Genomic DNA, 72,089 nt, shown 5'->3' with positions numbered 1-72,089 from the left:
CTACTTCATGTTTCTATGAGTCTCTTGTGATTTTTTTTTATTTACAGTTCACCATTTTTTAGAATGTTATATATCTCTCTTCTGCAAGGTTAAATATATCCTTCAAAGCATATACTTCAAGTCCCAATTTAAAAAGAATATTCTGCTCTTTCACTTGTATATCATCTCTGAAGTTCTTATTTGTACTACTTTATCCTACTCTAGTCCCCCAAGTATCTAACACTTTTATTACCAATAACATTGTAGTTATGTAACAAATAATTGATGTCAAAAAGAATTACATTTCTCTATTCAGATGATTTCAAAATAGAATAATGGTGCAGAATTTTTATAAAAATGAATTACATTATACTATAAATCTAGCCCAAACATAGAAAAAAAGAAAGCTAAATGATAAATCTATCACTTGCATGATGTCAAAACTAGAAAATTTTTAGCCTCAACTTTTCAGTCATCTTCAAACATAAATACTACCATTTAGTATTTTTCTACAGACTACATGTTAATTAGCCTAAAAACATTCTTGGTAGAGTAAAATATAGACCCTATAACATAAGAAGATTTTGGATGAACTGCATTAGCATTTATTCTTTCTTAAGAGATTATGATTTTTCCAATATATGGGGCAGTGACTTACTTGTTCTTTTTAAAAAGTATTTAGCATCACGTGGTCAAATTTGTCACAAACTATGCTTAGTTAGTATTTTTGGTCAAATAAGAACAGTTAAAATTTGATTTTAATGGACAGAGTAATTACTATCACAATGAGAAGTGAGATGATCAGACTGGCTCTCTATATCTATGATTATAACCTTACAATTCTATGAAATACTAAATCACCAAATACTAACATATTCTTTTTTATTGAGGGAACTGAATTATAAAATCATGTAAGTTTCAGGTGTGCATCATGAAATAGCAACATGTGCATATGCTACACTAACTTTACTACTAAAAGTCCAATTCTATCCTTCACATATGTGTAAACTCTCTTACCTGATTGTTAAGATAACTCATTCAGTATCATGTAGACCACATGCAAAGAAATGGACATGGATAATGCTTTTTGATGTCTTTTAACTTCATTCCTAGACTACAGTCTGCATGATTAAAAGACTAATCTTCTAATCTGAGTCTAGCTATGTGACCTACGACAAGACACTTGTCTGTCGTAAACTTCTCTGACCTCGGTCTCTCCCTTACAACACAGGGATAATAATAATTGCCCTATCTTCCTATGTTTTCTAAAGATATTTAGAAAACATATGAAATTGCACATGTGAATGAGCCTTGCAAATAATACATGCTTATACAATATCAATTATTTTGTGAATAAACAAACATCTAAAACTGAATTATTCAAGGTAATAACTATTCAACTTGAAATAGCTAAATGTGGACATTAAGATCAAAAGATTCCTTCCTGCCTTGGTTACCAGAGTGGTCACATTTGTTGGTGTAAATAAATGGCACTTGGATATTGCTAAAAAATACATGTGGTTTAAGATTAGACTCCTTCCACTTTGTGGTCTCACATGTCTGACCGAAGCAACTATTTTTAATCATGACCCATGCTTGTAGTGACATCCAACTGCACACACAAGAGTCATCGCCCCCATTGAGATGCAGGCATGTATGACACGTCTGATTACAATGTCTTCATTTTAATTCTTTTTTCTTTATCATTTTAACATGTGTTTCTACTTTGATAATTTTGAAAACATTCACATAATCTCACAATATTGAGATAGGCATAGACCGCTCAAGTCTAGAAAGCTGATATGAACATATGCAGGGCAGCTGCTCTTTCCCTTTTCTTAGCTCTATTTCAATTGAATTTACTTTATTTTTTTATCCTTCAATCATGACAGAATTATATAATTTGGGGGCCTCCCTGGTTGTGCAGGGGTTAAAGACAGAGCTATCAAGCTATCGCCAACCACGGTAGTGTGAGTTTGATCCCCAGTCAGGGAGCTGACCCACATGGCACAGCAGACCTCTCCTGTCTCACCCACTGCTCCCCCCAGCAGTGAATTTCAGTAGATCTGCCTGTTCTTCTCCCCACTCTCTCTGGTGAATGATCTCAACCCCTGCTCCTCTGGCCTGTAACCCAGTTCTTGTATGCATAAATAAATAAATCTTTGGGGAAAAAAAAGAACTATACAATTTAATTTGGGGAGTACAACTTCACACTTCCACATGTGTACATGTTTTGCTCATATTCCACCAAAACTATTGTGCCTTTCTTCTCCATAGTCCCTCCTCCCTTCCCTCAATCCCTCAGGGAGTATATTTTTTCAGAGCCTTAAGAATAATTTTTGCTGAGCTTTGTTAGTTTGTTACCTTTGGTTATTTGAATTCCACAAATAAAGGAAATCATCCAGTAACTATCTTTCACTTATTTAACTTATTTCACTTAGCATAACTTATTAACTTATTTCACTTAGCATAATCACCGGAAGATCTATCTGTTTTGTCCTAAAAGCATCTCAGCATTTTTAATAGCTGAGTAGTATTCCACTGAGTAATGTTCTACAATTTCTTTATCTAGTCATCTATTGTTGGCATTTAGCTAACTTTTTTTGACCTAACTCATTTAACTAATAAAAAATTTTCTATTATCTTTTATTTATTTTTTAATTGAGTTAATATTGGCATCCCCCATCAGGCATCACCACCTGATTTTATATAAATATATATATATTTCTGCTATATATATATCTTATAAAATGACAATGAATTGTCATTATTTCCAACTCTCCCTGAATTTTTAGAAAGTATTAAAGGCTGAACAATAATATTTTAGTAACCACTTGGAATCCCAGTTTAGGCTTAGGCTGTGTGGTAAATTTTAATGCATAATGGATACCTGCTCTTTGCCCTGTTGGCTTCTTAGTTTTGATCAAGAACACATCACAGACTCGTGAATATGTGGCTAGATTGGCTGAAACATCTTTATTATTATGGTATTATGAGTCTGTATAATGTTTCAGAGTGTACAAAGAACAAAATACCTACAGGGACTTGTCCTGGTTGACCACCAATTTGGAGGTTCAAATCCCAATCAACCTACCTCGTAGTCCTGAGAATTCAGGCAACTCAATTATTTGTATTATCTGTAAAATCACTATCTCAAAGATAAAATGATATGTGTATTTTATTAACCATGAAAGATTATTTTGAGGAGTCAATGAAAATCTGAATGAAGAGACTTAAAGCAGTATCTGATTTACCTTCCCTTTCTTCTGATTTAATTGTAGTGGCTTATAGTGACACCTAGTGGCTAGTAGGCATATTTTGAAAACCCTGATTAGATCAATTTCTTTCTTTTTTTTTTAATAAACACAATCATAAAATTTCTTTTATGGCTTCTGGCATATTTGAAGAAGATAAATATAAAAATGTAAATGCTCATAAGAACAATATGTAATTAAGAGAGGCTACCTTTTAAAAATTTTATTTAAGTAAATCTTTAGGTATCACTTAATCGCATACAGCTAAAATGAAAGAAAATAAAATAATCCAAGTTCAGAATGAATGCATGAATTGTAGTCAGTAAACCCTCAAGAAGTATAGGGATATAAGGTAAGATGCTTAACATAATACAAAAGTCACAGATTTATAGTTCTGACTGTGCCACTAATTAGCTACTGTGAATTTGACCAAATTTTGTATGTCTTTGTGCCTCAATTCTGTAATTAATAAATCACTATAATAACATTTCCTTAAGATAAAGCCTAATACAAAGATGGTCCTAACTTTCCTCAGTTCTTTGAAGCCTGAGAGAGGCGAGGGAGATCCAGAAGAAAAGCTTGAAGCTAGCAGAGGTTGGTTCATGAGATTGAAGGAAAGAAGATGTCTCCATAACATTAAAGTGAAATGTGGGGCCTCTTTGGTGGCCTATGGGATAAGTCTCACAGCTATCACCACTACCACTGAGACAGTCTGCGTTTGATTCCCGGCCAGGGAGCTAACTAACCTACATGTCACAGCAGACCTCTCCTGTTTCTCCTGCTGCTCCCCTCAGCAGTGTATTTCAGTAGATCTGCCTGTTCTACTCCCTATTCTGTCTCTGGTGAATCCTCTCATGCAACCCCCTACGTCTGGCCTACACCCCAGTTCTTCTATGCAAAAATAAATAAATCTTTTAAAAAATAAAGTGCAAAATGAAGCACTCTAAAAAAATAATCTTTAAAAAAATAAAGTGCAAGTGCTAATGTAGAAGCTGCAGCAAGTTTTCCAGATGATCTAGCTAAAGTAATTGATGAAGGCAGCTAAACTGAACAAAAGATTTGTAATGTAGACAAAACAGCTTTAGGAATAATCTCCATCTAGAACTTTCATAGCTATAGAGGAGAATTCAATGCCTGACTTCAAAGTTTCAAAGAACAGGCTGATTCTTTTTTTTTCCCCTGGGCTACTGCAGCTGGTGACATGAAATTGAAGCCAATGCTAATTTAGCATTCCAAAAATTTTTGGGTCCATAAGAATTATGCAAAATATATTCTGCCTGTGCTCTATAAATGGAACAACAAAGCCTGGATGATAGCACATCTGTTTATAAACATGGTTTAGTGAATATTTTAAGCCCACTGTTGAGACTTACTGCCCAGAAAAAAAATGATTCTTTTCAAACTTTTACTTCTTATTGACTATGCACCGGGTCACCTAAGAGTTCTGATGGCTATGTACAAGAAGATTAAGGTTCCCTTCATGTCCAATAACATAATATCCATTCAGCAACCCATGGATCAAGGAATAACTTAAATTTTCAGTCTTACCTTATTATTCAAGAAACATATTTTGGAAGGCTATAGTTTCCATAGATATTGATTCCTCTGATGAATCTGGGAAAAATCAATTGAAAACCATCTGGAAAGTAGTCTCCACCCAAGATGCTATTAAAAATATTTGTGACTCATGGGAGGAGGTCAAAATTTTAATAGGAAGAGGATCTAGAAGAAGTTGCTCCACCCTCATGGATGATCTTGAGGGCTTCGAGATTTCAGTAGACTAACTGCAGATGTGGTAAAAATAACAAGAGAACTAGAACTAGAATCTGATGAATAACTGAATTGCTGCAAAAGCACATGATAAAACCTCAATAAATGAGGAATGCTTACTATGGAATGGCAATGAAAGTAGTATCTTTCATTGATAGTAGTATCTTTCATTTCATAGATGGAATCAAATACCCCCAGTTAAAATGCTGTTAACATGTAGAAATGACAACGGATTTAGAATATACTATAAACTTATTTGACAAAGCAGTGGTAGGCTTTGAGAGGACCAATTTTTATTTTGAAAGAAGCTCTTTCAAAAGAAGTTAGTTTTACTGTGGGTAAAATGCTATCAAACAGCATTACATACTACAGAGAAATCTTTCATGGAAAGACAAATCAACTGATGTGGCAAAACTCATTGTTGTCTAATTTTAAGAAATCGCCAGTCACCTTAGCCTTCAGCAACCACCAGCCTGTTCAGCCATTGACACTGGGAAAGACCCTTCATTAGCATAATGATTATGACTCACTGAAAGTTCAGATAACAGCTAATATCTTTAGCACATAGTGTTCTTATATCTTTTTTAAAGGATTTATTTTATTTATTTATGCTATAAGAGCTGGAGTGTGGGCCAGAAGTGCGGGGGAGAAGGAGAGAGAAGATTCACCAGAGACAGATTGGGGAGCAGGACAGGCAGGACTGACTGAAATACATTGCTGAGGGGAGCAGCGGGTGAGACAGGAGAGGTCTGCTGCGCCATGTGGGTCGCTCCCTGGCTGGGGATCCAACTCTTGCTACTGTGGCTGCCAACAGCTTCATAGTGCTGAGACTTAACTTCTTGTGCCACCAGAGAGTCCCAGCATATAGTATTTTTAAATCCAGGTGTCTATATTGTTTCTTTAGACATAATGTTACTGCACACTTAATAGACTACAGTATAATGTAAACCTAACTTTTATATGCAATGGGAAGTACTCTCCTTATTGCAATATTCACTTTATTGAGTGTACAGAATTATTGAAGGTACAGATTTTTCTACTCTTTGGAATAGCTTATGTCATGTAGGGATTATCTGTTCAATACATCTTGGTAAAACTTACAAGTAAAATTAACTGGGGTTGGATGTGTGTGTTTGTGAATGCGAGTGAAGGTGGAATGGGAAGGTTGATTGTGTGCTGATGCTGGATGTATGGGGAGATGACTTCAATTCCTAAAACAGCTATAGATTCTTTCAAATTTTCTATTTACTTTTCAGTCATTTTCATAGAAATCTGACCATTTATTTCCTGCATGCATATTCTGCTATGATTATGTTTCATATCTATTGGGTCTGTAAATCTATAACTGCCACCTAATATTGTTACAGGTCAGTTCTAATATTGTTGCAGGTTATCACTCTTCTCCTCCGTCACTTTTGGCAGGCAGACTCTTTTATTAACTTGCCATAAAAAGAGACATATTTATTTGCTAATCCTTTCCATGCTCTTTTTCTTTTAGATTTGCAATTTTTTTATTTTACCCATTTTTGTTTTTGGTTATACCATTGTTTTCCTTTGATTGCTATGGGTTTGCCCTACTACTTTTTCCTTAACTTCTTTTGTGATTACTTAGCCATTATTTTAGAGTTTTTCATCTTTGAAAAAAGAGGTATTTAATGTCATAACATTTCTTTGTGGTAATTATTTTAACTCTATACCAGTTTTTTTCTGTTTTAATTAAAATAACATTGCTTTATAACATTATATAAATTTTAGATGTAAATCATTTAAAATCTAAGTGTGTCTATACTATATTAAGTTCACTACTAAAAGTTCAATTTTATTCTTTACCATAAATTGTCCCCCCTTTTTTTTTTTACAAATTTACACACTCCCCTTCCCCCTCCCTTTTTGGTAACCACTAATTAACCTGTTTATTTTTGTTTTGTTGGTTCATTTGTTTTGTTTCTTTACTACATATGAATGAAATCATACAGTGATTTCACCGTATCATTTTCTCTAACTCATTTCACTAAGTATAATATCTTCTAGATCCTTCCATGTCATTGAAATGACAGGATTTCATCTTTTTATAGCTGAGTAGTATTCCATTGTGTATATATACCACATCTTCTCAATGCACTCATCTGTTGATGGGCATTAGGTTGTTTCCAGCCCTGAACATTGTAAATAATACTTCAATAAACATGGAGGTGATATGTCTCTTCAAAATAGTGTTTATGCATTTTTTAGGTAAATACCCAGAAGTGGAATATTGGATCATGTGGCATTTCTATTTTCAATATTTTGAGGAATCTCCATCCTACAATACTTCCCTACTTCCCATAATAGCTGGTTTTCTTTTATGAATTTTGTGTTTTCAGGTCTTATAGCCAAATTGTTTTTCCAATTTTGATTTGATTATTGTGTAGTATGTGATATAGTGGTCTTGTCTCATTCTTTCTATGTGGCAGTCCAGTTTTCTCAACATCATTTAGTGAAGAATTTCCTTGCTCTATGGTATGCTTTTGGCTTTTTTTGTCATAAATTATTCATACATGTATATCCAAGATTTGATTAATAACATTTTATCTTTTATTTACATTTTCCAGTTACCATTTTGTTTCTCTGCTTAATTTAACTTAAATTTAATTTAAGTAATTAAATTTATCGAATGAGAAATTTTTGGTATCTTTTAAAAATGAAATTCCTTTTTTTAAATTTTATTGTGCTAAAAATACTTGATAAATGAGCTACCCTCTCTCCAGATTTTTAAGTATACAATACTGTATTTTTAACCGTAAGCATAGTGTCATAAAATGAATCTTTACAGCTTATTCACCTAGCATAACTGACATTGTACCCATTAATATGCAACTTCCATGTCCCTCTCTGCTGGCACACTGCCAACTACTGTTCTCCTCTGTGGTTCTACGAGTTTAACTATTTTGGATACCTTAAGTGTATCCAACTATTTTGGATACCTTAAGTGTCTTCTGTGACTGGTTTATTTCCTCAGTTCATATTGTGGCATATTGTAGAACTTCCTCCTTTTTTAAGGTTGAATGATATTCCATTGTATGTGTGTAACATATTTTATTCATTCATCCATCAATGGAGGCATTGGTATTTTCCACATTTTTCTATTATGAATAGTGTTGCATTGAACATAGGGTGCAGATATCTTTTTGAGATAAAATTCTTTCAGAATCATCCCATTTCAAAAATGGGATTGCTGGATCATGTGGAAATTCTAATTTTATTATTTTTAGGAATTTCCATATTGTTTCAATTTATATTCCCACCAACAGTATATGTGTTCCAACCTCATCTTAACTTCACTTATACGTGTCTTTTGTTTGGTTTTTGTTTTATGGATTATATTTTGACAATAGCTATTCTACTAAGTGTGAGGTGGTATCACATTGTGGTTTTGATTTGCATTTCCCTGATGATTAATGACATTGAAATCTTTCCAGTTCCCTTCCTTTCTTACCAGTGAGAGCAGCCATAAATTTAAAAGAATTTTTTAACCACATTAGCCATCAAATCTATTTGTTCTATAATGGAAGGATTTCAGGCTATTTGGTTCAAACAATTACTGGAAATAACACTCATCATTTTCTTCTCCAATTTAATTATAATTGAATATACAATTGACAATAGTATTGAACATAATAAACCAAACATAAATATGTAAAGGAGGTTATTTTCCATTATAAGTGAAAACATGAAGAGGATGTTATTTTCCATTATAAGTGAAAATACTATTGTCTAGTAATAACCATATCCACTAATCTATTAAAAGTGTATATATATACTGATGTGACAATGTGGAAAAATAATATTAATAAAATTAAAATATATATAAAGTTTACCAGCCATTAAATACTTGGGATGTGTCAATTATTACCAATCTTTACAATAAAGCTCAGATCCCTTCAGAAAATTAGCTTATTACATAACTTGCTTGAAAATATGCAGCTAGGGGGCCTCCCTGGTGGCTCAAGGGGTTAAGCACCTCACTATGAAGCTGTCTGCAGCCTCTGCAGCACGAGTTTGATCCCCGGCCGGCCAGGGAGCAACCCACATGGCGAAGCAGATCTCTTCTGTTTCACCTGCTGCTCCCTTCAGCAGTGTATTTCAGTCAGTCTGCCTGTTCTTTTCCCCACTCTGTCTCTAGTGAATCCTTTCACACACACCCCCTGCCATGCCTCTGGCCTGTACCCCAGCTCTTGTATGCATGGAAAAGTGAACCTTTAAAGAAAAAAAATATGCAGATAGCCAAAGAGTTGAACTGGGACAATGGAGTTCTCTCTTTCAGATACCAAAGCTGATCATCTTATCACATTAGAGACTTCCGTAAGTCATTCATGGAACATAACTGATAGATGCTATTGTTAATTCTGAAAATTTGTTTATTTGTGAACTCTTTAACCCAAGCTGACCTAAGTAAAACCTGTTATTTTCTCTTTGTTCCCTATATTCACCCCATCAGCTATATACACAGAGCATATTTTCTAACTGTAACTTGTTTAAGTTGTGACAAATAAAAATTAAAGTCATCACAAACAGAAAATATGCCATCAAGAATAGAGACCATGCCTTATTTATCGATGCAATCCTACTTCCTCACCAAGTACCAGATTTTGCTAAATATAGAGCAATCTGAAAACATTTTCTCTCTCTAAGCATTTTTTAAAGTATGTTATAGTTTAAAAATAAAATGTAAAGTAAATATATTTCTTCTTAGGAATTATTGAAACCTTAGTCCTTAGCAACTATATCTATTTAAAAAAAACTTTTTATGTAATGTAAAAATAGAGAAAAAGTGGATATAAGATCTAAAACTTAAAAATGTAATTTTCTCTTGCAATTATAACTGTCAATCAACAAATTCAAGTGTGCAAAAAACTATTTTTCTAAGGTTAACATTTTGTCTCTATCAGTAAATTTGGACTCTGTGAAATAAACCAGTGAGAGATAACCCCACAATATAAGCGAGACCATGTGGTCCCAGGAGAAGGGTGGCATCTTGCCCTTTCTCATGGCATGAACCAAAAAGTGGGGCCCATCTCAATCATTGTTCACTCCTCCTCCTTCTAGGTTTGGCCTGTGGCAGAAAAGCACAGCTCCTGTTCAGGACAGACTTGTTTTCTCAAGAACAGAAAGTCCTTGCTGCTGCTTGGATGCTTCTTCCTTTGGTACTGAGCATCTCCATTTAATCAGGATGCAGAGGCAGCAGAATCTTTCCACAGAACCTGTATTTTATATTTTGATTTAAGCACTTGAACTTCAAAAGTCACTCATTCTGTTTTGTTGTTGCTGTGTTTTGCTCGCTATGTGCGGTGCATCATCCTGTCCTGTTACAAAGAATCATGCAGCCCTAACTGCCCTAATGTTTGGGCAGGTGCAAGTGGCAGAGCATGGAAAGGTAAATAAATCTCTTTCATTTCAAAGAAATGAGGTGATTTTCTTGTTTTATCTATGAAGACGAAAAAAGTATTGGTAACCACTGAAAGTTGACTTTAACCAAGAATAGAGATATTAGCTTGAATCATTTAAGATTACTAATATACTACCATTTTACCCTAGAATGTGACAATTCCATATGTTCTATGTAATATATGTGCACACATGTTTGATGAGTCAATTCATTTAGCTTAGCATATTTTACTAGGGAAATCCAGCACCATCCTGATTCAGTGTAATCTGTATTATTCTGTACAAAAGGAAAATAATTCCTTTCATAATGCCCTCCTAAGAGATAAGGGTTTTAAATTCTCCATCATCAATGAATTTTATCATGTAAAAGCCAGTTGGTCAAGTTGTGGGTTCCTTGAGGTGATCTGCATACTTTGGTTCATAAGTGTATATACTGGAGCCAGATTGCCAAAATCCATATTTGGTAATGTAAGACATTTCTGGGCTTCAGTTATTTTTCATCTTTAAAAAGCAATAGTAATAGTACATGGGCCTCCCTGGTGACGCAAGGGGTTGAGCACCGCACTATGAAGCAATCCACAGCTTCTGCAGCACGAATTCGATCCCCGGCTGGCCAGGGAGAAACCCACATGGCAAGGCAGACCTCTCCTGTCTCACCTGCTGCTCCCCTCAGCAGTGTATTTCGGTCTGTCTGCCTGTTCTTTTCTCCACTCTGTCTCTGGTGAATCTTCTCACTCCCCTTACCTCTGGCCTGTACCCCAGCTCTTGTATGCATAAATAAATAAATCTTTTAAAAAAAATAGAACACATCTCAGGAATGTTACAAAGACTAAATGAGTTAATGTTTGTGCTTGGCACATCCTGTGCTAGGTGAGAGGTTTTTTAATTGTGATTATTAGATGTTAGGGGTAGAATCAAAATGGGTGAATATTATGTTTTGTAAATCATTCCTCAATAAAGGTGTTACAAACAACTTGATCATTTAAGTAAAAATAAATATCTATACTATTTATATTTTCATCCCAGCAACATGGAATTGAAGAGATGGGAGGCAAATAGAGAAGTTCAGGATTGTAAAAACAGAACTATTGCTTTAATACAGATAATTAACACCTTTAATATATATCCCATTTTCTTTCCATTATCAAAAGTGACTCTGGTCATCCTTCCATGAAAACCTTCCTAGTGTTTGATTACATGTGTTCCTGTTATGAAGGTTTTACAATCTTCGTCTAAGAAAAAGCTAGTTGATCTCACAAAGGAACTGATTGCCTAATGTTTAGACAGCACCCACTGTATTTTACGTTAAGAGACTGCCATTTGAGAAAGGATTATTGACCATGACAAATCATAAATGGGAAATGAAACAAAACTTAACTAGAAAAATGTTTCTGTGCCAGAGTCAGATGTGCATTGCAAGAGGGAAAAACAAACTTCCCTTTAATGTGGTTTTAATTATTCAGTCTCTGACGTGATTTCAATATAATCCAACCCAAATGCTGCCTGATTCTTCTTTGCCAATTCTGATGAGTAGTATGACAATACGCTCCATTGTTTAGGAAAGAATCCTTTCCCTTTCCAGACTTTGTGGATTCCATACTCAAAGCATTCTTGGCTTCCCATGAAAACTGAGTCAACCAACTGGAGTTTATGTTAATTGGGCTTCCTGCACAGCCTCTAAAAACCCCTTCAGATCCTTTTTTGAACAGACTCTTTAGGGCAGGATCAGCACAGTCTAAAACCCCAGGCTCCTGGGCTGCTGGTCACCTGTATTTGAAGTCTTTACTACTCTCCTAGAACACAGTAAGTCCCACAATATCAACTCAATATTATCATACATAATTCATTTTGAATTGTTTTCTCTAATTCACTGTTCTCTGATCTATCCATGCACACCCATACTCCTTTCTGCCAAGGGATTTTCACTTTTGTCAAAGGCAGAATCCATGTCTTTAATTATCTTCAAATGTCTAACACATGAAATTTAAATTCTGCCCATTTTAAAGAGCCTACCAATGTCGTCCCTTCCATAATATATTTTTATCATGAAGCAGAAATTATTTTTGCTCCTTTTATGCCCTCTCTATATTGTACCACATTTATTAAGTTCCCTTTTGTTACACAGAAATTTGATTATCCTCTTTAACCTCCATTATACTGTAAACTTGTGAAAGTAAAGAAGTATATTGCATTCTCCATTCTGCTCCAAACCCCAATTTCAACCAGTGTCAGTCTCAGAAGTAGAAAGTATTCAATAATGTACATTAAATCAAATAGTAATGGTCATGCCATCTTTCCCCAAAGTTGCTATATCCACATAATCAATTCAGATGGCAGGAAGAACAAATATACCTTATCTTATTTATTTAGGGGACAAGAAAAATTTGTGTTCAAGAAAAAAGAATCCTCTATCAATTTCCCTTTGCCAGTGTATCTATGAACCACCCAATCTCTCCCATTCTGAAAGTTTCTAGCAGCATCTGGAGTGATTTTTTTTTAATCACTCCATGCCTGATACACAAAGCAATGTGGTAGAGTAAATAGGTGTGTACTTTACAGTCACACAGACCCAGTTCCAAATTGTGCAGCTTAGCTGGGTGACTTCAACATGCTGCTTACCCAATCTGAATGATAGATTCCTTCTCTATAATAAAAGGCCAAAATAACAACCTCATACAGTGTGCTTGCAACACTCCTTACAATACCTGACATATTAAAATAATAAAATAAAGATACTGATTCAATTAAATAAATATTTCTTGAGTGCCTACTGAAGCCCGTGCACTAATTTGTTCTGAGGACACAATATAAGCAAAACCAGCACAGGCCCAGTTCTCAAAGACCTGAGAATCTAGTGGAGGAGACAAACAATTGAAACTGTAGAATCTTGTGACAGGTGCAGCAATGCAGAAGGAAGTTCAGAATGTCCTTAGTACAAAAATGAAGGGCAGCTATGGAATCAGAAGAGATTTTTCACTCTCCTGATATCTTCAAATTATAGTAAAACTCATAACTGCAAAATGTGGTCATAACTAACCAAAAAAATCGATTTGATTTATTGTGCCAGATACCACATAACCACATTGCAGATTCAGTATAGCTTCTAGAGCATGCCACATTCTAGAATCCACAAACACAATCTCAAGAAGCAAGAATCAACCCCACACACAAATATCCACTATTAGATATACGGAAAAGCCTCAGATAAAAACATAATCAATACACATGTCTTATATTTGCATATTTTCCTATTTTTGCTCATAACTTCAAACTCAATGTTAACAGTCAGGAACTGATTAGTAATTTCTGCAAAGCATATGCCCTTGTGATGCCGCTATAGACCACTTTATTTTCTAAAATAGCATGCTAATTTTAAAGACAAAATAATAAAAGACATACAGGGTTGTCAGTGGAAAAGTTTCAAAGCTCACAAGGCCAATTCCTCATTCTAAGTGGTCCCTGGGGAGCGATGAGAAACTTGAAGCCCACATGCCAAACAGGAACTTGTGTGGCTGTTTCACACTTCACTAACCTTGCAGCAGCCTTACAGCAGGCCATGAATGTTATGGGGAAAACAACACAAGTTTAGGTAAATCAAGTCTAGTGGGCTTGCTGTTTGACACGATAGCCAATGCTGGCCTAACGGCCTTGAGTCTATTTCTAGCGGCCATAACCTCTCGCTCTGACCAGGGCTGGCAAAGAGCTACAGCAGGGCGGACAGATAGGTCCACAATCCCTGGCCCAAACTAGCATCTCCACTCCTCTTAATTCTGCTCTGCTCTGCTCACAAAATACGAGTGAACACACACACTCTGACTTGTAGCCTAAATTCTGACAGTCTTGGGCAAGAACAACTTAGAAAACCTTTTATTTCCTTTAGGTATCCAGCAATTTCTATTCAGTGTGCTTAACTTACTTTCAGATATTGTCTTTTCCTTTAAACAAAATACTTTGCTTGAATAGGTCTTCCGGATAGTTGACAAACATGCATATGTCAACATCATCTTTCCAAAAAGCAGTGCCCTGGATCTGTTAACTCACTTCCCAGTTGTCTCAACTGGATCCTTCATAAGGCTAAATATGCTTGCCAACGGAGAGCTGTGACCACGAAGGGTAACTTAAGTCTTCATTGTCATCAGTTGAAAACAAAGGATGAGATGCAATATGGTGAGTTAATGCCTATAACAGAAGGCTGGGTACTGTGAGATAAATATCCTGGGAATTGGTGCTCTAGATACTGCCAAGTGAAGCATCAGCGAAAAGCTCCACTAAATGCACTGGGGTCTGCTCAGAGATGAGTGCCTGCTAACATCTGCTGGAAGGCAGATTCGGGAAATATGTCAATTAAAAGTCATGTTTCACTGATCCCCAATTTCCTCTTCTGAAAAATGAAGGTAATAAGATCTACCTCTGAATATTGTTGAAAGGATTGGGGGATGGGTGACATTCTGAATTCATTCCCCGTTATAAATGGTACTCCATATAAATGGTACTTATCAATATAAGTAGGACCTCTATAAATAGTATCTATTATTACTACTTCAATTAATGAGGACTCCATAGTAACTGGAGGACATTTATAAACAGAATGTAGGAGAACACCTCAAACATACTGATAAAGGACCTGCCTGCCTAGAAGTGTGATCTAAGGGAAAGTTCTGAAGCTAAAGGATCTGGTCAGTGGACATAGCTCTAAACACTGAACAATGAGATCTGGCCCATTCAGTGCCGTCCTCTCTTCCAATTTTGTCATTTGAAAAATTAAAAAGTGTCAACCTAAATTGTTTGTAATGGCCCTGAGAGCTTCTAGACCATCTACGACATCTGTGAGATTGAATGTCTTGGGTCTGACCCCATTCTAGATAACTAGATAGCATGCTGAGACTTTGTTGGAAAGAAGGAGGAGGGTAACTAGCATACAAGATCTATCCCAGGAGAATGGCAAACCAGAATACTTGCACTCCTAGACTTCTTGAAACCATAACCTTCTAGACAACTCTACGAGACCCCAAATTCATTTACTTCTGTTGAAAGAAACAGACCACAGGATCAAGTGATAATGAGGCCATTTCTTAGGGGCATGGAGCACTTGACAGATCCTATCACATAAGACTATTCGTCGTTGAGGGCAGCTAATAAAAATTCATTTTACTGATAAGGAATCTGAAAAACTGAAAATCAAGTGACTCTCACTTGAGCAGCAAGTGAATCAAAGGCCATGTAAGTCTCCAATTTCTATGTACTGCTCAGGTTTCCCAATTAGTTGAATTGAAACTGCGTAACAACTCTGATGGTCTCTATTAGGTATCACTCATGTGGGGGTTACTGCTCTTCTCCCTCTGCCATCCCAACCCTGGCTCTGCTTCCCCCCACCACCAAGTCCCCTCTCCAAATGCATGAAATTCAGAGCTGTGCTTTTCTCCACCAGGACCGTCGATGTCAGCTCTGCTGCCATTGCCTCTCCACTCGCAGCTGCTCCCTGGTCAAATGATCTCCTGGCATTTCATCCAATCCTACTGTTAGGTGGGTTAGCAGACCCCCCAATGTGCTGGGGTCTGCTCAGAGATGTGCATGGGACCTCTAACCCCATTATTAAAAATAGAATTTTGCACAGTCAACTAGGAAATTTACACAAAATTTGCCTCCTGGTTTCTATCCATTAACTTTTTATATCCCCTTTCAGCTAAATAATTTGTGGGGTCCAGTGTAAGATGAAAATGAATGGCCCTTTGTTAGAAATTAGTAAAAATATTAAGATAGTGTCACTGGCTTCAGCCAGTGCCAGTGCCAGGCCTTAGGTTGTGTGAGATGTCACATGCACAGGCCTCGCAGAGTCTCCTCTTGACTTCTTTTTATTTTTTTTAAATTTATTTTATTTATATAAGAACCGGGGTACAGGCCAGATGCGTGGGAGGGTGAGAGGACTCACCAGAGACAGAACAGGGAACAGAACAGGCAGACTGACGAAATACACTGCTGAGGGGAGTAGCAGGCGAGACAGGAGAGGTCTGCTCCCCATGTGGGTTGCTCCGAGGCTGGCGGGGATCGAACCGGCGCTGCAGAGGCTGTGGATAGCTTCACAGCACGGCACTCAACTGCCTGCGCCACCAGGGGAGGCCCTCCTCTTGACTTCTAAACACCACTCTATGTGGGGTCTCCAGCCCTCCTTATTCTCAGGGATATTGTCATAGAGTCCAGAGTTCCTGCTTGTCAGCTAGATGTAGGGTCATGCAGGGGTCCCTCACCAAGGGCAAAAGTCCTGGTATGAGGAACATACTGGAAACCAGTATCTGCTGAAAACAGCAAGCAGATCTTAGAATAGAGATGGATAATTTGCTTAGACTGGCAGAAATAATGGAGCCCCCCAGGCAATACCCCAGGTCACGCCACCCCAGCTTACATCCCTGATACCATTCCCCCCATCCCATGTACATGTCCTAACTTTGTACCTGACTCCAATAAACATGAGACTGGGGCTGCACATGACTTCCAGTGTAGCCCCTCAAGGCTTCTCCTTGCTCCAACACACTGGCACTTGGAATGCCACTCCCAATGCTGCCTCCCCAAAAGGCAACAATTCTAGATGTCCACACCAGTGCCTTCCTCAACCCTGAACATGTCCTCCCTCCACAGCAACCTCCAGTGAGTTTTAGCCACTCGCTTGGCTCAACTGGTTTCTCTTGGACCCCCCTTAACTTTGCCCTTCTGTCTCAAGCTGTCTAGCTGTCATTTTTACTGAAATAACTGTGCCATGCATTCCCTGCAAAGTCTTCTGACCCTCGCCTTGCCGCTTCCAGTATGACCTCTGAAATCCTGGCTGTATTTATTGACCAATCAGGGCCACCTGCAGGAGGGGTCCAATGGGTACCCAGTGTTTGTCAGGCAGCCACACCTGTGGTCCAGTTAGAACCAGGGCTTGACCTGGAGAAAGTCCCTCGCAGTCAGTTTTTTTTCTCCAGGATGACAGACAAAACCTCTAATTCCTCAGTATCTAGAACCGATAAAACATCTGTAGACTAAGAGCAAGCAGCCCTGCCATGAGCAGAGGCCACAGCCTGAATCGATAAACTGCAGCCTAAAAATAAAGCCACACAGTCCCTCTGGAGCACAGCTTGACTTAATACAGACTTAAGTGGAATATTCCTTAATTACTGCTGTTTCCTAAGACTTTTTTTTGACTCTTCACAGACATGTTTCATTCTCTAGGGTATTTCTAGGCCTGGCACTTTAGCAATTTCAATGTTTCCAATCTGCTGACAGTAGATTCATCCTACCAAACAACCCTAGTTGTTGGCAGAGAGTAAAAATAAAATATAAAATATATAGGAATAAGTACATTGCTTATATTATCAGATATAACTCACATTTTGAACTGCCAGCATTATTAAGAAAAGTTTGGCTCTTTTTCATTTCTTTTTCATCAAATTCAAATACACGTTTTGCTTTATGTTGTTCTTGAAATATTGGGAATTGATTGAATTTCACAACTAGAGGCTAGCAGAATTCACTAAAAGAATCCTCATGGAATTCTTTGGTAAAATAAATCGTTATGTTCAATGTGAATAATTATTCCTTCATGTCTATTTTCTGTCAGATATTTTATTAGATACTGCTCATAGGCAGCATATATTATATTTCTTTAAAGAATAATACCCAAACTACATCTTATGAGACAGACAAATTAGATTTAGGAGCATTCCATTCCATTTCTTCAGCTCAATAGAAACCCTGTTAGTAACAGTCAAGGGGAGAGGCCAAGTTCTCAAAATGAAATTAATTGAGTCCAGTGAATAGAATGCAGCAAGAATCAGGCAGAATTTGTGGAAGTAGCATCTGTGTCACACACCTTTCTGGTGAAAAGAGAAAGGAGGCTATATATACAAATACATGTGCCAGAAGCTCTTGTTGGCTACATCAGTAAATCAGAAAGAGAATGAGAGGCCTTTTAGTAAAGAGAACATAAAGCTCTTCAACTTCCTATATAGACAGCCAAGATTTAAATATAGAAATAAGGCCATTATTGTAAGTCTTTTTCACAATCCTGTTCCGTAAATGGACTAAGAAACCATCAGATTGATAGAAATTTCAGATTTCTATGTACCCCATGCTTACTCACTTAAAAATCAATAAGGGATAAATGTCCACTAACCTGGGGGGTATGGACTAAATGTCACTTTTCCTATACCATTGCATTTGAATTTTTTCAACCTAGTTAAACAAATTTCATTTTTATTAAATACCATTCTCTAAAGTATATGAATAATGTGTTTGTGAAATATGGATGTTTGTGTAACTTCCTAGAATATTTCTTTCTCAATTTAAGGTCATACATCTTGTGTCTCAGTTCCCTTGCCCAATTCCATTCTACCTCTTTCCCTGCCTTCATCTATGAAAATCATTCAGATTATCCTATTTTGTCTGCTGACTTATATTCAGACTGCCTGACATGCGTCTTGGGTCCCAGGATTATACATTTCATATTGGAAATCAATCTTCATCTTCCTTTGAATATAATTTTTCTATGGGCCAAATTATTTTTCCTTCTGTAAAAATGTTTTAAGGATACATTTTCTATATCTGAGAATGCCTTTTGTTTGATGAGCTAGTTGTCAAACTGGTAAAGCAATCCCCAAATAGTCAAACCTGATTAAAAAGAAATATTTGTCTATGGAGGAAAGCATACCAAAATAGGTTTCTGAAGTTTCTAGGATTCCTTTTTTTTTTTTTAATTCTTTGCCTTCCTAAAAATTAAATTTATTTTAACTAATCTTATTTATATTTCATGTCCTTCCAGAGGTTTTAAGATATAGTTTCACTATGTTATTTTCACATTCTAAAGGCAAACATTTGCTTTGTTGGTTTTTTTTTTCCTACTTCCTTATTTAATAGAACAAGGGCTCCATTGTTCAAATTTGCATGGTTCATAAAAATTCATATTTAAGTAAATTACACTTACAAACTTAGCATTTGAAGATATATCCCATTAACTACCTCACTAATTGTGGGCTATAAAAAGGTTACAACACAGACACAGATAATCTCTAAGGAAGGTCTGCAAGGAGGGAAAGCATATACAATGTAATCTTTCTTCCCAAACTCCATTCCACAATTTAAATACCAGTGAAAATTCATTAAAAGACCATCAAGGGTACTTTTGTTTTGATTTTGGAAGAATATTATTAGAAGGGGAATATGTTCATTAAACATCTACTACATCAGTCTCCAGGCTGTGTCTGCACACTCCTCCGAGGCGTGCATTGGAAAAGCAGATTCCGTTGGCATGGGAGGAAGAGAGCTTGCAAGGTAGATCCTGAGTTTTCTACCTTTCTACCTTTATGTCACCTACTGCCCTTTTGTCTGACTTACTACCTAGCTGCTAGCCTTCTGCTTCCGAGTCCCTAAACACCACACAGACCTCCATGAATGGGTGGATGAAACTGCTCATCACCATTCACCATTGCTCTGAGGACAGGTTTGTTTTAAGATTATCAACAAATTTTTTAACAGTGATCCACAAAAGAATCATTTTAATCTCTGTCATTAAAGAAAAAAAATCAGGAAATGTGGCATAGGTGTGTTTTGCTCTTATAGAACAGAATATGCATAAACCTGGCACAAAGTGGCAAGCGCCTGTAAAAAATGAGGGCAGTGACTATAAGGCTCCTATTAAAAAAAAATGGGCAGTGATGAGAATCCAGACACCTCAGTTTTGCATTCACCTACCAACAGATCCTGTATGTTAAAGGCATTTCTCACTTAAAGAAGCAAAGAATGGAGCATTTCATCTGTGAAAACAACAAAATATTCAAGTTCTGATTTCCTTGATATTTCATTGCACTTGGTTTTATTTCAAAATGAATATAGCACATCACATCATTTCATATAAAAGAAAACATTGATTACAGTAGTCAGGACCTATCTTAAAAAGACCTTGTCATACCAGACAACTAGAAATACCAGGAAAAACTACCCCAATTCAAAATCCCAAGGGAAAACAGAGGGAGGGCCTCTAAACCAGAGAGGTAAACTAGAACTTAACATAAATCTGAGCAAAGCATCTTGAGAATCCCAGTTAGCTAGAGGACTGACTTTTAAGAGTCATATGCAAGCCAGAAAAAAGGAATCTCAGGCTCTGTGGAGTAGGAAAATGAGTCAAGGAACCGCCAAGAGCTACTTCTTCAGTGAAAGCAGAGTCAGGAAAAGCAGTTACCTGCTAAGTCTGATAAGAAGAAAACATGTTGGAATCAGCTAAATACCCAAGAGTAGATCTTCTGGGTTTATAATTTATTTTTTTTTTTTTTTTTTTTTTTTTAAATATTTATTATTTATTTATTTATGCAAGCACTGGGCACAGTCAGAGGCACAGGAGGGTGAGAGAATTCACCAGAGCCAGAGAGGGGAGCAGAGCAGGTAGAAGGACCGAAGTACACTGCTGAGGGGAGCAGCGGGCGGCAGGAGAGGTCTGCGCGCCATGTGGGACCCTCCTCCGGTGGCTGGGGAGCAGCCGGGGATCGAACCGGCGCTGCAGAGGCTGCGGGCAGCTTCGCAACCCAGCGCTCAACCGCTGCGCCACCGAGGAGGCCCTGGGTTTATAATTTAAATGTACCTTACCTGTGTGGTCCAGGACAAGTCAAAAAAATGACAAAGCATCCTAGATTAAAAGTGTCTGGACTGCCTTATGGAGACAATGCAACATTTCTTCAAATGGATGTACCCCTAAGCCAGTTCCCAGAGGTCTCCACAGATAAACAACCTGAATGCACAACAAGGCTATTAGACGCCACGCAATCATAAAGTAAACAACTGTGGGCTCTCCTCCCACCTCCAGGAAAGGAACACAGCATGCTTTCCTTGCTATATTAATTTTGCCTGGAACACTGAGAGAAATCCTAAGAGGCTAATTGATTCCCTGGGATCTGCAGGTATGGAAAGAATGAGAGCACAATACTCAGGAGAAATGAAGGAAAACCACTCGTCTTGTCAGTTACAAGCTACAAATCAGAAAACTGAGACAATGACGGATTACCTGGGAAGAAAATGGAGTCAAGCAGCCCCGCTGAACTTCACAGACTGATAGAGCCGTGATTGCAACAGACATCTGTAGAGTAAGTCATTTGAATAAAAGCAGGCAAAATTAGTAGCTAGTTTTAATTATTATCTATGTATGTTTTGTCCTGGCAACAGAGTCAGACACTCAATAATCTGTTTCAAATTTCTGTTGTCACTGATACTGGTTCACACAGGGCAGAACTCAGATCGATTCTAATCAGCCTCAAACCAGAGCAGATTAGGCCAGGAGATAAATCGAGTCTCACTAGCTCAGACTGTTTGGCCACACATGGATGTTGAGTCTATGAGGTCAGATGGAGGTTGCTCTGAAAAGTTGCTACACAGGAGGGATATGTAGGCTGAGAGGACAGAGTAGAAGGAAACCAGGAGCAGAGGCCAGAATCTTGACACGAAGGTACAGTTGACACATGGGGAAATCCACATACAAACTAAGTGTCTCAAGGCCTGGGAAAGGCAACTATACACCCACAGAACACAGACTCTGAACATCTGTTTACCCAGAAGGACTCTATCTCTCTATTTGGTGATTTAATGGAGATTTTGGTGAAGAAATGAGTAATATAGGTGATTTCCAAGGTACTGTTTACAAATGATAATGTACTCAACTCTTAACTATTTAGAAAAAGCTCTCAATCTTTTCAAACATTCCACCTTGAATAAAATATTTTTAAGACCTTTAGGAATGTAGAGCTAAAATAATTTTTTTTTTTTTTTGCATAGAAGAACTGGGGTATAGGCCAGAGGTGTTTGGGGGAGGGGTGTGGTGAGAAGATTCACCAGAGACAGAGCAGGGAGCAGAACAGGCAGATTGGCTGAAATACACTCCTGAGGGGAGCAGTAGGCAAGACAGGAGAGGTCTGCTGTACCATATGGGTTGCTCCCTGGCCAGGGATCAAACTCAGGCCACAGAGGTGATTGTGCTGAGACTTAACCCCTATGCCACCCAGGGAGGCCCCCAAAATAAATTTTATTTTATTTTATTTATACAAGAACTGGGGTAAAGGCCAGATGCATGGGAGGGTGAGAGGATTCACCAGAGACAGAGGGGAAACAGAACAGGCAGACTGACAAAATACACTGCTGAGGGGAGCAGTGGGCGAGATAAGAGAGGTCTGCTTTGCCTTGTGGGATTCTCACGGGCCAGCTGGTATTGGACCCACGCTGCAGAGGCTGCGGACAGCTTCACCGCGCTGCGCTCAACTGCCTGAGCCACCAGGGGAGGCCCAATAAATTATTTTTTAAAGAACTAGTTTAGGGCCTCCCTGGTGGCGCAGCAGATGAGCGCTGGGTTGTGAAGTTGCCCACAGCCTCTGCAGCACCGGTTCCATCCCCGGCTGCCAAGCGAGGGTCCCACATGGCGCGCAGATCTCTCCTGCCGCCCACTGCTCACCTCAGCAGTATACTTCGTCAGTCTGCCTATTCTGCTCCCCGCTCTGGCTCTGGTGAATTCTCTCACCCTCCCGCGCTTCTGACTGTACCCAGTGTTTGTATAAAAGAAGTAAATAAATCTTAAAAAAAAAAAGAACTAGTTTAAATCAATATTCCCTCCATAAACATAATTCAATTAAAACTTAAAAAAATTAAAAGCTTTGTTAGAGTGAGGAGGCAGTATCTGGCAGGTTCACATCATCAAATCTTGTCTCTGATAGTAGTTTATTCCAATACATCCTTCTTTTTGATTTGTCTTTTTAGATACTAAGCAGGAACTAGCACTGTTAAATGCTAAGCACCACAATAAATGTTTTTATAGTTTATTATCTAACTGCTTCATTTTCAGTTTAGCTAAAGAAAATGGAAACATTCTAAAATAGTTTATTCCAGGATCAGATGCACATAGCATGAAATAGCTGCCAAATATGATTCTAAAATCTGGTTCAAAAAGAGATAAAATGCTACAGGCAGGTTGAAAATAAAATTATTTCTTTTTCTATCTAAAAAGAAAGCTTGCCATAGCAGTAGATGGAGTAACCATTCCCTAGAGTCTCCAAGTAGATGATTTTATTTATGGGCATTTCAGAAAATCTCTCCTTTTTTGGGAATGAAAACTTTGGCAAATGTTGCCTACTAGATACAGTTTGCTGAAGAACTCACCAAGGATTTGTTTTGTTGCTACAATATGTTACAAATGCCACCCTGTAAACAAATGGCATCAGCTATATAATAGAAATAAGATGCATTGTAAATAGTAGGCTTATTTCTTAAACCACCACCAAAACTTACCAAAGTCTAACATTTTGTTAGTCTGTTCACATGAAGATGTGCATTTTGAATTTTAACTGTACAAAAATTTGAAATATTCTTTACTGTACACATTGAACTTGTGTTATTTTGGACTGAGTTTAGCTGAAATAGAAACAGTCAACATTCTCAAGAGTAGATCACAGTTAGTGAGAAAGAAATAGCCTTACAAAGGACAGGGCATTCCTAGGCTACACCAGCAAGAGACAGTGACCCAGTTACCTGACCTGACAACTCTGAAGGCATCTGAGCCACCAATCTGTCAAGGATTTCATTGCTCTAACTCCTTTACTGCTCCTGACTACCCTTTCTAGGGAAATTAAAAATGCTAAGACATCTGCCACAAACATCTACGCCTTGTCCTGGAATTCTTCTGGATCATCTTCTACCTCCGATCCTGCTACTCTAAATCAGTGGCTTTTTTGTCTCTCAGTCCCTGTTGATACCCAATTCTCACTCCATAGGAAGACGATCATGTCTTATTCTGTTAAGCTGGCTTTGAAACTTGACTGTTACAGGGCATTACTTTCAGAATCTTCCTGCCCTCTCCTTCAACTCAAACCATGAGGAAGAGAAAATATTCCTGAATCCCAGACACAATACTTTGAGAGACTCCCAAATGTCCAGAGGCAGGGAAAGAATTGGCAGCTAGACGCCAGTGAAAATGATTGCTACCAGCAAACAATCTGGAATCTTCCAACTAACCTAAATCTCACTTCTTGCATCACTGCTGTATCTGCCCACCTTCTGACTTTTATGAAGTTTGACTGCCTTTTCTAGTCCCCAAATTTTCCCCAAAGACTGAATAGAATCAATTTCTCTTAACTTGAAACTCAAATTAAAAAATATATAAGTAGGGCCTCCCCGGTGGAGCAGCGGTTGAGTGCTGGGTTGTGAAGCTGCCCGCAGACTCTGCAGCGCCGGTTAGATCCCCGGCTGCTCCCGGCCACCGGGGGAGGGTCCCACATGGTGCGCAGACCTCTCCTGCCGCCCGCTGCTCCCCTCAGCAGTGTACTTCGTCAGTCTGCCTGTTCTGCTCCCCACTCTGGCTCTGGTGAATTCTCTCACCCTCCCGCGCTTCTGACTGTACCCAGTGCTTGTATAAATAAATAAATATTAAAAAATATATATATATATGTAAGTAAAGATCATCGTCTACCTCATTAGGCACCTAACTAGTTTCAGAAACATTCCATCAACCACATTCTGGTGGTCTTTCCTGTTGTTTCATTCTAGCATTTCTGATGCACACCCCCACTCTAATTCTCTAATTCTAATTCTCTAATTCTCTAATAATGTGCACACACATGCACATTCAAACACACACATGCACAGTTAGGTTAGACATAGGACATGTTCATTAACAATCTCACCATACCCTGCATTCATTTGTCCTAACCTAGAACACTGTGTTTAGTTCAGATTTTAACAGGTATCTAAACAAACTGGAAAATGATGGAGAGTCCAGAAACTGCCCTATGTGGACCAGTGGAAGGAAATAGAAAGGTTGAACTAGAAAAGCGACTGTGGTAGATTCATCAGTTGTTAAGTCCTTTGTAATTTGACTATGCCAAAAATATTAATTTTAATACTTCTCAATAATTTGATTACAAGAGTTTGCAGGGGAGGTCTACTTATTGGCATTCAGTTCTTTGACTTTTTTAAAAGGGGAGTTTTCTTTGAGTTATACATTTTCTAAAATTAGAAAGAAATCAATTATTTTAGAAAAAACGTTTAATATTACTTTGAAGATTTTATGGTGTTACTACTTCCAATCATCTGATCATTTCAGATGGGCTAAAATGTCAGATAAAGCCTCTTTATCAGCAATGCTTTGGAGTCACATCGTACTACTTTCCATATTCAGCAAAACCTCTCTTTGCATAGATACGTGTGCAAAACAGAACATTCATACAGAGGCCAGACTGCTATCGAAGGAAATTATAGGAACAGTAAATTTCTTTTATGCCAGGAAAAATAAAATGCTGGATGTCTCATGGAACTTCAGAGCCTGATTTCAAAAGAAACATACAAAGAAGAAAAAATTTAGCGTGGTGGACTTCTCTACAGGACGTATTTGTAAGTATGAGATTCTGTATGATAGTTGAACGATACAGTAATGTTGACTTGCTATAAATGACTACTGGATATTTAAAGTGTTAGCAGGTTTCTTCTAAGGAAAATAAACAAACTAGAGAACTCCTGTGTTTTCCAGGCCTATGCTTTCTGTACTTAAAAATAAACTAAAACCTAGTCACCCAAGTAAAAATGAAGTTCCTCACTAGGGCAGAAAAGGAAATATTATAGTTTTAGTGTAGAGTATGGTTTTCATTTCATATGATTTGTGTGTGTACATTTATGCATATGTTTAGATTAAGATATACAATAAAAGCAGATATTTCAAAATGATATTGTTTCAATATGATTAGCTCCAGCATCTAATTAACTATACTTATTCTAGGTGTGGACTTCTGTAAGGTCTACATGAAATTTTGTTCATCTAAATTTTACCAAATTACCTTCATGTTATGTATAAGCACAGCTGTACAAAATCACTTGCTTTTTCAAAGGACAGGAATTTTGTGTGTTAAGGCAAACAAAACCTCACTAAAATGCACATTGTTCTAGTTTTTTTCCCTAGATTTCATATGACAAGCTATATAATCAGATAAACACATTTGAATGTTGATAGTATAGATGAACAGAAATAAATTGCCAATTGTCTATCAGGATAATACAAACATTAAAACATGTGAAGAGACTCAATTTAGTAAACTTATTTACTGTCATTTTACTTTGAGAAAAATTTCACTTATACGCTGGCAGAAACTTGAATCTATGACTGTGGCATGATATGTAACTAACTCAACCCTAACTAATGCTTGTATAACCATTCTAAGAATTAGATCCTATAGATCAAATTTAATCTTTCTGTAAAACAACCAGGAGAAAGCATGGAAGACAAAATCACTATGGAGATATTTCAGGTAATGAAATATTCCAAATACTCTACATATTCAGATTGTAACTGTAAAAGCACTAGTCTCACCAAGACAATAGTGAAAAATCAAAAGACAGGCAAATTAGTGCATAATGTTTATGTGAGAGAAACAAAATATTTAAAGAAAAAGCAATAGAAAATACAAGCAAAAAGTATAGGAATTTTTACACTATCAAGCCTATTGAAATTAACAAAATTCTAGGCAAGGGGTTAACAAACAAGGGCTAACCATAGTCTAGAACTTATGAAGTGGAAAAAAATCACTTACTAAAAATGTAAGATAGGGTAATTATAGAAGTCCTTGCCAAATATGCATTCTCCAGGAAGCACACAATAATCTTTTGTTTTTGTTATTTTATGTTTAGGTCAATGGAATTTTTCCACATAGCATACTGCCAGATGGAGTAAAGAATGGATTATTGTTTATATAAAACTTGGTGAATTTCTCCTATAGAACAATTCTGCATCATATCAGTTTAGGCTATTCTTTCCCAGGGAACTCTCCTTTTGCCCAAGGAAAACTGGAATTCTGTAAATAATTGAGGCTAGTTTTTATTTTTACCAGTAAAAAACTATGTATGCTCTAATTTGAAGGGTATAATCTAATGGAAGATGTTCTTAAATGGAATTACCTATAAAATAAAATTGAATTCATCAATAGAACATTTTTAATTAAATTCTAATGCTAAAGAATTTTACTTTGAAATTTCAGAATTCACCCATTTTGCAGTTACAAAAATATTCTTTAAAAGTTCTCAATTGTAAATGTGAAAGGGTTTCACTCTGCTACTCTGTGTTTCTTAAACAGTAGATGTTCATGCATTACTGAATGATAACTTATTGAATACAGGATTGCAGATTTTATGCTTCCCTTTTTTTTTATAACATCCTTGTTTATATTTTCACAATATAGGACTTCTCCCCTCAGGTGGTCGCTGTAGTTTTCCTACCACCAAAGCACCCATAATCCTCCACCATTGCATTCCTCCCCTCCTGGATGTCTCAGATCTACTGCGTGCTTGGTCTGCCGTCAGTGGTCCTCATTCTTACAGTTTGTCTTTGTCTGACCTTGTTTGGTTTCTCTAGATTCCACATATAAGTGAGATCATCCCTTATCTCTCCGTTCTCCTTCTGGTTCACTTCACATTAATCTCTTCCAGTTCCATCCATGTTGCCACAAATGGCATTAGTTAGTTTATTTATTTATTTATTTATTTATTTATTAAAGGATTTATTTATTTATTTATACAAGCACTGGGTACAGTCAGAAGCACGGGAGGGCGAGAGAATTCACCAGAGCCAGAGTGGGGAACAGAACAGGCAGACCGACAAAATACACTGCTGAGGGGAGCAGCAGGCGAGACAGGAGAGGTCTGTCGCGCCATGTGGGACCCTTGCCGGTGGCTGGGGATTGAACCAGCGCCGCAGAGGCTGCAGGCAGCTTCGCAGCCCAGCGCTCAATCGCTGCGCCACCAGGGGAGGCCCTAGTTTATTTACTTTTTTGATGACTGAGCATTAGCCCATTCTGTATATTTATATACCATATTTTTTACCTATTCATCTGACATTTAGGTTGTTTCCATATCTTGGGTATCATAAATAGTGCTGCTAGAAACACAGGAGTGTGGGTTTCCTTTCAAATTAGTGTTTTTGTGCTCTGTGAGGAGATACCTAGGAGCAGAATTGCTGGATTATATGATATATTCACTTTCAGTTTTCTAAGGATTCTCTACATGTTTTTCTTCTTCAACCAGTTGGTATTTTGGACTGCAATTATATTGTCTTCACTTTGCCAGATGAAATTTCAAAAGCTATCTCTTTTCTTCTCATTTTAAAGGTATAAGAATTATAATTTATAGTTCTTCATCTGCTTTCCATCTTTCAAAATCAATTTGAAATACTTTGTTATTTTCTGTCTCCTTGTGTTATCTCCTTTTACCTTCACACGTAAGTCTTTTATATTCCTCTCCAACAATTTTAGCAGTGTCGGTTGGAAGAAGTAATAAAAGCTGGGGTTAATAAGTAATAAAAGCTCAGGTACATAAATCTGTGCTAAATCTATCACTAAATATGTTCTGGTATGTAATTGTTGATGCTTTTATAGTAGTATATTCCTTTGATATTCCATAATAGATGTGTGTATATTTGACTTACAATACTGAACAACAAATAAACAGTGACTTATATACAATGATCAAAAAAATAAAATATTTCAGGGTATTTGTATCTAGCAGGAGTAGGAAAGTTAGGAATATAAATATCATTATCTTTACATGTTTATGCATATCTTTTGTGTTATATATACTTATATTCCACTTTTTTCCCAATGTCAGCCAACAACTGAGCTGCTGGGTCAGAAAACCTCCCTCTTAATCAGTCACTTTGATTCCCTCTGAATCAGTCTGATCTATGCAAAGCCTTTGCTAGAATTTTAAAAGGCAGTCCTTCTACCACGTGGATGAAACCCCGTTTGGAGGCCCATAGCTTGGCTAGGGGAGACCAGGGGACCCAGTCTCTTCTCCCCACCAGACCTGGTATGTCTGTAGAGGAGACAACCACTGTGGCTAAAGGGAAGCCGGGGCCTCTCCTCTCCCCCTTTCATCGGCACTCAAGCATCCCAAGCTCTTGTGATCAAAGAGATCTTTGCTGCAGCCCCATCCTTCCATATACATCCCCAAATGCATCTGAATCCCCGTAGCAGATTCAGCTACAAAGATAACATGTGGAAATAAAAATATAGGTGCAAAGAAACAAATGAAAACAAAGGAAAGAAGGAGAATTTGCAGGACACAGGCTGACATGTTGAAGAGTGGACAAGGTTAATGCGGAAATTTCTCAAGGTCTAAGTTGAAGTTTAAAAAGGGAAGGAAAGCAGTCTGACAGAATGTGTGCTTCCTGTACATACAAAAGAGCTTAGGAAGTATTTCCTGAGTACAAGAAGGAAGATCAGATTAACTAGAACAGAAAGATTTTGCCTACATGCATTTTTCTAACCTTAACACTTTCATTTAGAGAAACAGAAATTGAGCATCTTAGAGTTTAATTAATATGCCCAAGGTCACACAGCTAATAAGAACCTGAACTCAAGTGCCTGTCTATTTGGCTTCCATGCTCAGAATTATTTTAATGCACTCCCTCCCCTCTCAAGAGCTGTGGAAATCCCCTAATTTCAAGTGCAGCTGAAAATCACTTTGCCTTCACTGTGCAACTGCCTGTTGCACAAAGGCTGTTTTGATTATGTCAAACAATTCCTCTAATATTGTTTTTAAAATATGAAACCTTACAAATAGACATGAATGTTAGTTACACAAATCATCAATATGCACACATAGCTCAGGTAGATCCAGTGAGGAGATTTGAGCCACGAAAGCGTATATGAGGGGAGTCTGCGAGACTATTTAAACTGAAAGAGAAGCTGTACGAAGAAAGGAAGTTGTTTGGCATTCTCCAGCGGAGAAGATAAGCAGGGAGCTGTTGGGTGATCTGCATTTAGAGGTGATTACAGAGATGACGAATCTTGAAACTTGAACTGCATTAATATAATTTAGAGTCTAATTGTACACAAGAGCAGTATGCACGGCCAGTCGATGCAACAGTTTTATGAGCCTGAATTATTTCAGTGTTCATTTTCTTCAGACAGCCTCATTTTCATCACGCTACTAAAGATCTCAATGAATTGTTGCCACCAACAGAATAAATTCTCATTCAACGCCATCCACCATCTAACTACACACACACACACACACACACACACACACACAGTCTTCTCTGCCTCTTACATAAACTAGTTTGAATATATTTGCCATCAAAAAGCTCCAATTTTTCTCTTTCTGCAACAATATTTACCTACTTTGTCCTCCTCACAGGAGACACCCATAAAGAAAAAGAAGTCCATCAGATCACTGCGCCCATACGTTCATATGCCCAAACCTGCAAATATACTCAAAGCTGCACCTATACTTTCTCTGCCCCTTCTGATTGCAGAGCAGTTACTTCTTCCTCAATCTCCACTTCTTCAATGTCTCAACCTTCACATTTATTTATTTGTTTGTTTGTTTGTTTGTTTATACAACTACTGGGTACAGTCAGAAGCGCGGGAGGGTAAGAGAATCCACCAGAGCCAGAGTGGGGAGCAGATCAGGCAGAAGGACCGAAGTACACTGCTGAGGGGAGCAGCGGGCGGCAGGAGAGGTCTGCGCGCCATGTGGGACCCTCCTCCGGTGGCCGGGGAGCAGCCCGGGATCGAACCGGTGCTGCAGAGGTTGTGGGCAGTTTCACAACCCAGCGCTCAACCGCTGCGCCACCGGGGAGGTCTTCAACCTTCACATTTTAAATTCCAGGTCATCCTAATTTCTTAGGAACCTGCGATTCTGTTGATTTTCCCACCTTCTATGTCTTCAACCTCTTCCATGACTGCCATGGCAGACCTGGAGGTTTGTCACTCTCATTTTGACTTCAGAACAATGCTCCAGAGATGTGCAACCCATGGGGTGAGATGGCAGGGTTCTGCCTCTCCACCTCTCATACCATCTGTGCGTGGCTGTCAGCAGAAAGCGAGAAGGTGGGGTAGAGGGATAGGGGAGAAGGGAAGGGGAGGGGAGGAAGGTAGCAGCTTGTCCAAGCACCCCTCAATTTGTCCAGGATTCTATTTCCTCTTGTTTTCTTCCCCTTTCTTTGTGTCCTCCTTGCTCCAGTGCACTTTATCAGACCAAGGTTGTTGATGGCCTTCTTGTTAAGAAATCTCGTAGGTATTTCTCTATCCCTTGGTTTCTGAATCTCTTCCCAGCTCCTGATACTCAATGGGCCACTATTTTCCTATTTTGAAAACTAAACCCTGGGTTTCTGTGATACCATATTCTTCTTATTTTCCTCCTGCAGATTCCTCTTTCTCAGTCTCTCTTGATATTTGTGTTCTTCCGACACCCATCTTGGGTCATCTGCTTTTCTCAAGTCACACTTTCTCCCTGAACAATTTCATCTTCTCTTTTAGCTTCTTTTCTGTGTTTTTTTTTAAAGATTTATTTATTTATGCATACAAGAACTGGGGTACAGGCCAGAGGTGCAGGGGGTGAGAGGACTCACCAGAGACCAAGTTGGGGAGCAGAACTTGACTGAAATATAAGGCAGATTGACTGAAATACACCGCTAAGGGGAGCAGCAGGCACGCCTGCCTACCTCTACTTTGAGGTTGAATCTCTCACCTGAATTGTTTTCCTTTCCTTCTCCTACCTTCCATATCCAACACATCACCAAGTTCTGATAGTTCCTTTTGCAAAGTTTCTACAATCTATTCCCTCCTCTCTGTTTCTCCTGCTAACTGGCCACCTCCTAACTGGTCTTCCTAATTCCACCCCGGCTATGTTAAAATCCACCTGACCTACAAAACCAGTTTCAAATGCTAACATATCTACTCCATATTTTATTTCATGATTTTTCTATTCCATAATTTTTTTGCTACCCAATGTTTATTATGTATTAAACCTAGAAATAATTTTTGTCATTATTTACAGCAGAAGTAATTTATAAGCTTATTGTTGTTTATCTTTTTTGCATTGTTTTTACTAAAACTTTCTATTCCATATTTTAAAAGTGTCAATGACTTTCCAACTCCTAACTAAAGTTGGCAGCGTAGGAGGCATCACATGCTCATCTGCTGTCCATCTTTCCAACTTTGTCTCCAGCCTCTTTCATGCTGAATGAATGTCTTTGAACAAGACTTTGGTCCAATCTTAGCTCTCCAGTCTGCACTCTGAGTGCTCTCCCTGCCATATTCTAGACTCAAGCTGTGACTACATTCGCTTCATTTCCTCAGCTAGGACATGACCCATTGCTTCCTGACCTTTGTCCAAGCTGCCACCTCCCTTCCTTCACTCAGGATATTCCTGCACATCCTGTGGGGTCTCACTTAGCTATTACTTTCCTGCAATGCCTACTGTAACCACCTCCACTTCTGGTGAGGTCCTCCTGTGTGTACTCACATTCCCCATCACATGAAGTTAAGTGAGTTTGTGAGGATGGGAGGAAAAGAGAACCTAGGGTGAGCACAGGCAGCCAAACTTGATAGATGATAAGTGTTCCACAGATTTTTCAAATTAATTAATAAAGACTAATATAAAAACTCACTGTTTATTCTTCATAATTCATTGTATATAAGTAGGTATATTTGTTTGGCAAACTATTTCCACCTCTCATTATAAAGGGTAGATTCAATTATTGATAAAAAAATTTTGAGTTGTTTTCTCAAAATCCCCAATTTTAAACCCTCGATGACTCACATTATTATGTAAAGTCCAGGCTGAGTAAACTCTACTTCAATTTTGTAGTCAAAGTTATATTGCTCCAATGGGCAACACCAGGTGAGCAACACCCTTCTCAGAATTTAGACCTAGGCAGCCTCATTTTTTTTTTTATTTGACAACTTCCACTGTAACAAAGAGGCAAATTTTTATTCAATATATTGAGCAAGCTTCCTAAAATTAGGAATTACCCAAAAAGGAAAACTTGGGAGCCGGAGAATTCAGCAGCCCTAAATGGAAAGATATTTTTCAAAGAGCTACAGTTTCTTAAATGCCATTATTTAATGAATAGGTGTGCCAGGTGGATCTGAAGTCACACTCTAAGCACCTATATTCCCATAAAATATTTATGAGGTGAGTCATTATTATATTCTCCTCCCCACTCCCACTAGTGATTGATTCCATTAACTGCAAGAACCCATCTTCATTTTTATCATGATTTATACATTTTCATGTTCCTTAGAAACTGACTTCAACATGTACTTATCCTGAAAGACTAAATTATACTAATATGCTGTCTGTCTTTAGAAAAATGAGCAGGAAGAATTGTTGGATTTGTAAGATATGCAGAGATGCATCTAAGAGACCCCCTTCCAAGTAAGTAGCATTTAAATTCTATGCCATTATAAAGCATATTTAGCACATGATAAATAGGTATATTTATTCCATTGCGGTCTTAATATATTTCGTTCAGAAAGTAAAATTTGCATTAACAGATGAGTAATTCCACTGAAAGAGCAGTCATGTGTTACACTAGGTTCTGTTTCCCCTATTCGTGGCTTACACTTGAGAATTAAGTTAAATGTTTTTAGAGAGTCTGTTATTACAAATAAATATTCTTGGACTTTTTAAAGTTTTGTATTGTTTATACTAAAATGAAATTATCGTATCCACAATATTTTCATGGCTTCAAATCCTCCATCTACAAAGCATCACAAACCTTCATCTCTAATTGGAAAACAGGAGACGGCAGGGGTAACCAAATGCTTACCAAGCTCCCAAGTCACTTCTATATTTGGCTAGAACTAAAATGTAGTCATTTGGATGGGAACAGCAGCTGTATGAAAATAGAAAGTGTAATGCCTGAAAAGGATAACAAACCATATGATTGGATTTACTCACCTCCAAGAATTCCCAGGTCAGAGATCACTGTTCTTAACCAAAGAGCCTAGCCTCATCCTTGGTGAGTCCTCAGTCCTGGCCATCCTCCCAGCTCTGGTATTCATGCCCCTGCTCTTAAGTACTACAATGTCAAAATTGTATGGGGGAGGGCCAAAAATTGGGGGGGGGGCTGTTGTGATGAATGGAGGAGTCAGTAAGAGCAAAAGCTCAGTGTTTTAAATGACCAGTCATTCATAAGTGCTTTACATTCATGACCTAATTTAATGTTGAGATAACTTTGTGAGACAGATACTATTATTCCCATTTTATAGACAGTAAAACTGGGGCTTGGAGATTGTTAATAAGACTGAAGTTATTAAGCACAGCACTGGAGTTAGGACTATAAAGACTAATGTAAACACTAGGTCCAAACACATTTCTTTCTCCTACGTAGTGAAGTCTCAGGTGCTCCCACTTCTGTTTGGCATCCACGGTCTACCAGGGATGAAAGGAGGGGACAGGGAAGGAGAGAACTTCTACTGAGAAATCTATCTGGGTGGCCTAGGAGACAAAGGTGTTTCAAATAATCTGCTAAGAGCACCTGTGACATCTTGAGCCCTGTGAACCACTCAGAAAAAGTGACAAGCAAAAGCTAAAAAAAATTTCATTTCACAACTTTACCCATAAATATAATTGTTCCCATCATGATCTATGCTATGTCCTTAAAGCTCATGAATCTTCAAGGCAATGGAATTCTCAATTGCCAACGATTACTAAGGCCAAAATGTAAGCTTCGCCAGGACGGTAATGGTATCTTCACTTGTACTGTAGATATTCTATGGTATAAGGAGCAAAACAAAAAGGTGGAACAGATAGGCATGCAATACACTTGCCTAGTACTTCCCATTTCACCTGATTGAAAAAGGTTATGTTAGGTTATGGCTTTTAAAGTTATAATAAGAGAAAAGTACAATGAGTCAGATACCATTTCATGGAAATGTTTTTTGAAAGCAATCTTAACAGCAGTACACTATTAAGCCTCAGTATTGATGCAGTCCATCTAAAACTGGCAGGAACCATCTGAGTTTGTAGAAAACAGAAGACATTTGACCTTTTTAGAGTGCTGGATATTTTCCATGTTCCATGTTTTCTAACCTTTTTAACTAATCTACCTTCACTGTGTTAAGTACCTGCTAATGCTGATGGCTGTTCTTTCAACACTAATTATTGCACTAACTGTAACAGATATAGCCAGTGTACTGTGCTTGCTTATATCTATAGCTGTCTTTGATTGTGTACAGTTATTAAAAACAGAAAAATTAAGAATGTACTTGTAAACTGAATGGCAATGAACACACTGGGTATTTTGAAGGAGAGAAGATAAAATGATGTATATGTAAAATACATAGTCACTTGCCAAGTCACCTTATAGAGACACCAAAATGAACAGAAATGAAATTGCAAAGTCAATATTTTTCACAGATATTTTCTAAATGGTAAATTACTTTTTTATACTGTTTAAGATAAAGATAACTTTATATATTATTTGCAGTAATAAAAATTAAAGCCCTTGGCATATAAAAAAACACTATAGCAAATAATGAACTGAGAAAATAGCTGTACATAGTAGACAATAGGGTTACTAAGTTTATTATGTAAAGGCATGCAAGTAGGTTTTAAGGATGGATTCTAAGATTCTGATAGAACTGGGCAAACACAGGGCAGCAACAAACACGTCTGGCACTACCTTCTCAGGAACAAGGAGTTAAAAAATGTGCATCTTTTGAATCACTTTGGTTCTGTTTGTGCTAATACCCTCAAGAGTGAGCCATAGCAATCCTTAATCACAATAGGCTACATTTGGTTTTAATGGTGAAAAATGAGAAATAATCAAAATACTCATTGAAAATAATTGTGTACCCTATGGAATGCCAGCTGATTAGCACACTGTCAATGCTTATACATTTATAATTATAAATTAAAACACTAAGTGGTTATTAAGACTATTGTGATGGAAAACACGTCAAAAAGCTTATTAAAAGGTATACACATACACACACACACACAACACAAAGACTAAAAAGAAATAAATCAAAATGTCAATAGTGGTCATTTGGAAATTAGGAGATTATAGAGGACTATGGTTCTTTATCTTTTCACACCTCGTTTTAATCCTAGTATCAAGTTTATACTTTTATAATTTTTATGATTTTAATGATTTAGAAAATGAAAATGAGTTTGAAATAATCACAGGAAGATAAACTTCCCTCCCGACAAATGGAGTATATTTGGGCACTCCTTTCATGAGAGTGTATTTCTATTTTAATTCAGCAAAACCTTGAGGCTATTTTGGGGCTAAGAGCAACTTTTGTTTCTTTTCAAAGCCTTACTTTGGAGGAAGTGTTACAGTGGGCCCAGTCTTTTGAAAAGTTGATGGCTACAAAATGTGAGTATGAAGCCAGTACTGTCATTCTTTAAAAACTAGCCAGTTTCATTTTGGGGAAGGGAAGGGGGTGCTGGATGGTGAGGCACCCCACTCTTTACACAGTCTTCTAAATGGCAGCTGCCATGCTGAAAAAAGAAAACCTGAAAATAGTTTGTCGCGTCAACCATCATTATTTTCTTTGGTGTTAATTAAAGCAAGATTAGTCACTGTGAATATTTATTCTTCACAAGTATATATATATGTGTAAAATCCCTGGGAAAATATGCTTACATAGTAACATGTTCTGAAATAAACTAGCTTACCAAAGCCTTTTAAAGTTAACCATTTTTTTTAAACTGAACCATTTGCTGTTCTTCATGCCTTCAAAAATGGGAATTAATTGAGTCTTCATGTTCTAAAACTCCCCCTCCAAGTTTTCTTTGGATTTGATCAGTGCCTGAGTTAAGTGGAACTGTGTATTAGTCTGTACATCATTATACATAGTGTTATCATTCAGGTGACGTTTAATTACAGTGGACAGGAGAGAGATGAAGTTTCAGCTCAATGCAAGAATTAGGATGGAGTCTATCACTTGTGTGATCAGTCCGTGGTGTTGGGAATTAGAAGGCTGTAGCAATCATAAATATGAGAAGACAGATACAGGGAGGAGAAATATGGATACTAGAAGAAAATTCTGTTGGCTGACTTTGGTACATTTTTTAAATAACATTTGCTGCCCTCTGTGTTTGTTCATTTTTGCCTATAGATCTCTTTTTACTTGAGAGTGCCTGTAAACAGTTACCTACTTACACGTACTGATTATGGAAGGGAAGTTAGTCATGCTGCTTGATTTTTAATTAGTGGGGTGTGTGGGTAGTTATTTTACATTGAGTACTTCGTGGTCCTTCTGGGATTTGCCTGCCACACTCCTACCTGCTCTTCCTGACCCCTGAGAGCTGCCTGGGTGCCCCTACCTATCCCCAGACCTCCATTTCAGAAGCCCTCTGGGTTTGGAGACAGCTGCACAGCCTGTCTTGGAGGGCAATGGCATGGGTGTGGGTCTCTGGCTACTAAAATACCTTAATCAGTCCTTGGGTGGACTATTCTGTGGTCCCTCCCCAGCGCTGGGATCTACACCCCAGGCTTTGGTCACCACCTGTACTCCCCCATTTCGCACCATTGCCTTCCACTTTTCCTTAGACTTTGTGGTACAGTTTGCATTTAGAGTTTGTGCACAGCTAAAAAAAAATTTTCTGGTCAATTTGAGGACATTGGGATGGGAGGAAGAGATGAAAGTACTTTTGTTGCATTGACTGATGTTCTATGAGTAACTTGGGGGGCTGTCCCTCTCCTCCGAATCCATGTTTTGCAACTTTGCTAGACTCATCTCCTTCTTGGTGTTGCATATTCTTCATCTGTAAATTAGGAATTATATCACCTATCCTTTCAACATTATTGCGCAGGTTAAATATATGACTAGTTCAGTAGCTCAATGACTGACATGCATTAGCACGCAGTAATTGGTATTTTTATTACTAATAAAGCACATGCCCCTGAATATCATTTCTTTTTCTCTGCTGCCTACCAAAAAGTCCTAAGCCCTAACTTGGAATTCAGGGCTCCCTTGACCTTAACTCAAAATTCTCTAAAATTTGTATCCTGCTCATCCCTCTCCATGTAACAGGCCCTTCTACCCAGTGACTCCCGTTTTCTGTGTCCCTGACTCTCCTGCTCCAAGCTTTTTGGCAGTCTTCTCTCTTTCCTCTATCCACTAGGATTATTGTCGAAAGTAAAAGTTAACTTTCCCCTTGTCCAGGATACCTTTTGGAAATCTCTTTATTTTCTCTTCTTTGTACCTATTCTGCTTTATATTATAGCTTCTGGTGTACTGGGCTTTTTTCCAGCAGCTTTCTCACAGCATTGTGACTTCCCTGCAAGCAGAGATCATTTCTCATTCACATTGCATTCCCCCTCTCAGAGACTGTAATCATGTTTTGTACCTAGTGGGCATGCAATCAATGTTCAACGAATAAGTACAAGACACATACTAGCAAGAAAAGATCAAATACCAAGCCACATTTATATAAGAGATTCTATGCAATAAACCAAAGGACTAAATTAATTACTTTATAATGATCTCAAGTGGGCACCTCACTATCTATAGCAATTTAGAGATATGGTCTCATGAGAATATGTAGAGTTTATAGAAAAGATGAGAACAGGAAGATAGTTTACGACTATAAAAACCAGCAAAAACGGTAAAAATCTGACTAGGAATTGAATTACTGGAAATTTGTTTAAAAATTAAATACTCTCAATGTAACAGGGCAATAAAATAAAGCACTCTATATACTTTCCAAACAGAAAGTCAAAACTGAAAATATGAATGTTAAATGTGTCAGAGAATAAAGTGTGCTTATATTATTAACCAAGGACACTAGTAAAATTCATCTTCCTGCTGAGATAGACAGATCCCTCTCTCTTCCTAGATGAAAAGACCATTCCTAAGAATATGCAGTTCAGAAACCCATATGGAAAGGAAATGTTTCAGACTCCATCTCAATCAGTAAATGGAATTGGTTTAGGAGACATTTGTTTGGGATCCATTAAGTCATACTCATCACAATAATTTAAATTCAACTTTTTTGTGGGAAAAGGAGATCTAAGAAAATCATCAGTTTAAAAACATTTCCATGACAAATTTAAGACATTAGTTAGAAATTAAGAACGTCAGTAATCTACATGCACTCTAGATGTTACCGAGAGATACATTACAAACACAAGTAAATATTTTTAAATGGTAGGTGCCTTTGATCAATGTACATTCAATAAAGGTAGAGTATTTTTTAAGTGCCAGGCAATGTGCTTTTTAAAAAAAATCATACATGCATATAAAGTAACACAGAAAAAAAGGAGATTTTTCAAAAGCTGAACATCTAGACGAGAACAGGGAAGCTTGCCATTTAAGACACACTGGGGTAAAGTTCAAAATGGTGATTGAAGCAACTTCCAGTAATACCCAGAACAGAATTTCAAAGCCAAGGCAAATACATAATTAAAAATAACAGTTTTGACAAAAATTTTCACCAACATCTGCCTATGGGGGCTGACTGGAACTATTTTTTGTTGTTTTTGCTTCCAGAGCAGAGAAGATTTTGTGACGCTCCACTTTTCCTTCAAAGGATCTATTTGTACATTGAGCAAGCAGAAGCAAGCTCTCTACATGTAGAAAGAAAAATATACACACACATTCTTGAACATAAAATTTCTTGCAAGGTCCTGTCAGGATGGCTTTAGAGAACAGGGAGGAGACATCACAAAAGCGTGGCTTCAACTATAGTACAGACGTTTAGGATGTACAGATGTCAAGGCTGAAACTCAGAGGGCTATAGACACTGCCCAAAGAACCGGTGAGACCAAAAAACTGCTCTCAGTTTTACTTATACATTGGGAAGTGTGAGCATTGAATATTCAGTGTGAGCATTGATACATTCATTGAGTACTTACTGTATACAATTTGGGAAAATCCAGCTCATGGGGGAATGAAAGGGTGTGTGTCCAAAAGATGCACAAATGCTTTCCAGAGGCATTTGTAATTCAGCAGAGATAAAAGCTACATGCTCCAGGAACTATAAGGAGGCAGAGCACTTAATGCAATCTAGTGTGTCTGTGCTGAGGAATGAGGACAGAGAGGAGGGATGGCAGGTCTCCTGGTGCAGCTCTTAACCAGAGGTGCATTTTGAGCTGGAACTTACTTAAATGAGTCAGATTGTTGAAAAGTGATAAGGAGGTCTGATGGCAATATTTTATTTTTTTAAAGATTTATTTATTTATGCATACAAGAACTGGAGTACAGGCAGAAATGCAGGGGATTAGAGGATTCACCAGAGACAGAGTGGGGAACAGAACAGGCAGATCTACTGAATTATACTGCTGAGGGGAGCAGGAGAGAGACAGCAGAGGTCTGCTGCATCATGGAGTTAGCTCCCTGGCCGGGGATTGAACTTGTGCTGCAGTGGCTGTAGATAGCCTCATAGTGCTGCATTTTAACCCCTTGTGCCACCAGGGAGACCCCTGATGGCACTATTTTAAAGACCAGAAACTATTTCAGAAGAAGCACACACCATTGAGATTAACAAGTGGCTCTTGCAGTGATGAAATGTAATGAGTAGGATTCCTCAAGATTTGCTGTGAATCTGATCTCAAAAAAATAATGATGAATTAAGCAGAAAGAATCCTGCAGAATTTCCAGCTCTATAGATGATGGAAATTCCTCCAAGTTTTCAAATATCCCAGTTTCCTTTTTTTTTTTTTTTTAGATTTTTATTTTATTTATTTATACAAGCATTGGGTATAGTCAGAAGCGCGGGAGGGTGAGAGAATTCACCAGAGCGGAGAGCAGAGCAGAGCAGGCAGACTGACGAAGTAGTCTGTTGTGGGAAGCAGCGGGTGGCAGGAGACGTCTGTTGTGCCATGTGGGACCCTTGCCTGGTGGCCGGGGATCAAACTGGCGCTGCAGAGGCTGTGGGCAGCTTCGCAACCCAGTGCTCAACTGCTGCACCACCGGGGAGGCCCAATATCCCAGTTTCTTAGGAAAGAATTAAATTACATCCAAATAGACACAGATGTGGTAATAAGTTTTAAAATACATCAGAAAAATTTTGTCTGAGTTGTTAATCGCCATTCCATAAAAAAATCTGAGAAATACTGAAGATTTTCCCTAAGATGATGTTGATCTAAAAGATATCACTGCACCCCAAAATATCATCAAAATAGTAACTGTCACTAAGATAAAAAAGAAAAATTGTGTTTGTCTGATGGTTAAAACTAGTAGAAGTAGAAAAGATACAAAAACTTTCATTTGAAATGAAAAACTAAAACCAAGAGCTGTCAAACTGGAAATGCCAAGACTGAAAAATAATCAAAATCAAAATTTTCATTAATCAAATTTCTATTATTGATTCTGTTACATTTTAGAAAATATTACCAGAAAAAAAAAATGCAGAAGGTTCATACATATTGATCAAATCTCAAAACAAGATGAGAAGTTACCTGGTGATAGTTGAGGAAAGTATGTTTAATAGAAATTAAGTTCAATAAAAATGCAGCTGATGACCTTGGATAATTCGTTCAGTCCTCCCACAAGTCTGGCAGACCTCACAAGTGGGACAACAGGTGAAGAGCCCTCAAAGTCACTGTGCTCAGCTCATGTGCTCCCTCTAGAGGGAGGAGATGGACAAACCAGCAAACAAATTAAAAAATAAATAAATTTCAGAAAGTGGCAAGTGCATTAAAGAAAATGAAACCCATCAAGATGACAAAGACAGGCAGGTGTAAAAGGGCATCTCAGTTGGATGGTTAGAGTAGAACTGTCAGAAGTGGTAAAATTTGAGCAAAAGAACTGAATGATGAGAAGCCAAATGATGGGGTCTGGGCAGAGTGACCCAAACAGGGAATAAACATATTCAAGAGGCCCTGAGATATAAGTGAAGTGAGTCTTCAAATAAGCAAAAGATGTGCAGCAAGACAGGCCCACAGAGCTTTATAGGTTGTGTAAACTACCTTAAACTCCAGAGTAAAAAGAGTCAATATGTTTTTGAAAGGTCCTTCTACCCTTCTGGTAACCACTAATTTGGCCTTTAGTCTACAGTTACTTTATTGAGTGGATTCATTTGTTCTGCTTCTCTTTGTGTCACCAATGGAGGTGGGTAATTTGGGTAAAAGGCATCAATTGTAAGGTGAAAGATAGAATCAGACTTTTACCCATAAATTTAATGTACTATATATAGATGTTGATTTATAATGATGCATCTTTGAAATATATAATGTCATAATGCAATACTACATCAATAAAAATTATTTTAATAATTAAATTATCCCCTCAAAATCCCTCTGGCTCTCTTTTGAAAAAAACAAGTAGTGACCAGTCAGATGGCATTTACAAAAAACCAATTGGGACTAGAATTCAGTAGAGAAGACAAAACTAGGAGTGATTAGCACACAGACACTAATCAAAGCCCTGGGACTATGAGATCACTTGGAGGGAGAGTTTAGCAGGAGAGAACTGAGATGCAGGTATGGAGCTTAGGTGCACACTGGCATTTCCGAATACAGAGAAGAGGAGGAGCAGCAAGAAGATGGAAAAGGGGCATCAGATGAGTTAAGGATGGCCAAACCAGTGTATCATCATGGAAGGCAAAGAAGAGAGCATTTCTGGAAGGGAGCTCTGAACTGAATCAAGGACTGCTGAGAAGTCTAGACAAGGCAATGACTACTGCACATGGCAACATGGAAGTCAACAGTGCCTTTGCTGGAGAAGATTTGGGGGCGTGGTGGAGATGGAAGGACAGGAAGAAACAAGACAGATAATGTAGGGAATTATTAACCTAATTTTTGCTGTGAAGATCAGCTGAGAGAAGAGTTGACATTGGAAGGGGGTATGAGGTCAATAATGAGAGTATAGCGTCAATAATTATTGGTTTTATTTGGGAAGTATGGCAGCATATTTAGAGATGATGGAAACTTCTAGAGAGGAAGTAGCTAATGACATTGAAGGCAGTGTGGATGATGTGAGGAGCAACTGAGAAATACATAGCAACTGAAAGAGCAAAATTGGGGGGGGGGAGTCAAAAAAGAATTGCTTGGCCAACCAAGAGAGAGATAGGGATCCTTTCCTCTCAGGAGAAAAGTTGGGAAAGGCAGGAACAAATGGAGGTAGGTTAGTTTAGTGTATAGGGTTTGTATAGGAAAAAGGAAAGGAATCTCTACCCAAATCTGTCCTCAGCGAAGTTTGAGGTAAGATCATCAGGGGAAATCTGAGGGGAGAGTGTGTTGGTGTTTATTCTTTTATTGAGTTAATATTCCATCTTTATTTGTGTTTCAGAGGTACAGGTTCAACCCCCCTTTAAGTGTTGTTACTACACCACACCCACCACCAGAGCACAGACAGTCCAGCTCCCTCCCCACTTTGTTTTCACCCCTCCCCCTCTGGGAGCTTCAGTTCTAGAATCAACTTTCTAGGTTTTGTTATTAGCTCAAGTGTGTGTGTGTGTGTGTGTGTGTGTGTGTGTGTGTGTGTGTGTGTGTTTTAAGGGAGAAGACATTAAGTCCTTTCTGAAGATTTGGAGAACCATGCTATCAGAGAAGAATATTAGGGTGATTGGGTAATCTAAGTCCACTGAAAGTCTGCAGTGAGAACTCCAAGAGAAAAGTCACAGTTGTCTGTTTTTCTAAGGCCTGCTCAGATGGCTTTACAGGGCAGCAAACCCTATACATACTCAATAGTTAAGGCCCTCCCGCCTGGCAAGAGTTCTCAGTCCCTCGGAGTTTGCATTCCTCTTTTAATTTTGGTGAAAATCATCTTTGAATGTTCTGCGTCTTTCCTCCCTTTCCAAACTGTCACGATCATCTGCAGACACCGGGAAATGCCAGTTGGAATGGTGTAGGATTATCGGACTACTGAAGGTAACAGGCTGCGCCACGCTGGGACCAGGACATCCTGTGATGACACAAAGTGACTGTAGAACTTAGCAAAAGATTTGCTGTTTCGCCGTGTGCACCCAGGCCCCAGACACAGCGCCATTCCCTCCCTATGCTCTCTTCAGCAGAGCCACCGTGCTGCTCAGCGTGGACTGACAGCTTCCCACGCTATCAATTATTCTACTCTCCTGCCCACTGCGGTTGCCATGGTTCCCTTCACCAACCCCCAACCCGCACACGCGCTGCCACGCCTCAGCCCTTTACACTTAGCTCTTTGTCTTCACCTACTCATGCATTCCCTCACTCTGCAGTGGAAAAAACCAGACAAACCAAAGCTACAGAACCTGGCCTTTTATAAACATGTTTTGTTAGTACATTTTTTTCTAAGTACGTTTCAGTTAGTACATTTTTTTGCCAAGTTCTCAGAAAAATCAGAAAGTTTTAATAGGCCAGGTAGCATCCTCAGGTTCTTCATGCTTCCTGGAAGCGAATAATTAGGTCCCGCTTCTTCACTACTCAAAACCTCCAGAGTTACTTTAAAGGTAGAAATATGAGGGATACAAAAGCCTGGGTTGACAAACACCTTATATTGGGTACCTGCTAAATATTACACAGTGTATAAGCACTGGGAGAGGAACATTAATATAAACTGCAGCCTAATTCTCAAGGGGTTTGCAGGTGAGTGGGAGAGAGTAACAAATAAACATGGACTGTGATATAGAGTGAGATTTAACTGTAAATAAAACCACTGCATACTCTGTGCTGTTGGCTAACTGACAGGAAGTTTCGATCAAACCCTGGAATTTTTTCAAGAACTGAGATTCACAAGCTGCGTCATTGATCATAGTAGAAAGTCCCCCTCAACAGAAGGAATCACACATGCAACAGCATGGGGGGATACACTGCTTGGCCAGAAAGAGCAAAGCTCAAGCACTGTGTCCAGGACTGGCAAGGGACAGGGCTTGATGGGGACAGAGTGCTAGGCCCCTGGGCCTTGCAGCTATTGCCAAGAGTCCTGGCTTTTCCCATTAGGGCAATGAAAAGAAGTTGAAAGGTTATAAACAAAGAGCTGTGGCTAGATTTTTGTTTTAACGTTTTGTCTCTACTAAAAGTACAGAAGTCATTGAAAGCATGGTCAGATGGAAAAACCAAGGCTTTCCCCCCAAAATCATAAACAAAAATGTTATGTAAAAGGAGCACAGAAGATTGTGCAATAACTATTGCAGATAGTAGTGTCTTTAATATATAAAGAGGTCTGGGGCCGCCTTGGTGGCGCTGGAGGTTAATATGCAGCACTATGAGGCTATCCGCAGCCACTGAAGCACGAGTTCGATCCCCGGCCAGGGAGGTGACCTACATGGTGCAGCAGACTTCTGTCTCCCCCACTGCTCCCCTCCGCAGTGTATTTCATTCAATCTGCCTGTTCTGTGTTCCATTCTGTCTCTGGTGAATCTTCTCACCCCCTAAGCCTCTGACCTACACACCAGCTCTTGTATGCATGAATAAATCTTTTTAAAAAAGACTTTAAAAATTGAGACTCACCAAAAAGATAGGTAATAGTAAGAAAAACAAAATATTTTAGCATTAATATTTTTAAAATACAAAATGAACAATTACAAGTTACTGGTTTCACCCCATCAGGCTGGGGTGAGTAGATGTTTCAATACTACTGCTGGTTATGAAAAATAATGAAATCTTTCTGAAATCAATTTTAATTAGGTATCAAGAATCTCCAAAAGTTTTATATCATCAAGTTAGAAATTTTATTCCTTTAAGATAATTCTAAGAAAATAACTGAAGATGCAAAACTTTGTAATCCAAAATAGTCCTTGTATTTTTTAAATTATTTTATTTTATATATTTTTTACATCATTTTTCATTTTTGTACAATGTATGCATTTTCATCTCGGTTATAGTCCCTGTGAAATCCCCACCACCCATTCACCCGTGTACCATCACCAGGGTCCCCTGTGCTCTTCCCACCCCTGTTTTGATGCTACTTCCTTCTCCCACCCCCTGCAGAATGTCTCTAGTTTATAGTTGCTTGTTGATTTTGATTTTTTACTTTATTACAGTTACTTTTTTTTTCCTGATCCCTTATTTGGATCTTCTACATTCTTCCTATAAGTGAGACTATCCAATATTTTTCTTTTTCTTTCTGGCTTATTTCACTGAGCATGAATGCTTCCAAAAAAAAAATAGTCCTGGTAGAATAATTTATAACATAAAAAAGAAAATGGTCTAAGTATTCAATAATAGTATGTAGCTAAAGATATTTCAGTTTAGTTCTGCAATGGACTGTTTTGAGACCCTTAAAAGTAAAAAGTAGACATGATACATGATATTAATTTAAGTACAAAAGAGTGATACAAAATTGCTTTCACAGTAAAATGCCAATAAGATGACTTGTATGTGTATTTGTGTTTTAGATGAAGGAAAATTAGTTATACCGGCAGTTAAACATGCAAAAGGCTGAAAGAATAAAAGGAAATATATCAAATGTTTAGCAATGATTAATTACTTTCTCAGAAGTTGTCTGTATGTAAAAGCATCCCACAGAACTTAGGCACTTTTATAATAATACAGCAAAACTAAGAAGAAACCCAGAAGTGACAAGTATCATAGAAGCCAAACCAGAGAATTTTAGTAAAACACAAGATTTACTTTTAAACTTCACACAGAGGCTGGCAGAGTAACCCCCTGGTAGTAGAGACTGAATAGAAAATGCATACACCAATAGATCCTTATCACTGGTGTCATGGAATGTATCACCTCAGTTTCCGTCAATATATTTTATAGTTTTGAATCATATATAAAAAAAAATTGTTTTGGCTATTTTAGGAGTGGAAGGTGGCTACATGGCTCATCTGTAGGATTTAATGCATGGCATGAGCCATTCCACCTTGCCGAAAGCAATCTTGGAAAAAATGAACCATTGTCCTGACTCAGACAAGGGAGACTTCATGGTTCCCTTCTGCATCACGATACAGACATGTGTCATCTTGTGTTAAAAAAATACTAATTTCAGTGACTAGTTGAAAAAGAACACCCTAGAGAGACCCACACGCACCACGGACATTCTTCCAGGAAAAGGCATACGCTGTGTATGACATATCCCTCTCTTGCGTCCTTGTCAGTGAGAAATTCTGTGGACTAGTCCTACTCACTCTATTCGAGAAGAATCATTATCTCTTGAGTGTCGTGCTCAGAAATGAGTGTCCTTTAAAACTCCAGAATGGGTCACATCGGGCTACATTACTTGAGTTGGAAAAAGTTTTTCCATCTTGTCATTCCCTTATTGTATGAGTCAACAGAAATTCTAAACTCTGTTAATTCAGTTCTGACTTTAATAACTCCTAAGATTCCTGAAACACTTACACAAATGTGTGTTTAGTTGCTTACCTGACTAACATAAAATTGAGCTTGATGTAGGTAACGCGCTGGAAAACATACCAATCACAGGAATTTCCCTAAGCTACACACCCAAATGTCTGAAATAGCAAATGAGTTTGAATGGCCCAGGCTAGTTTTCATTCTGCTGTGATACAGTAACAAATGACATCAAAATTCCAGTAATTTATAAGAAAGGTTCATGTCTTATTCACATTATATCTCTGGAGTCAGCTCCAGCTCTGGTCCCTCTCTTCCCTGGCTTTCAGGCTAAAGAATAAGCTCTTTTTTAGAATGTGTCCTCACAGCAGGGGGAGGACAATGGCAGAGTCACTTGATGGTCCTTAACTTTCTGCCTGGACCTATTACATAGCACTTTGCAGGAATTTCATTGGCTAACACAAGTCCGGTGGGCAAGGCTGGTATAAATGGGACATAGGAGTATAATTCTTCTACAGGAAGGGCAAGAAATAATGAGAACAACACAACAATCTATCCCATCAAGTATGTACAGCCAGTGCCCAAGTGGTGATGGTTCAAATTAGAATATTTTAACTCATGGACTTGACAATGGACTTGGTGCATTCAATAGAAACCACAGTCTGATTCTCTAGGGATCCTGGGCAGGAATTGCAGATTCCAGTGGGCATTTTCAAGTTAGAATATTTTCAACTTATGATGGGTTTATCAGAATTTAATGCCATCATAGGCCGAGGAAGATCTGTATATAAAAACATATATCTCCGCAAATGGATGGTTTCACTAACAAAGGACTTGGATATACTGAGGACTGTTGAATCATTTGGCCAGGCCAAAAAGAAGCAGAGCTCCTTCCTCCACTCAATCAGAGGGAAAGTAAGAGAAGGCAGATGCAGACACAGGCAGGTTGTGGAATAAGAATCTATAAACATTTTATTATATAATTAAGCTAAATATAAACAAAGGTTCAGAATACTATAATATGAAATTGAATACAAATTTCCAAATCACTTCCAGCCATCCACTCAGTCCACCCAGGAAGTCTGATGGCTAACTCTCATTCCAGGATCTGTGGATTTTATCTACTCTCTCATGTTTTCCATTACATAGCTCATTTCTTTATTTTAGGGCTTATTTTCTGTCCCTAATGAAGTGCCCAGTCAAAATCCCTCTAAGGACAAAGTTGGCTTTTTATTTTTTATTTAGAACTCTGCTTCCTTCTATACACATTGCAAATAATTGGCTTCCAGCTTTACTTTTTAAGCCAGAAATGGCATTTTTTTTTTTGTCTGCTTACTCTTTCAGCTATTTCTCTAATAGAAGCAATTACTAAATCTGTATTCTCTGGTCCCGGTTTTCTATGCCTATGATGAGGCAAGGCACATCTTAAAGTCAGTTGGTATGAAAATAAACCTCTTGTTTGAAATCTAAGCTAAAATATATTCCTCACTGGGAAAAGCTAAAATACATTCCCCGTTACATTTATGTACATGCTTTACCCCCCTCATCTGTCATCTCAAGTCAAGTGACGTTCTTTCCGATCCATCTTCCTTCCAATTGTCATAGCAGCTATGCCACTGACTGGCTTACATGGTTAACAAATGACACGTTCCAATTTTTGTATATGTTTAGGCACATTCCTTGTAGATTGCCAGATTTCCCCAACCAAACACACATTTGGAAAGGATCTGCCTCTACTTGAGTTCTTTATCTCCAATACAAAATACCTTAATTATCTTTACTTTTGGATAAGTAGTAGAAACCAAGAAGTCATGTATCCTGACTTCCTAGTGCTACAAAAGTTGATTTATTGATGATATAATGTGTGAATATGCACAAAAATATTGGTTTTACTCACTATTGTCATTCCATCTGATCAATGTTATTTATTAAAATAGTTCATGATACCAATCAAGATATTATTAGTCAAAATCCTATGCAGAAGCTCTGATGATCTCATATTCAGAATCCCAACACACGCATCTCAATGACTTGCAACTGAAAGTTACATTGTTGTCTCATCCAGTAGCAATTCATTTAGCATATATGCCAAGGGAAAACATTCTAGCACAAAAATAAATTTAATATTCATCTCAGAGTATTTCTCTTGAATCTTGAGGATATAGGATCTTTCCAGTTTCTTGTTAATATATTAGATCTGTGAGGCTCACCTAAATCTATCCTTCAAATTCACCTACAAAATAGAGCTTCAATCAGGAAAGCTCTCACTTGTTGCCCTTATCTACCCACTCCGGAAAGGTAGTTTGAGACCAGCGTTGAGGATAACCATCTCTGAAATGGAGTACCATTTGATGCACATACCCATACCTAGATTTTGTACAGTTTCCAATACCCATATAAATTTCATTCTTTGCCTGGTCTTACATTTCTGGTTTGTACCATTAACTTCAAATATGAAGTTGAATTTTGCATCTATCCACATTCTCCTGCTTAGATTGAATATCCAGTTTGCACAACCTGATCAATTTATGACCTCGATGGCTTGGAACTTTTCTTCCAAATTTGATCTGCCTATTTAGATTCTAAATCTTGCTCTTACCCTCCATTTGACTTGAGATCTTTAGATTTATCATATCAGTTTCATAATCAGAGCTCTGTCCACTAATTTAAGTCTTTTTTTTTCTGAGTCCTTGTGACTTCTATCCTACACTCACTCACCCTCAGTGACTCAGAATAAAGAAATGAAAGGAAGCCCTCACCACTGACTGGCATTGCAAAACACAACACGCTTCACATCTAGAGATCTAAGTGTGATGTGACATGTTTGTGGGTACATATATTTTGTGACATGTATTCACTTGCTAAATAATTTGGGAACCATGATTCAGGTTTAAATTGTATTAAATATTGTTCATATGCTTAACCTACAAAATGAACTGATTTTCTCCACTTTTAGATGGTCCAATAATCTATACAGCATACTTAAAAATGGAACACAGTGATGAAAATATTAAATTCTGGATGGCATGTGAAACCTATAAGAAAATTGCCTCACGATGGAGCAGAATTGCCAGAGCAAAGAAGCTTTATAAGATTTACATCCAGCCTCAGTCTCCCAGAGAGGTAACTAGTGGACAATGATGACAGATGGGAATGAGTGATCCTTAAAGGCATTATTCTCTCTCCAGCACAGATATGTTCCAGGCACTTTGCATCCAGTGTCACCAACAATACTATAAAGCCAGTATCGCTAACCTTACTTTACAGATTTAAAAAAAAACCTCAGAATACAAGAAGGTAACTAACTTGTTTGGTGTCACACAGCAGTTACATGTTAAAGTTAGAGTTCAAAATTTAACTGCCTGGCCCCAAAGCTTTTCCTCATAGAATATCTTAATTCCAAGAAAAGTTTTTCTAAAAAAGAAGTCCTTGCAAGATAAACTGATTTTGCTAGAAGGAAGCATGATAATGAAAGCACTGTTGGGCAAAGTCTGTGTCACCAGCAAATACAGCAAACACTCACACTGATATCACTACCAGTCACTTAGGACCACAAAAAGAAAATAGTCATGAGTGTAACAGACACCACTGGGACTCCTCCTGGTGGAGAGAGAATGAGGGGTGAAAATTCTTGTTAAGGGGATACAGATAGAAGATGGTCTATGAAATTCCTCCCACTCAAGAGAGTCCTATATTAATGACTTGTTCCTTAAAACTCTTGTCTGGAAAATGCTTGGTTTATTGACATAACCACTTCCCCCCTCTGTCTCTACTTCACTTTCTTCCCCTTTTGAGGCATATTCCATTAAATCAACCCTGATGACTATTAAAGGAAGATGAACTTTAAAATAGCACCAGCTTCCCTCTTCCATAAATAAGACCTGTATCTTATAAACTTCCTCATTTGTAGACTTTGCTAACAAACCATTAACATTCTCCCAAGTAAGCAATGATTTCTGAGATTTCTCTGGTCTTGTACCTTATGGTTTGGGTTTTCTTTTTTGTTGTTCTTCTAATTGGGGGTGTGGAAGTGGATGCTTACTTTTAAAAAAGCAAAGAGTTTATCTCTTGCAAGTCTTTTGAGAAACCTATGAAATACCAACTAAATTAAACATTTCCATTCTATGTGTCTTATCTTCAATTATGCCTACTTATGCTCAACATGTAATTTCGCTTTTCAGATTAACATTGACAGCTCAACTCGAGAAAATATCATCAGGAATATACAAGAACCCACTCAAACATGTTTTGAAGAGGCTCAAAAAATAGTGTATTTGCACATGGAAAGGGATTCCTATCCCAGGTTTCTGAAGTCAGAAATGTACCAGAAACTTTTGAAGACTATTCAGTCCAACAGTTCTTGTTCATCACTGAGAAGTTTAAATTGAAGATGGTATATTGAAAGTACTGCCTTTGTTCTTTTCATCAAAAAAAAAAATAGAAAAGAAAGATAAAGGAAGAAATCAAACAATAAATTTATTCCTAATTCCCATAGAGAAATCAATCTCAAAAACATGGACTCTAGAAACCTTACATATGAATAACAATTTATAGCTCAGTTAACATGTAAAGAACAAGAAGTTCTCTCTTCATGACACCAATATTCACAAGTTTTACTTCAGTAACAGAATTTAATTAATGGCTGTTTTTTGTTAAGGATATGGTTTTGTGATAATGTGCAGATTGGATGGAGCTGGAAGGGATCATGCTCAGTAAAACAAGCCAGAAAGAAAAAGAAAAATACCGATGGTCTCACTCATAGCAGGAATCTAGAAAACCTAAATAAGGGACCAGGAAAAAGAATAACTATATATATAAGAAAGAAAAAATCAAAATTAACAAACAACTATGACCAGAGACACACTATGGGGGGTGGGGGGTGGGGAAAGGAGGGATTGGGGTCAAAATAAGGGGGTTGCAATTGTATGGGGAATATGAAAATAAAATTAAAAAAAAACTAAAAAAAATTGTAGCTATATGACTTGTGTATCTAGCATGATGTATTCTATTGACAGGCTTCATAATGACTTTAATTAGTAGACAGAGTTGGTACAGTACAACCAATTAAACCATGAACAATAGCAAAAAGACATGTTCTTGAGAGATATTATATATATTAAATTTTCCTATTATGTTCATAAGTGAACTCCCATATCACATATATCTTCTACATGTGAAATTTCCTGATGATTCTAAGCTATTAAAATGTGTTAACTTTTTCATTTATTCTTATATTTATAATGCTATAAGAGTAGAAAATTTTAAGAGTTTCTTCCCTCACAATGTGAGTTTATCTGGGTCCTGAACATCAATAAATCAAATATAAAGCAAAGGCTTATCAATATATTTTTTCAAAGGCACAATAAAGTCATTTTTCTGGTAAAAGAGTTTTTATCTGTTCTACTATAGCAACTCCTTAGTATTTGTCAGAATATCCAATGTCTGTTTCAGTAGCTTTGTTTGGAGAAAATGTTTCACATAAATAGTTAAATATTCTATTTTTTAGGGATTAAAAAATTAAAGTAGCATCATATTTTCAAAGAAATAACTGTAGGAAAATTTTATTCAATATTTTTAGCTCTACTATGAAAACTACTTCTGAAATATCTCAAATTTGACTGAAATGGCACCATTTATTCAAAACGCCAATAAACCACTATTGTATGACAGGAAAATGTACATTTACTAGAATTCTTATTAAGCAAAGGATTATTTTAAAAAGGATATTTGGGGGCTCATTTATGCAAAAAAGAATTAGTTGTGGAAGAGTATATTTTCTTTAAAAAGCATAGGACTAAGTAATGCAGTATCTAGTTTGTTGTGGAAGTTATTACCACAGTAGTCCAATTTATCTAATTCACTGAACTTTATTTTCTCTTAAAAATACCAATAAGAATACAGGTTGAGGGGCCTCCCCTGGTGGCGCAGCGGTTGAGCGCTGGGTTGCGAGGCTGCCCGTGGCCTCTGCGGCGCCGGTTTGATCCCGGGCTGCTCCCCGGCCACTGGAGGAGGGTCCCACATGGCGCGCGGACCTCTCCTGCCGCCCACTGCTCCCTTCAGCAGTGTACTTCGGGCCTTCTGCCTGCTCTGCTCCCTGCTCTGGCTCTGGTGAATTCTCTCACCCTCCCGCGCTTCTGACTGTACCCAGTGCTTGTATAAACGAAACAAACAAACAAACAAATAAATAAAAAGCATTCCTCTATTAAAAAAAAAAAAAAGAATACAGGTTGAAGTCTTAGATATCAGATATCACTGATGATCTCTAGCTAAAATAAGCTAGAAGAAAAATGTTTCCATATGTTTCCAATAGTTCGGACATCATGGCCCATCAGTGAGAGAATATATTTCTGGCATGTTGAAAAGGTTGTAGCTACTTGGCCATAACACGCAGGGTTTGAGTAACTTCAGAACACTCCAGCCCTTATCATTCAAATTGCACAACATCAGCCAGATTTCTAGGGTTTGTTTTGGTTTGGTTTTATAGAACTCTTTTTCCCCCTATGTTCCACATAAGTGACACCATCCAGTATCTATTTTTCTCCTTCTGACTTATTTCACTCCTCCAGCTCCACGTATGTCAACAAAAATGGCAAGAGTTTATCATTTTTTATAACTGAGTTGTATTCCAGTGTATCTATATTTTAGGAAGATGTGCTATAATCCACTCACTTGTCTGTGGGCACTTCTGTTGTTTCCAAAAGTTGACTACTGTAAACAGGGTTGCAGTGAAAAGAGAAATGTATATATCCCTTTGAACTACTGTTTTTGCATTCTTCATGTAGACACCTAGGAGTGGGATTGCTGGGTGACACATAGATCCATTTTTAATATTTTGAGAAATCTCCGTATTTTTTTCCATAGGGGCTAGGCCAGCCTACATTCTCACCAACAGTGTACAAAGGCTCCTTTTCCTTCACATTCTTGCCAACACTTGCTGTTGTTTTAATGTTCGTTGTCACTTATCACAAGGGATATGCGAATCAATACTACAATAAGATACCGCCTCACCTGTGAGAATGGCCCATATCAAAAGGACTAGAAACAAGTATTGTCAAGGATGTGGAGAAAGAGGAATCTTCATATATACCTTGTGGGAATATAAACCGAAACAGTCCCTAAGGAAAACAGTATGGAGATTCTTCAAAAATTTTTTTAATTTAAATATAAAACTGTTAGGGGGAGAGAATGTCCTGAGCGAATTCCATATAGGCTTTGTGGATGCCACCCCCATTCCATCAAGATCCTGGGAACTACAAATCCCAGGATCCCCAAAGGGAAGTTGCAAGGACCTAAGGGCGGAGTTAAGCAGCCATTTTCTCTGTTTGTAAATAAAAACCAGCCATCTTAGTGGGGTTGGGGGCTCACTTGGCTCGTGCTCTTGGCCAGGCAGATTTTCTCTGGGTGGGTGACTTGGGATTCCAGGTCAGGGGAATGGGTAGGATGCATTTAAGACTTTATCTCCCTCTTTTCTCCCTGAATTGTACATTTCCTCATTCCCCTTCCCTTGTAAATAAGCCCTTTGTTAACTTTTAGTGTGTGCCTGTAGTTTAAGTCCCCTTTAAGTGTGCGGGTGAGGACCCACATTCAGGCAACCCATTTTAGAGCGGGGTGGCCCTGTAATAAAGCTACAATGATCCAGAAATTCCACTTATAGGTATCTATCTGAACAATATGAAAACACTAATTTGAAAAGATATCCACATCCCTATGTTCATTGCAGCACTATTACAATAGCCAAGGTGTGGAAATAACTCCTGTCCATTGGTAGATGATTAGATTGTAAAAGTTGTGAGATATATACAGATATAGATATAGATACAGATGTAGATAGATAGGTACACACACACACAATGAAATACCACCAAATATTAAAAAAAGAAGTTTTGTCATTTGTGACAACATGGATGGAACTTGAGGGGATTATGCCAAGTGAAATAAATCAGAGGGAAAAAGATGACAGATGCTGGATGATTTTACTCATCTGTGGAATATAAAGAAAAAAAGCAAACAGACAAAACAAAAATAAACCTTTGGATTCTGACAACAAAACTGAGTCTACAGCTATGTCAACACCAAAGGCAAGAGTTTATCATTTTCTATAACTGAGTTGTATTCCAGTGTATCTATATTTCAGGAAGATGGGATGGGAGGGATGGGAATGAGGTGAGAGAAAAGGGTAGACAGAGGGGATTCTGTGAACTGCGATGGAGGGTCATTAGTTCTCCGATGTAGTGCGATACATTTGAAGTGTCAATCTGTACCCCTGAAATATAGACAATGTTATAAACCAATGTTGCCTCAAAAAAATAGTTTTCCAATAATCTTAACTTAGTATTCTAAATCTTCAATTTTTCCAAGGATGTATTCTAATTAAGGAATATTTTATTTTTCAGAATAATTTAAAAGTTGGCATCTATCAAAAGACTATAAGGATATGTCCACATTAATACATTTTATATGATATTTGTTTTTTCCTTAGTACATTGAGATTAATAAGCTAAAAACGTATTGTAAGAGTTCTGATACTAGAACCTAGATATATTTATGCTTTTTTTCTATTTTTAAATATACACTTTCAAACTCTGGAGATGTGCAAGGTAAGTCTGCATAAAAATATCTCCAAAGGACAGGCCTCCCCTGGTGGTACAGGCAGTTGAGTGCAGCACTGCGAAGCTGTCCGCAGCCTCTGCAACGCCGGTTCGATCCTGGCCGGCTAGCGAGGGTCCCACATGGTGCAGCAGACCTCTCCTGTTGCACCCTCAGCAGTGTATTTCTTCATTCTGCCTGTTTTGTTCCCTGCTCCATCTCTGGTGAATCCTCTCACCCTCCCGTACTTCTGGTCTGTACCCCGGTTCTTGTATAAGTAAATAAATAAATCTTTAAAACAAAAATCTCCAAAGGAAGATAGTGGCAAAGACTTGCATAATTCAGATTGAAGTATCTTGGCAGAGATGAACACTTTTCTATTTATAATTCATCAGTCACACTATCATTTCATCAATCACAAACAGCTTTTACCAATTTTGGATGAATTAGTACAAGTAAGAGATACATAAAGATTTCTTCAAAGACATAATGGCTGTGATTTGAAGAAAATTGCAAGACCCACTGCCGAAGAAAGATATCTTTCCCAGATCTAGGACCTTAAATTCCCATCCTCAGTCACAAAAGATGAAAATTGACATCTAAATTTAAGTTGTAAGTGAGGCGTGAAATGCTGCTGTTGACACTTCCTGTTGCCTAGCAGAAAGCACAACTTGGGGAAGTAAAATGTAGACCTTTGGAGTGGCTTAGGAAAATAAGCTCAAAGTATAAGAGTCAACCCGTTCTCCTAAAATATATACAATGTTATAAATCAATGTTGTCTCAAAATCATTCTCAGGGATGTGGAGACTGCTGATTATATAATAATATAAACATAATAATAATGGTCAAGCTTGACCTGTATACAGACTACTGAGGAATCCCAGCAGAAGCATCTGCCTCTATCCAGCAGAATCTGGAACATGTATAAAGAGGTAATGTTTGAGATGAGTCTCAAAGAATAATTAGATCACTCAGAGGAAAGGGAAGGCAGTGTGGGTTGGAACTAGGACTAAAAGGGAGATTTGTGTCAATTAGGAAGGCTTAAAAGGAGACTCTGGATTCAAACATATCTAAGTTCAAATCCTGACTCTAAGATGTAGCGGCTGTGAAAATGTTAAAAACTGCTTCATCTCTCTACACATTTTTTCACCTGTGAAATGATAAAATAACATTGATAACATCCACCTCAAAAGCCTTTGTATGTCTAAATGCATGTAAAGTATTGATACTGTGTTTAAAAAATTTAACCATATTAACAGTGACCATAAAATTCAAAGCGAGAGAAAATGATAGTCTGAGCTAAGTAAATGAGGAAAAGGAAGCCATTTCAGAGGGAAAAGCTGTGATCTTATCAGATACAAATAATGAGGGTGAGGTCAGAGCTAATCTAAAATTTCTCATCTGAGCATCAGGGTACCGACGCCATTAATGGAGAAGAGCATCTTAGGTTGATGAGCAGCCTTGAGAGACAGTGCAAGTGTGAGGAGACTACATGTGCTTCGTGAAACTCCAGAGGGAGCCAGACAGCAGTAATGGAGATTTGAAAACCAAACATGGCTGAGTCACTGCCTGGAGGAGATCTCATAGGCAAACTGCAGAAAAGATTGTCGAAATAGAAAGGACCCAATCAAGCCTTAGCGAAGTCTCAGGGAATAACATTAATTATTGTTAAATTCTCACTGAAAGCTCACCAGAAGATTTATAGTAACGATAATGCTCATTTCTGGCATGGATAATGGAGTGGATATTGTGCTAAGTGTTTGGATGCATTATTCATTTATTCAACAAATAGTTGTTGAGCATCTAGTACGCCCCATCATAGTTCTCAGAGACAGAGAACTGTGTCTGCCCCAAAGGGAGCTTAGATTGCTTACATTGTAATAAAGCAAAAATCAAATAAATTAAATCATGTCAGATTATGATGCGGGGAAGGAAGGAAGGAAGGAAGGAAGGAAGGAAGGAAGGAAGGAAGGAAGGAAGGAAGGAAGGAAGGAAGGAAGGAAGGAAGGAAGGAAGGAAGGAAGGAAGGAAGGAAGGAAGGAAGGAGAGAATATGATAGAGGGCAGCAAGAACATGTGGGGAGTCACTGGGGAGAGCAGTTGGGGAAACTTCAGCGTTCACAGCTCCTCCCTCCTGACAATCCTTATCAAGGGGCAGGAATTCAAGGCTTTGAGAAGTGAAATAACTCTCAGTGTTCCTCGACCAGAAACAAGATATTTCCAACTCCTTTAATATTATAAGTACAACGTCCTACAAATAAATTAAATAGAAAGTAGATGTGCAGTGATCTAACATGTAAAAGTATGTATTTAAATTTAAAATGCCATTACCTACATTAGCCATTTTAATATGAAAGGTTGTTTTTACTGTTATCTCTGGTTACTGGTACTAATAAATTCATAAAAATTGGTTTCAAGCATCATTGGTGCTTCTGACTTTTCTGGAGAGAACTACTGAGTAATTTATGTAATGATGCCAAAGTTCCAGTAGTAAGATGAAGCACCTTCTCTTTAATTAGCAAATATGTTGCAGAAACCAGGAATTTAAACATGTATATTAAATACTCCACTCTACCAGCCTGTCCAGAGGTTGGAGGTCATGATACAACCACCACATTGTCATGGATGAAAAATAAGTGAAAAAGATGCAGGGTCAGGGCCACAGTCACTCCGTACCAATTGGATGCATCTTCAACTTGGGATCCTGGAGGAACAGGCATGGGCAAATAGCAAGAACTGTCTTTGGAAGAACCAAAAGCCAAAGAAAGAAAGTGCTGGAAGAATATCTAGGGCTTAGATATTTATCTATGTATAAACAAGTATGCTTAGTAAATGAATTGGATCAGTGGCGATTTCAAGTTTGAATAGTTAATGGGCAGAATGCCTTAGAAAGAACTATTCATTTTTTTTAATCAATAAAGTCTTCATAGTTCACAAAAAAATATCAACATACATGATTTTACTTGAACCTCAAAGCAACCATGGGGTGCATTTTTATCTGATGTGTTGAGAAGAGTGGTGAGACCCAAGGAGCAGGGTGTTTTGACACTACCTGGGCCAGCGGTTGAGTGTTAAGTTTCAAGCCTGGGAACGAAAACCCGTAGCAGGGTGGAGCAGAATCTGCCCTGCAAGGGTGCTGCAGGGATTGGTGAGTTTATTGGGTCAGATGTCCAGACCACAACACTGACAGATCACTGTGATTTTAGGAAGACTGTGATTTTAGGAAGTTGTGACTTGTGAGATCAAAATGGCTGATAGCAGTACGAGTAAAACAAAATGAAATACCTAAACAGAAACAGCAGAAGGGGCCTCCCTGGTGGTGCAAGGGGTTAAGCACCGCAATATGAAGCAATCCAAAGCCTCTGCAGCAGGAGTTCAATCCCCAGCTGGCCAGGGAGCAATGCACATGGCGCAGTGGACCTCTCCTGACTCTCCCGCTGCTCCCCTCAACAGTGTATTTCAGTCAGTCTGCCTGTTTTGTTCCCCGCTCTGTCTCTGGTGAATCCTCTCACCCTGTCCCGCATCTCTGGCCTGTACCCCAGCTCTTGTGTGCATGAATAAATGAATCTTTAAAATAAAAAAAGAAACAGAAGAAGAAGAAGAAGCTTAGGGAAATAGTGGCTTCAGATGTCAAACTCAAGGAGGGAGGAAAGAGAAATGAAGAAATATGCAGTGGGAGAGAGTGCTATGATAGTAAATAAGCAGCGTTTATGATGATAAACACCTTTCCCTGGAGAGCTTCCATTCTTAATAAGGAAAGGAAACTTTCAATACAAGAAGGCATATGCCAGATCTATAAACATACTGAGTTTGAAACTTATACTTAAAAAGGAATGGTATACGGAAAGAGGTGGGAAAATCTTCGGGATAATTTGACTTCTTGACAGGATTACAGCTCATCTTGCTGCTTCTAATTCATAATGTAGTTAGCTATATTATTAGACACTTATGTGTTTTTCTGGCAGCACTTGTAGCTGAGTTCTTTCTCACAGGCCTCTGCTGGTGACAAGGATAATAAAAGACATGTAAGGTAAATATAGTTCGTTCTTATGCTGTAACGCTGTCTGATAGCACCCCAGTCCCAAGTGATTCATACGCAAATTACATCCCAGGCAGCAAAATCTAAAATTGGAGTGTATGTGCTAGTTCAGTTTTCATGTCTTCGTTTGGCAGTTTGTTTCTAGAGTTGCCACAAATAACATTATTATTAACTTAACAGTTGGGTGAGAAGTGTCATCAATGCTTACTCTTTGTGGAGTGAGAGAGGGAATGAAAGTATTCTGAGGTTCTGTTTTTAAGAAAAAACTTGGAAGCTACTAGGTGTCAGGCACTGGAAATGTCATCTTGCATTTCTTATCTTATTTCATTCTCATGATAAATGTGTACAGAAGTTATTGTTAACTACATTTTAACCTGAAAAACTGAGGTGTGAACTTGTCCAAGCACGCTCAAGACAGCCAAGCACGTGCAAGAAACCAAGGAAAGCAAGTCAGCAATAAAGCTAAGAATTATCTGACTCTGAAGTCCCTGCTTTTCCCATATATCAAATGAGATTTTCCTTATTAAAGACTAAAATTGGAACTTTTTTCAATCATCTGCTTGCATATCAGCCTCTGACACTGAGGATATTCTTGCATGACGGATGATTAGTTTTCTTGAGAAATCTCAAGAGCTCTGGTAATTATTTAAATGACATCATAACAAAGGTTGCAATCACATCTGAAAGCTATGCAAATTGGAAAATGTGTCTATGCAACACACAACCCTTCAGGTGTGTGCATTCTAACATGCACGTTACGAAAAAGAAATCCTACATACCTAACTTTAAAGAAAGCACTACTGTCTGCAGTCGCTCCCTATCAAGGAAAATTATTCAGATAAAATGAACTGAGTTATCTTAATGTTTTTAATAGAATGACCATTCAGAAAACAGGAAGTCATCCAGAAATTGTCAGGGCCCCTCTTACTTGCTGGACTTGTCCAGAGTAGCCTGTACCACTGAAGCATCATCAACCATCTACACTTCCCCAGACTAGACGCCTACCTTGACTCCAGACCTGAACTGTGCAATGCTGCCCACTTTGGAGCCACCATTTAGGGTGCCCCCTTTTGCCAGTTAATGTGTTAAAATAGGTAACCTGTTCTCCTCACTCATCCTCAGTACTTCTGAAAGGTGGGCGATCTGACTCATTTTCCAGATGAAGAAACTACTACTTATTGAAAGCTCACAAACCTAGCAAGCAATGGAGCCAGACAGCAATTCAAGCCCAGGTCTTTCTGATTCCAAGGTTTATTCTCACTCCTCCAGTCCTTACTGCCTCTAAACATAACCCCATTTCCCCTTGGGATCTCGGAGCTCTCTTGATCTTTTTGTGTCTAAAACCAAATGCATCATTTCTCCTGATAACTCACTTCTGCTTTCATTCCCTCTTGTGTTCTTCATCAAAATGAAGGGCATCACTTACTGTAACATCACTGCATGTTCACCCACTAACTCTTCCATGAAACTCTCAGTGACCTTTAATATGCAGGACCTGCCTGAGAGTGTGAAAGTGGCTGAAGGCACACTTAATACAGAAATGTTTGTTAAATGATGCTACTCTAACAACTTAGAACCTCTAGAGTCAAGACTCTTTCCTCTCCTTGTATCCCCAAGACCACTTAGTAACCAAGTCCTGCCCATTGAACTTTAAATGTCTCATGAAAATAGCTTTAATTTTTTATCTCAATGGATCCAGTTTTAGTTCCTGTTGTCACATCTTCCTTGGAGTACTACAGTTTTCTTCTGAAAGATGGAAACACCCTCCTCTCTAAGGGGGCTCCCATCTGTACCCTCGCCTACCACATCACATCCAGTTCTTCAGCACCTCCTCACCACCTCCATTGAGGGGCACAGCACACCTGCCCTTGCAAAGCACTTTGTCCTGCTGCCCTGTCTGATCACATTTGCTGGCTCTTAGACTTCCTATTTCTCTCTGTCTCTATCTCTCTGTCTCTGTCTCTCTCTCTCGTACTTTCTCTCTCTCTCTCTCTCTCTCTCTCTCTCTCTCTCTCTCTCTCTCACACACACACACACACACACACACACACACACACACACACACACAGAGCACATGCTTACAAGCCCATTAACCCCACCAGCCTTCTCTCCACTATGTGGTTTCCCACTCATGAGCTATGCCCTTTTCCCACTTACTTGCCTCATAAATCCCTAACTACAAAGCCAGTGAAAGGTTAATAATTTGTCATCCCTTTAACGTGATGTCTTTATGTTTTCTTAAATAAATTTTATTTTTATATTCCCCATATAATTGCAACCCTCTTATTTTGACCTCAATCCCTCCCCTCCCCATCCCCATCCCCCATAGAGTGTCTCTGGTTCATAGTTGTTTGTTGATTTTGATTTTCACTTTCTTATAGTTATTCATTTTCCTGGTCCCTTATTTAAGTTTTCTAGATTCCTGCTATGAGTGAGACCATCCGGTATTTTTCTTTTTCTTTCTGGCTTATTTCGCTGAGCATGATCCCTTCCAGCGCCATCCATGTTGCTGCAAATTGCATGTGTTTATCTTTTTTGAATGCTGAGTAATATTCCATGGTAATTATGTACCACATCTTCTTGATCCAGTCATCTATTTTTGGGCATTTGGGTTGTTTCCAAAGCTTAGCTATTGTAAATTGTGCTGCTATAAACATACGGGTGCAGGTGCTCTTTGGAATTGATGTTTCTGTGTCCTTTGAGTAAATACCTAGGAGTGGCATTGCTGGATCATATGGAAGTTCTATGTTTAGTAGGTCCAGAAATCTCCACACAGCTCTCCATAGTGGTTGGACCAGTTTGCACTCCCACCAACAGTGCAGGAGAGTTCCTTTTTCTCCACATCCTCGCCAACATTTGTTGTTGCTAGTTTTTTTAATATGTGCCATTCTCACTGGTGTAAGATGGTATCTCATGGTAGTTTTGATTTGCATTTCCCTGATTACAAGTTATGTTGAACATTTTTTCATATGCCTGTTGGCCATTTGCATTTCCTCTTCAGAGAAGTTTCTTTTTAGCTCTTCTGCCCATTTTTTGACAGGTTTAATTTCTTTGTTTTTGTTGAGTTTCATCAGCTCTTTGTAGATTTTTGTGATCAGTCCTTTATCATTAGTGTTGTGTGCAAAAATGTTCTCCCAGTTGGTGGGGTTTCTCTTTGTTTTTGTTATTGTCTCTTTTGCTGTGCTGAAGCTCTTTAATTTGATGTAGTCCCAGCTGTTTATCTTTGCCTTCACTATCACTGCTTTGGGTGATGTGTCTGTAAAGATGTCTTTGATGTGCATATAACGTGATGTCTTTAAATTTGTGTTCCCTCACACAGGACTTCTTATCATTAAAATGCATTTACCTAATCTCAGATGTTCAAAATATAGATATTCTCTGCTTGCATAAAATATCACCAAGTATTTTATCCTCTCTATTATTTTTCATTGTAGCTGTTCTGACCCTCATTACTAGGTAGCAGAAAATAGTGTATGAACTCTAAACCAAGGGTTTTTTTTTACTTGCATGTCTGTGGGTCCCCTCACCCCCTATTTTCTCAGTGGCAGATAATAGCTCCCTGGAGCCCTTACAATGAGCTCAGAAAGCAAATGGTCAATCTCAGCTTTTATGTTACAAAATAAAGACCTGAAACTTGTAGTAACGCCAAAGTTATTAAAAACTTTTTTATTTATAAGTACAGAGTTTCCTCTAATGTCAAATATTTCTCTTGAAAATCCAGGCATAACATTTATGCCATCAGAAAAATAAAATGTCTCTTAAGGAGCATAGGATCACTCTTTACTGATATTTTCTAAACTTTTTACCTTTAGTGTGGAATCTTTTAATTCAAGTTCATTTCCTGAGAGTTATATCCATTTATTTATCTTTCCAGTTTTAATACTATCTTGTGCTGATAGAACTTTAGAAGAAATCATAATTCTCTTATAGACATGGTTTCTAGAAACACGCTGGACTATGATGATGGTGCACTGGGGGAATTGGTGGTGGGAATTTTACAGGGACCTCACCTGAGAGGAGAAAGCAAACAAAAAGGAAGAATAATGTAAAATATAAATAAAATAAAAAAGACTCCCCTTTTCCCATTTCTACCCTTTGCCCTGTCAATTTTCACTTTCCTGGAATATCTACCATCTTCCTCTTGCCTTAAAAGAGATCCTATCCCTCCCTCAATATCCAGCTTAAATCCCACCAGTTTTTCCAAAGTTCCTCATAATCACCCCCGGCTCAAATATTCTCTATTTCTCGCATCTGAATGGCCGTGGGAACCATTATTAAAGCATTGCTCTAACTATAAATCTTGTGTTATTTTTTTGTAATTTTTTTCTTCTTGAACAACTTGAACTGCTTTTTAATGCTCCTATTATCATCATATTCTTTTCACAAATACTACTTTCATTTCTCCAGTTAGATCATAAAATTTTGGAGAGAGCTATGTTTTATGTCTTTCTGTCCACCAGAGACCACACCAATGGTGTGCAAAAGGCAAATGCCAAGAGTATATTTGACATGGTGCTTTATCCTTGGTGATGATAATAATATCACTTATTGTGCATTTACCATGTGTCAGTCTCTTTGTGTTTATCTCCTTAACTCTCACAGCAAGCTCATGAAAAATGGTTCCAGTATTATCTTTGTTGAATAGCAGATAAAACTGAGACATCAGAAGTGTTGAGTAATGTATTCTAGGCCACAATCTGAGTGGAAGAACAAGAACTTGGTTTTACATTCTAGACTGAATTTCTAGTGTATGAATCCACCTCTACATCCTAAGGGAGACAAAATTGTATTATCTGTTTCTTGCTGTCATTATTTTAGAAAAAGCATTCATTATCAATAACAAATCTCTAGTAAAAAATCTCTCAGGGAAAAAGTAAAATCTGTTAATAAGAAAACATAATGAGCCAGAACTTTACAATATGTAATAACTATTAGATAAAAATTTCCAAATATTTCATAAATATTACCGAAGGGTTCTAAAGATCAGAGCTAGTAATTCTCCTGAAGAAGAAAAAAAAAGAATCTAGGTGGTTAAAAAAACACTACATGGATTAAATTACTGTTACTGTGAGAGAAAAAAGTCCTTTTTAAAAGTGCTTTTAATAGCATCTGGAATTGGTCAAATCATCTACATGTGAATTATAACTAAAGAAAATAAAGATAGAGACTATAAAGTATTTAGAGTACAGCACTATCTGTTCTTGGTTTACTGCTTCTGAGAGACAAGTAATTCTTATAAATCAAGGAAGTATGAAATGTTCAAGGAACTGCACAAAGTTAGGGTCTAGTGAAACATTTCAAAATTAGTATGTCCAAAAATGAATTCTTTATCTTCCTCCAAAATCTGTTCCTTCTTAGTCTTCCTCATCTCAGCTTTGTGTTTTTTCCATTAGATTTTTACCCACCTCTTATTTCTATCTCCTTCCTGCCCTTAAAAAAAAAATTCTCTTCTTCCTCAATATTCAGTCCAAAACCCAATCTGTTTTCTCAAAGTCCTCCCTGGCCACTCCAGGGTTAGAACCATCCCTCCCTCACCTCTTGAATATCCACAGCAACCATTTCTGATGCAATTCATGGGCCATAAAGTTCAGGTCCGAACCTTTGAACTCTTTAGAACTATGCTTTTTTCTGTGACATCCCACACAAAATTCATGAGCTAATCTGGTCATCTCCTCCTTTGAAATGTACACTATATCCCACAACTATCCAGCATCTCCTCTACCTTGACCTACACCAAGTCAATTATACATTTTGCCCAGACAACTGCAATTGACTCTGAGTTGTCCTTCCAGCTTCTCTCTATTCTTACCACTTTCTCCAACACACACACATAGACACACAAATGCCAGAGTATTCACTTGAAAATACGTCAGATTCTATCCATCACTCTTCAAAATTCTCCAGTAATTTCAATTGCACTCGAGGAAAAAAGCCAAATCCTTGCCATGGAGAGCTAGGCTTATCAGTGCCCCATGACCACATGTATCAAATCTTAATCTCCTCCAATTTCTACTATCCAACACCACTAACAACAACCCAACAACCTTCTGCCCAGACACTGGGGCTTCCTTCCTCTTCTGTGAATCCATCATTTCTTCTCCCTCTATGCCTAAGCATTTGCATAAGCTAATCGCTGTGGCTGGAATGTTCTTGGTTCATTCTCTGTTCAAATGCATTCCGGAATTTACTTGACAGAGTTGCTGCTAAGGTTACATTATTCTCCAAACTTATAACGTATCTAATAATCTGACCACCCTTCAATAAAAGTTCACAGGCACACAATTTTTATATTCCTCCTATCCTATTTTCTGTAAATAGGAAAATACAGCTGCCCAGAGAGTGTAATAATTCGATACTGTTACCTAAGTGGGGTGAAATACAGTCATTCTTAGTCTGCAAATTGAAATGGTGACTAATGCAGGCTTATTAGTTTGCATTATTCAAAAAACAATCTATACCTGGGGTTGGGTAGAAAAAGCAAAATAACCTTATAAAACCCCCGATCATTATGATGTTTATTTCATGATGGGCTAAGTCTTTCTCTCATTTCTCTACACAATGTCAAGGTGTTTGAAGGACCAATATTCAGGATAATTTCTTTTAATAAATATGTTTATGTGGATAGTAACTATTATAGCACCTAATATTACCTGGAAACTGGTTATCTGGGGAAAAAATGAGTAACTTGGGTTACTCTCTTTTGCTAACTAATATTTTTTAATTTTTTAGCATTTTCTGATTATAATTCAAATTAAATGCAGTCAGGTAGCACACAGAGACCCAGGGCTAGTCTTCGACTAGACCCAAGTCTAGTCTTTCCAGCTGACAGGATAAATAATATATTAAAAGATATTTATTATTTGCTCTCTAGCAGCTGTGATTGATTCATTTTGACTGGTACATCTCGCTAAGGTAATAGAGTACAGTAAATATTGGCTCCTGTTATTTTTGCCAGGACAAGGAAATCACAATTTCTAATAGCTTGCCTCATTTGTAGCTTTCTCTACAAGCTGCCAAAGTGTTGGTAAATCCATGCTAATCTCTTTACTAATGAATTTCATGTTAACAGACCTATAATCAAGGTCAGGTAAGTCTGCTAAATTTTCAGAGCCTTGGAGAGGCTGACACACCTATCTCTTTCTCTCCTATTCTCTCTCTTTCTCTCTTTCTCTGTGTGACTTAATATATAGAATCAAACCTACGGAGGTACTAAGAAATCCCAGCTACCATATGTGTATTATTGTCTATCTACTTAAGAATATCTTTTCAAAGCATTTCTAAACAACTTTTTATTAATCCCTGGCTGGTTGCACACCAGATCCAATATTAGATTCAAAATCTTTGAACTGAATGTGAGAAATCTTGAATCATGGCCATTTAGAAGAAGTTGTCACTATAGCAGTGTTTCTAAACCTTTTTTTTCATTATCATCCCCGTAAGGGGACTTTTTAGCCATTTTTTTAATTGCCCCTTCCCCCATGAAAGGGGCCAGAGAAATGGGGGGTAAGAGGATACACCAGAGACAGAGTGGGGAACAGAATAGGCAGACTGACCAAAACACACTGCTGAGGGGAGCAGTGGGCGAGACAGGAGAGGTCTGCTGCACCATGTGGGTCAGCTCCCTGGCCAGGGATAGAACTCGTGCTGCAGAGGCTGCAGATTGCTTCATAGTGCAATGCTTAACCCCTTGTGCCACCAGGGAGCCCCCCCTCCATGAAATTTTAATACCCTCGTATACACTGTGTATATATATATATATATATATATATATATATACACACTAAAGATTTATTTATTTATTTATTTGTACAAGAACCAGGGTATAGGCCAGAAGCGCGGGAGGGTGAGAGGATTCACCAGAGACAGAGCGGGGAACAGAACAGGCAGACTGATGAAACACACTGCTGAGGGGAGCAGCAGGTGCGACAGGAGAGGTCTGCCACACCATGTGGGACCCTTGCCGGCTGACTGGGATCAAACCAGCATTGCAGAGGCTGAGGACAGTTTCACAGCACGGCACTCAACCACCTGCGCCACCAGGGGAGGCCCTGTATATATGGTTTTGCACTATTTACCTTTATAAGGCTGTAAACCCTGTCTTTGAGGGTTTTTTTCCTCCATCAAGAACCAATTATCAACTCTTGGGGGCAACTCACCCCTGTGAAAAATACATCCATTAATCTTTATTCTACTTCCTCTTCATCACTGTGTACATTACATATTCTCATTTAGCTACATAAACTCCTCTCCAACAGCCAAGTTAAGGAAACAACCTAAGTGCCTAAATAAAGATAAGCTGACAAAGAAGATGTGGTATATATACACAGTGGAATACTATACATCTATAAAATAAAATGAAATCTTGCCAACTTTGACAACATGGATGGAATTGGAGTGGTTATGCTGAGTGAAGTAAGTCAGAAGGAGAAAGACATTTCTCTCATATGTGGACTATAGAGAAACAAAATAAAGGAACAGACAAAACTAAACCAAAAACCAAACAAACCTAGAAATCTGACCTGAGAATTGAGGCTACTAGAAGGGGAGGCTAAGACAGGGCAGACACCAGAGGTGGCCCAGGGGACCATGGTGGAGGATCATTGGTGCTTTGGTGGTGAGTATATTCTGGCAACATAGAACTAAAGATCCTAAACCTTATGTTCCAATAGTTTCTGTACAGAAAATTCACCAAAGCAGAGTCTACACTATTTTCTCCCGCTTTATTGAGATATCGATTAATTGACAGATAACATTATGTAAGTTAAAGTTGATTTGACACACTTATATAATGCAACATGACTACCAGCAGAGGATTAGCAGACACTTCCATCATGTCACATAATTACCATTTAAGACCTACTCTCCTAGCAATTTTCCAGTATATAATACAGAATTAGTAACGATGATCTCCACACTGTATATTAGATATCCAGAAATTATGTCTTCTAACTGGAAGTTTCTACTCTTGACTGACATCTCCCATATCCTCCGTTCTCTACCCTATTTCAATGACAGAATTCAACTCAACTTCTGGTGAGTGTCAGGTAAGAATATCCCCTGCTGAACAACTGCACACAGAATGGCTTCAGAATCCTAAATGTAGGTCCCACAGCCTGCGGTCTACTGAACTCCCCAGATCTCTGGGCCTTGTTAAGCACTGGCTGTCAAAACTTTACAAAATTTCTAGCCTGATCAACCCTCATTTCCTTAATAGAAAAATAACCTCTAACATTCAGCATGCTAATAATAAAGCAACAAACATTAATTGAAATAAAGGTAGTGGAGTTCTCTGCTTGATGGGGGGCTCTGAGCTTTTGCTTAGAATCTTTCATGTACTCACTGACCACCTCTGGAGATAGAGCCCTGACTAAGACACATAAAATATTAACTGATGTGATTGTTAACTAACATCTTCTAGGTTGATGCATTTAACAGTAAAACACACACCATCCAACTTTATCTCCCCTTATTCTCCACACACACACATTCATCTGAAGCAGGATTGCTTAACCTTAGGACTACTGATCTTTTGGACTACATAATTCTCTATTGTTGGTGTGACCCGTGCATTGTAAGATGCTTAGTATATCCCTGCTGTCTGTTACCCCTGAGATGTCAGCTCTACCCTCCTCCAGTGCTAAGCAAAACATTCACTGACATTGCCAGATGTCCCAGGGAGGAAAATCCCCCTTGCTGAGCAGTACTATTCTCAGCCAGGCTAGTTCCTTAAGGCTTTCGCCACCCACCAAGCCACTCTTCTTTACTTTTGCTCATAGCGATCCTCCAGCTTTAAAGGTAACTTCTTTACTGTGCTACTCAAATGTGACTCTTCCATGAAGTCAAGGGGACTACAAGCTCCTCAAAGCCTCATGCAGCTCTCAGAAGTGGTTTGTGTGGTCTATGCAAATACAGTTTTCAGATGACCATAATCTCCACAGCTCTGGTTATCTTGGAGTTTCCCACTCTGGCTACTTCTCTCATTTATATTACCTGACTGGCCCTGTAAGAACTTACTTTAAGAACTATATCTTAATATTAGTCATAAATAATCTTTCCATGACATTTTCCACTCACGTCCATACTGATGTTATCCTTCCTTCTTTCTCTCGATGAGTTTTACACTCTGGGAAAAAAAAAAACCCACACAATTCTGATACCAAAATTTCCTGCAACTTAATTGGCTCTAATTAACAGAAATAAAATATTTACCATAATATACAAAAGTAACTGACTATTTAAAATAGTCATAGAACTAGCAAGTTGCTAGATAGGCTAAAATCTTGATCATATGGATTAATATAGTGTATAGATAGACCTGCAATTCCTAAAACACTACCACCATAGAATATAGCACTCCCAATAAAAATTCATGTGTGAATGTCCATTTACATAACAATCTATAAAGCTGTTTATATTAGACACAGGGAACATGTAGTAACTTTTTGTGAAGTTCTAGCTAAAAATATTTTTTGACTCTTGAGTTTCTAAAAATAGACTATTGTAAATGTAAGTTATGTCCATCAACTATCTCACTCCTTTACTTTTCTAAATGAAATAATTCTATGTCTTCTTTTTCTGTTCTTATATCAAACTCTTCACAGTGTTATGGCACAGCTTACCCCAAGATAACCTCATTTTGGAAAAATATACTGGTTTTCACAATCACTACTGAATGTAGCTTTATTCAGCTTCTCTATAAAAAATGAAATCTCAGAGAATTTAAGAACATTAAACCTCTTAAGTGGAAAATGCAAAACACAGGCATCTCTACCTTCAAATTACTCTTATTGTTCAGTAGTTTCCTCAGCCCTGGAAAAAGGGGAAGAATCTACAATTGTTTGTCCATCCAGCTCATTTTTCTATATATAATCATCCCAAAGGATTCTTTTTTGTTCTTTTTTACCATAAGATAACCAGAGCTTTAATTGAAAATGCAAAGATTGAATAATCTCTGGTGTGAAAAGCTATTATGGCCTTGTAAAATGGTATTATTACGTATTAGAATACATTAAGCAAATGAATTAGTATCCATATGCCTAACATTTATAATTATTCAGTGGATAAAAATGAGGATGTGAATAAACTTCCATGCCCTTCTCACAGTGGACCTGCCAAATCACTTAGCTGTGCGGCTAAGAGAATAGTGTCCTTCCTGATCTGGATTTCTCCTTTTTCAGTATCTTCTTTCTTTAATGAATACTTTAATACTTTTGTGCCATCCAGGTCTATTATGGAATGTCTAGAAAGCATCTGAATCTTTATTTTCAGTCTCCAGTTTTTCACATACTAAAAGGTCAAGTATGAAATCTATCGTAACATTCTGATAATATTTATTCATAATTACTACTCAGTATTTGCCAATCAGTATGTTAAATATGTCATAGTCATTATCTCACAGAAGCTTACAATGTTAATATTTTTGCTTCCATTTGTAGTTAAAGAAACTGAGGCTCACGGGTATTGTGTGAAAAACCAAAGGCATAACAGTTGGGAAATGGCGGACAGGAATTCAGCTGCAAACTGATTCCAAGCTGCATTCTCAACCACACTGTGGCAGAGGTGAGGAGGGAATGTTTCTCCAATAATAATCTTTTCAAAATGTCACTTGCATGCTTCACATGCTGGCCAGGACTTACTCTTCCTCTGTGTACATGGAGTTCTGAGCTCTGGAGAGGTAGCTATTCTCTGTGCAAAAAAAAAAAAAAAAAACAAAAAAAAAACAATGCTTTATTCAAGTCTCCACCAAAGAAAAAAGGTGAATGCTGCTTCTACGGACAAAAGTACAACTTCCAGATTAATGACTGACTTGAAAATGGATCACCCCAGCATACCTGAAAACTTTATGTGCTATAAACCAATGTTCCTTCAATGAAAAAATCTAAAAAAACAAAGAAAATATGATTTCTTATAGAGAAAGAAGTGGATCATGGTGGGAAGACATTTCCTGCAGTGTAGCAGTAAATATTCTCCATTACAGTGTCAGGCGATACACTGACTTAATTCTATCTAATGAAGGCTAAATTTTAATCATTTTATCAATGTTATTAATTCATGCATGCTACACAATTTATATATCTAATTAGGTTCTATAATTCTTT

General features: G+C 37.9%; 1 protein-coding gene across 1 annotated transcript; it reads left to right on the top strand.

Moving 5' to 3' along the window:
* Positions 1 to 25,793: 25,793 nt before the first annotated feature.
* On the top strand, positions 25,794 to 52,410 carry RGS13 (regulator of G protein signaling 13). The gene is made up of 5 exons (XM_037496699.2): positions 25,794 to 25,814; positions 33,561 to 33,629; positions 36,518 to 36,579; positions 50,324 to 50,490; positions 51,549 to 52,410. The coding sequence occupies exons 2-5, from the start codon at positions 33,565 to 33,567 to the stop codon at positions 51,753 to 51,755; spliced, it is 501 nt and encodes a 166-aa protein (XP_037352596.1). The 5' UTR covers positions 25,794 to 25,814; positions 33,561 to 33,564; the 3' UTR covers positions 51,756 to 52,410.
* The last annotated feature ends 19,679 nt before the right edge of the window (positions 52,411 to 72,089 follow it).

This window comes from Talpa occidentalis, unplaced genomic scaffold (genome assembly GCF_014898055.3).
Source record: "Talpa occidentalis isolate TD23 unplaced genomic scaffold, MPIMG_talOcc4v2.1 talOcc4.8, whole genome shotgun sequence".
NCBI lineage: Eukaryota > Metazoa > Chordata > Mammalia > Eulipotyphla > Talpidae > Talpa > Talpa occidentalis.
The sequence above is the reverse complement of the archived record's forward strand: the minus strand, read 5'-3'. Positions and strand labels throughout refer to the sequence as shown.

Bases quoted from the DNA above. Each gene is read 5' to 3' on its own strand.
- RGS13 (XM_037496699.2), top strand. From the start codon at position 33,565: ATGAGCAGGAAGAATTGTTGGATTTGTAAGATATGCAGAGATGCATCT. The intron at 33,630-36,517 runs GTAAGTAGCATT...TTCTTTTCAAAG, and splicing joins TCTAAGAGACCCCCTTCCAA to CCTTACTTTGGAGGAAGTGT. The intron at 36,580-50,323 runs GTGAGTATGAAG...CTCCACTTTTAG, and splicing joins AAAGTTGATGGCTACAAAAT to ATGGTCCAATAATCTATACA.